This window comes from Erythrolamprus reginae, chromosome 3, assembly GCF_031021105.1.
Source record: "Erythrolamprus reginae isolate rEryReg1 chromosome 3, rEryReg1.hap1, whole genome shotgun sequence".
NCBI classification, from domain to species: Eukaryota; Metazoa; Chordata; class Lepidosauria; order Squamata; family Dipsadidae; genus Erythrolamprus; species Erythrolamprus reginae.
The window spans coordinates 31,368,754-31,440,842 of NC_091952.1; the positions used below are offsets into that span (position 1 = coordinate 31,368,754).

The 72,089-nt window shown below is 39.3% G+C and overlaps 1 protein-coding gene across 1 annotated transcript; it reads left to right on the forward strand.

The window, feature by feature from the left end:
* Window positions 1–17,406: 17,406 nt before the first annotated feature.
* RBPJL (recombination signal binding protein for immunoglobulin kappa J region like) lies at window positions 17,407–59,413 on the forward strand. The gene is made up of 12 exons (XM_070748504.1): window positions 17,407–17,421; window positions 17,716–17,999; window positions 27,695–27,817; window positions 33,707–33,777; window positions 39,478–39,593; window positions 44,041–44,215; window positions 45,322–45,459; window positions 48,828–48,940; window positions 51,362–51,502; window positions 52,231–52,386; window positions 53,210–53,313; window positions 58,645–59,413. The coding sequence occupies exons 1-12, from the start codon at window positions 17,407–17,409 to the stop codon at window positions 58,916–58,918; spliced, it is 1,710 nt and encodes a 569-aa protein (XP_070604605.1). The 3' UTR covers window positions 58,919–59,413.
* The last annotated feature ends 12,676 nt before the right edge of the window (window positions 59,414–72,089 follow it).

Genomic DNA, 72,089 nt, shown 5'->3' on the forward strand with positions numbered 1-72,089 from the left:
TAAAGTTGCCTAGTTTGAAGACCTCTGCTCTAGGAGATCTCTGGTTGAAGGAGCCTTAAACTTAGGTCTCTTTTGTCCAAGCCCAACACTTTAGGTATCACAGTATATTATATTTCACTACAATTCTACTTTGAGACTGATAGATTCACATTATTTTTTATTTTAGAAACATATAATGGCGACAGTCTTAAATAAAGCTTCTGAAATGAAGAAGTTTACCATGTATCAGTTATAAATGAAAAGTGGCCCAGATTAAATGTTCAATGACATTAGTCAAAGTAGGAGCAATCCCCACAGAGCTCTGCATTAACAATAAGTGAAAAATTGTCAATATTAAAATTTCACTGACTTTCTGAAAGTAAGAATTAAATATGCTAAAAAATGGAATTGTTGGCTTTTGGTTCCTTTTCATATGATGGGAGAAATTGACATGCCATAGGGTATATTAGTGCTACACTGGTCATACAAATGGCCAATCTAATGGTGTATGTATGTTTTTGTTGTTTACATTTTCTGCTATTATTTTTAAAGAAACAAAATGTTTTAAAAAGAATAATAAGCCAGGAGGGCTGTAGGCAGCTGTACAATTTACTTATCTTCTCTACCAGTTTGGGAGCATGCACCACCATTGTGTGCGCTTTTTCACCTTCTGCGCATGTGCAGAGAGTTAAAAACAAGAAAATGGTGATGTCCAGACAGGTGGGTGGAGCCTAACACTGCTGCCGCTACCAGTTTTCTCAACCACCAGAGGTCGCTGCTACTCAAACCCTGTTGAGCCAGTAGCATTTTACCCCTGGCTGTAGGTCACTGTAGGTCACCGGAGAAAGGATTATTTAATGGAAGAACAGGAGAATGGCATGTGGCCCACTTTGTTTAGATCAGATTTCAAAGAGACTGCCTGGAAATATTTGGAACAGTTTTGAGCACATCAGACATGTCAAAAATTCCAGACTCCATTCACAGCAAAAATAGATACAATCAGGAGAAAAATCCCACTTAAAACTTTGGAGATTCTTCATCAGTCAAAGTCAACAGCACTTGAGCCATCTCAGACACACTAGATGAGAGGTCTTCAAACTTGGCAATTTTAAGACTTGTGGACTTCAACTCCAAGAATTCTCCATCCAGTATAGCATAGCTGGCTGGAGAATTCTGGGAGTTGAAGACCATAAGTCTTAACCATGCAAAATTTGGGGACCCCTCCTCTAGATATTGTTGAATTGTAAAATCTAGCAGATTTTGCTGGCATGGTTAACAGAAAAAGATCATGGAAGTTATATTTAAAGTTATGTTATATATGGAGTAGTATGGTTGCCAATCACTAAATTAAACTGACTCAAACTTTCTTTGATGCTAAGCATCCATATAATGCTCAACTAATGACACAATTTGAAGCAGAATTTCCATTGTTAAGCAAGGCAGCTGTTAAGTGAGTGTGCCCAATGTTATGACCAGTTAGGTAAATCACCGCAGTTGTTAAGAGAATCAGGCTGTCATTAAGCAAATCCAGCCTCCCCAATTGACTGTACTTGCTGAAAGCCAGCTGGAATGGTCACAAGTAGATCATGTGACCCCAACACACTGCAATTATCATAAATACTTGTCGGTTGTCAAACACCCACCATTTTGATTACGTGACCATGTGGAGATGCTGCAACGGTTGTAACTGCCTTTTTTCAGTGCCATTGTAAAATCAAATGGTCACTAAATGAAATTCCTTTTTGAGTTGAGGACTACCTATACCTAACATACCTCATTGCCAGTTCACTTTTTGCCATGCTGCGCCGGGTGGGCACGTGAATGCGCAGTGCAAAAAAAGCCAAAAGTAAGGTGGTGATGCATGCGCAGTGCTGGAAACTCAGTTTCTGTGCATGCCCAGAAGGAAAAAATAGAAAAAAGTTATGGGGAAAACATTCTGAAAAAAGTTAAAAATTGAAAAGATAGAGGCGCCTACAAACTAGCACCAACCAATCCAGTTCCATAACATCATTGTGACAACACCAATGGCTTGCTACCAGTTCAGGTGAACCGGTCCAAACCGAGAAGAACCCACCTCTGACCTGTACTATATTCAACACAAAAAGTCCTGATTTTTCCAGGACTGCAGAGCCCTCGGTGTGTGACACCATGTTGTCAAAGCAAGAAAATAACCAAGCAAATTCACACCTGTGGAGGTCTGGTAACTATTTTATCTCTTAACCTCTCTGTGTTATCATCCTGGGGAAAGAATGATTCTCAGAAATATGTCCTACTGAGCTGGTAATCGTTTTTCCATTAGACTTTGATCATGTCCCCATTACCCGCCAACAAACCAATCCAGAATAATTGAAACATGAATCTGTCTCTGTCCTTAACACAGTAATAAATAGTTTCCCACATGGAACCCCTGGTTCAATTCCTGACCCAGCTTCTTACAGCCATAGCTTGTGATGAGAGAGAGAGAGCGCACACTGAACAAAAAGCTCTTTATAAAGCAGAGAGATCATTTTACCTTTTATGTATTAGAGACCAAGAGCGGATGTCTCCAGATTTTGAACCAGTCTGTCTAAAGTAGCTCCAAATCTATTCCCAATGGGGAAAGATTAAAAACAGTGTACTATACCACTAAGATGTTTAAACTAAAACTATGCTAAAATGAATTCAAATTATTTAAATGCAAAGAAGTATTTCAGAAAAGTTTGAATATTCTCTCAAAGATTCCAATGTTTGTTTTTAGTCCAGTTCTCTGTTATTCTACTGCAATTGTGAGGTTTTAAATTCCAAAAATCTTATGTATCTGAACAATCCTAAGTATATCAGTCAAGTGCCTATCTCTCCTAGCTGCCGAAATGTGTTATAATATGTTGATTTACAAGACAATCTCTACATTAGAGATCCTAATTTACTCAGAATAGAGTGAGGATGCTTGAAATAAAAGTGGGCTGTAATTTTACTGATGGTAGAATGGCCAGAATATGTTAGAATTTATCAGGATTGTCCTTAACTACTAGCAAAGAACAGTTTATGTACCATGAGTATGACTAAGGCTTGTAATCTAGTGTACTGTATACAGTAGTACCTCTACCTACAAACACCTCTACTTATGAACTTTTCTAGATAAGAACTGGGTGTTCAAGATATTTTTGGCTCTTCTCAAGAGCCATTTCCCACTTACTTACCGAACATCCAAAACTGTAACTGGAAAAGGCGGGGAGAAGCTTCCATGGGGCTTCTCTAGGAATCTCCTAGGAGGAAACAGGGCCGGAAAAGGAAGGGAGAAGCCTCCATGGGCCTCTCTAGGAATCTCCTGGGAGGAAACAGGGCCTCCACCCTCCCCTTAGTTTCCCAGTCGCGCGCATTGCTTGCTTTTACATAGATTCCTATGGGAAAAATTGCTTTTTCTTACAAACTTTTCTACTTAAAAACCTGATCATGGAATGAATTAAGTTAGTAAATAGAGGTACCACTGTTTTAGGTTGCAGAAAACTCAGAGAGCAGCTGGTCATGTTCATAGCATATAGAAGATTGAGACTTGGAATCTAAGAGAAATAAATGGTGAAGAGCAGAACAAAAATTAAAGATTGAAAAATAGAAATAGTGTGAGTCTATAAAATTTAGACTAACAGATTATTATAAATGCGAACTAATCCTATGAAGTGGAACTGTGTTAAGTGTTTGTGTGTATAAAAATGTAGTTTTAATTATGAACAAAAGTTCAAAACCACGGGTGTCAAACTCTCGGCCCACAGGCAGTATGTGTCATGTGCTGACCACACCCACCTCCAATTTAGCAAAGGGAAACAAAGTCAAGATATATCATGTGACGACAATGCGGCACTGTGAGTTTGACACCCCTGGTCTAAACTGTATTTTGATTGATTGATTGATTGATTGATTGATTGATTGATTGATTGATTGATTGATTGATTGATTGATTGATTGATTGATTGATTGATTGATTGATTGATTGATTGATTGATTGATTGATTGATTGATTGATTGATTGATTGATTTATTTATTTATTTATTTATTTATTTATTTATTTATTTATTTATTTATTTATTTATTTATTTATTTATTTATTTATTTATTTATTTATTTATTTGTATGCCACCCCTCTCCATCATATCACAAATCTAATATTGTATCACAAATCTAATATTAAAAAGTCTCTAAAAACCCCTTATTTAAAAAGCCAGACATACACACAAACATACCATGCATAAATTATATAGGCCAGGGGGAGATGTCTCAATTCCCCCATGCCTGACGGCAGAGGTGGGTCTTCAGAAGCTTTCGAAAGGCAAGGAGGTTATGCCTGGAGGTATGAATTGGTGCCATCCAGGTGCATATAAAAGTATACGATGACAAATTGATAACAGTTGTCATATCATACTCTAATGAATGGTGATCATGAAAAACAAACGGGGTTACATGGCATTCTGATCAAAGGGAAAACATGATTTTGCTGAGTGACATGAATGGATGGCTGGGTGGAATCAAGGTGAAAGAATAAAGAAAAAATGATTCATCCATTCTGAGACCCTAGAATGAATTAGAATGGAAATCTTAGAAAATAGTCTATTTATTATAAATTCATAGTTTAACCATAAATCCATTGATATGCATACATGTCCAAAGAATTAATATAAAACTGAAAGCATGATTGAACTGATGGAAGGACCAGTGAAGTATTTTTGGTCCTGAATTTGAGACAGAGCATAGGTATGCCCATGTCACACCAACATTCCGCAGTCTGCATTGGTTGCCGATCAATTTCCGGTCACCAAAGTGTTGGTTATGACCTATAAAGCCCTTCATGGCATCAGACCAGAATATCTCCGGGACCGCCTTCTGCTGCACGAATCCCAGCGACTGATTAGGTCCCACAGAGTTGGCCTTCTCCGGGTCCCGTCGACTAAACAATGTTGTTTGGCGGGTCCCAGGGGAAGAGCCTTCTCTGTGGCAGCCCTGACTCTCTGAAACCAGCTCCCCCCGGAGATTAGAAATGCCCCCACCCTCCTTGCCTTCCGTAAACTCCTTAATACCCACCTTTGCCGCCAGGCATGGGGGAATTGAGATATCTCCCCTGGGCCTATACAATTTATGTATGGTATGTTTGTATGTATGTTTGATTAATAAAGGGGTTTTTTAAATGTTTTTCAAATTATTAGATTTGTTATGAATTGTTCTATTGTTGTTGTGAGCCGCCCCGAGTCTACGGAGAGGGGCGGCATACAAATCTAATAAATAAATAAATAAATATATGAGGTTAAGAATCCACCTTAGAGAGGGAAAATCCTAAGTATAGACTTATAGATATAGAAGAAAAGGAATAAATAGAAATAAATGAGAATGAAAATAAAATCAATCTCACGAAGAGAAAGTCCTAATTGGAAAGGAATTAGAGAAGTGATTAATCTTCCAGATGAATCAAAACCCAAATACAAATGGTGTCAGTTTATTGGAAAATGGACAGGCAGCAGACACATTTTTTTCCTCCTCAGATACCTTTACGCAATCTAATTTGATGGCCTGAAAGGAGGAAAAATACTTAAATCTTACACAATCAAAACCTAATAAGATTTCAGCAATACTTCAGCAAATCAAATTTTATTTTTGTTTTCACCTCCCTTATTTTTATTTATTTTGCTTTTTATTCAATTGTTTTATGCCGCCCTTCTCCTTAGACTCAGGGCGGCTTACAACATGTTAGCAATAGCACTTTTTTAACAGAGCCAGCATATTGCCCCCACAATCCAGGTCCTCATTTTACCCACCTCGGAAGGATGGAAGGCTGAGTCAACCTTGAGCCGGTGATGAGATTTGAATCGGTGACCTTCAGATCTATAGTCAGCTTTAGTGGCCTGCAGTACTGCACTCTACCAGCAGTTTGTTTTGTTTGTTTTGTTTGTTTTGTTTGTTTTGTTTTGTTTTGTTTGTTTTGTTTTGTTTGTTTTGTTTGTTTGTTTTGTTTGTTTTGTTTGTTTTGTTTGTTTTGTTCGTTTTGTTCGTTTTGTTCGGTTTGTTCGGTTTGTTCGGTTTGTTCGGTTTGTTCGGTTTGTTCGGTTTGTTCGGTTTGTTCGGTTTGTTCGGTTTGTTCGGTTTGTTCGGTTTGTTCGGTTTGTTCGGTTTGTTCGGTTTGTTCGGTTTGTTCGATTTATTTATTTATTTATTTATTTATTTATTTATTTATTTATTTATTTATTTATTGATTGATTGATTGATTGATTGATTGATTGATTGATTGATTGATTGATTGATTGATTGATTGATTGATTGATTGATTGATTGATTGATTGATTGATTGATTGATTGATTTATTTATTTATTTATTTATTTATTTATTTATTTATTTATTTATTTATTTATTTATTCTAGAGCACATGGAAACTACACTAAAGATCCCTATAGGCTTTCCTTTGCAGATTTCAGAAAAGACCATTGGTTCGCCCAGAATGTGTGTATATGGGGGAGAGAGAAACTAGTTTCCTTTCAACTTTTATTATTTTAGTCAATAATTGTACATAATGGTTTGAGAAGGTTTCCAAAAGGTTGTTAATATCTGTGCTGTCTGCTTTCTATGATACACCACAAGGAATTTCTGGCCGAATCTCTGTTTTGCCTATATTTACAAATCTAATAGCATTACAACCACAGCTATGCAATATCTATTTACACAGTCAACTATGTTCTAAACTGACCATCAACCTAAAATAAATCTCATTAGGCGTTTGAAGAAGTATCTTTCTTCAAGAAGCTGTAGGGGCATTTAGCAAGAGACGACAATTTTAAAGAGAGCACTATTCAGTTAATATAACTTCTCATAATAAGGTCTACTTATCCCTGCTGCTATTATATACTGATATAATGCCATTGCATTATTTGACTATTATTTTTTAACTGTTGGAATCGGGGGGGGGGGGGGCTGTATAACATTACATATGATGTCATAAAATATTTTTATTTAATTTTATTTATTTATTTATTATTTATTTATTTATTTATTTATTGGATTTGTATGCCGCCCCTCTCCGAAGACTTGGGGCCAATGCTCCCTCTAATTTTTTTGGGGGGTGGGCGGAAAAGTATAGTGTCTGAGCGGCAGTCCCTTCGGGACTGGGCGGCAGAGAAAAATAAATAAATAAGTAAGTAAGTAAGTAAGTAAGTAAGTAAGTAAGTAAGTAAGTAAGTAAGTAAGTAAGTAAGTAAACAAACAAACAAACAAACAAACAAACAAATAAAAAACCCACCCTGTTTTGCCTCAGAGAATTTCAAAATAAAATACTGTACTGTGTGTCTAAAACAATGAGCTCATAATAGGGCAACTCTATCAATATCAAAATGCCACTTATATAGTTGAGCTAGTTTCAAACTAGATTTTGATTTTCTTTCTCTCTTCCTTACTCCCATTCTTTTTCTTTCTCTTTTCCTTCCTCTCTTTTTTCTATCTGTTTCTCTCTCTTCCTCTCTTCCTCTCTCTCTCCTTCCCTCTCATTCTTTCCCTCTCGGCTTCTGGGCAGGTTTGGAAAACTCTGAGTTGATGATGATTTTTAAGTGAGTGATTGCTCACTTAGGGAACTATGCTCGGGGCGGCTAATTTTAGATGTTAGCAGGTAGTGGTACAATCACAAACATGGTGTGGGATAGTGCAAGTTGCAGTATGATAAACCAGAAGTTTGTCTGCATTTAACCATTTTAATTAAAGGATGTATTTAAGGACTTTGCTAAACTTTCACAAAGTGGAAAAATGGAATGACTTAGAGTCGGACTGGATACACATTGTGACACAAGTGTGCATTTTGCCCCCATCACATTGCACAAATGACCCTCTGCACATTGCCAGAAGCCAGCCACTGCTGCCAGGTTGGCGAGCGGGTGGAAATTTTCACCACCAGTATGTGTGCATTGGTCCAAACCAACATCAACCCATCACTGCTTAGAGTGCAATCTTATCTATAGCTACCTAACCAAGTCATAGAGACCCGATTCACACACTAAGTCATCATGTTTTAGTCTAGCATGCAATGTTGGCAGGCGAGATATACACTGCTCAAAAAAATAAAGGGAACATTCAAATGACACATCCTAGATCTGAATGAATGAAATATTCTCATTGAATATTTCATTTGCACAACTATTCCATTTGCACAACAGCATGTGAAATTGATTGTCAATCAGTGTTGCTTCCTAAGTGGACAATTTGATTTCACAGAAGTTTGATTTACTTAGAGTTATCTTCTGTTGCTTAAGTGTTCCCTTTATTATTATTTTTTAGCAGTGTATTGTATTTAGTAAACCATAGTGGGATAATGTATGAATCATATCATCAGTTCAGTGAAAATCAAAAGTTAGTTTGGATCAAGAATCTATGGTTATAAACGAGACTGCTTATTATCCTTCTTCTGAAAGCCATATGAAATGTGAGAGGTCCCTGAATGAAGTTCTATTCCCTATATGTGGATGCATATACATTGTCTTGGAACAATAGAAAAGTGATTAGCCATGCCTGCCATGTTCTTTTGTTGTTGTTTTTAATTTCCCAACCTAGCTGGTATTAACTGGTACTACCCATTCAGTTAAGCATCTAAGACAGTATTTTGCAACCTTTGGCAACTTGAAGACACGTGGACTTCAACTTCCAGAATTCCTCAGCCAGCCTTCAAATTGCCAAGGATAAGAAGCCCTGATCTAGAGCAAAACAAGGTCAGCCAACTATTGTCACTGCTGAGACTGAATGCTACAGTACATTCAGCATGCTAGGAAGGTGTTATCTCTTCACTGTCATGCTCAGAATATTTATTGTTTACTTGAATCCCCTTTTTGCACATAGCCATATATTTTGTACTAGTTTTATTATTTATTATTATTATTTATTATTATTTATTAGATTTGTATGCTGCCCCTCTCCGTAGACTCGGGGCAGCTCACAACAGTGATAAAAAACAATACATGGTAACAAATCTAATATTTAAAATCTAAAAATAACAATTTTACATTAAAAAGTCTTTAAAAAAAAACCCAATATATAAAAACATACACACAATCATATCATACGCAAAAACTACATGGGTAAGGGGGAGATGTCTCAGTTCCCCCATGCCTGAAGGCAGAGGTGGGTTTTAAAGAGTTTATGAAGGGCAAGGAGGGTGGGGGCAATCCTAATCTCAGGGGGGAGCTGGTTCCAGAGGGTCGGAGCCACCACAGAGAAGGCTCTTCCCCTGGGTCCCGCCAGCCGACATTGTTTAGTCGATGGGACCCAGAGAAGGCCAACTATGTGGGACCTAACCGGCCGCTGGGATTCATGCGGCAGAAGGCGGTCTCACAGATATCCTGGTCCGGTGCCATGAAGGGCTTTATAGGTCATAACCAACACTTCGAATTGTGACCGGAAACTGATTGGCAACCAATGCAGACTGCGGAGTGTTGGAGTAACATGGGCATACTTAGGGAAGTTCCATGAATGGGCATGTTTTAGAGGAAACTTCTGAAAATCAATGGGATATAATTAACACTGTCAAATACCGTGAATATTAATATCATGTTTAGAACAGACTTAACCTAAAATCATGCCATTAATATCCCAGTGGCTAAAAAACTCTGTTTTTTGTTATTATTAAAAATTAATGTAAAACTGAATTTCCAAATATCTTTTTTCAAGAGACAACTGGACTTTTTGCATTTTCTTTAAAGACATTTCTCATCCAAGAAGCCTCTTCAGCTCTGACAGGATAATGGGGAAAGGAGGGATATTTATTCCTTGCAGACTACAGAAACCAAGAACACTGCTCAATTGACCTTGAGGACACAGATAAACTTCTAAGTTCTTCAATGACCCTCTAAAAAGGATGCAAATGACCAGATGTCTGTAAGGAATAAAAAATCCTTCCTTTCCCCACTATCCTGCCAGAGCTGAAGAAGTTTCTTAGATGAGAAGCGAAAAGTCTTCAGAAGGAAAAAAAAACAAGAAAGTTCATTTGCTTCTTGAAAAAGCACCTTTGGGACAACCATGGCCTAGATTATTTATTTATTTATTTATTTATTTATTTATTTATTTATTTATTTGTTTGTTTGTTTGTTTGTTTATTTATTTATTTACTTACTTACTTACTTACTTACTTACTTACTTACTTACTTACTTACTTACTTATTTATTACTTACTTACTTACTTACTTACTTACTTACTTACTTACTTACTTACTTACTTAACTTATTTATTTGTCAAACAAGTATAGTATTATAGTACATATCAATATATCATAACATAACATACGCAGAACGTAGTAATAGATAGGATAAAATACATTAGGACAGGAACGGTAGGCTCAAAGGTGCACTTATGCACGCCCCTTACAGACCTCTTAGAAAAGGGGAGAGGTCAATTGTAGATAATGTAAGGTTGAAGATTTTGGGGCTGGGGGAAGCAACAACAGAGTCAGGTAATGAGTTCCAGGCAGTGACCACTCTATTGATGAAATCGTATTTTCTGCAGTCAAGTTTGGAGCGATTTACATTCAGTTTATATCTGTTACATGCTCTTGTGTTGTTGTTGTTAAAGGTGAAGTAGTCACTGACAGAGAGTACATTATGATATATGATTTTATGAACAACTGTTAAAGCAGTTCGGAGACGACATAGTTGCAAATTTTCTAGATTTAGTATTTGAAGTCTGAAGGAGTAGGGTAATTTGTTACATGAGGAGGAGTGAAGGACTCTTCTTGTGAAGTATTTCTGGACTCTTTCAATTGTATTAATATCTGATATGCAGTATGGATTCCACACAGATGAGCTATATTCTAGAATAGGTCTTACAAATGTTTTGTATGCTCTGTTTAATAAATCAGTGTTTCTAGAGAAGAAGCTACGTAAGATTAGGTTTACAATTCTTAATGCTTTTTTGGCAATGATGTTACAGTGGGCTCTATCACTTAGGTCATTGGAAATGAGTACTCCAAGGTTTTTGACTGAGTGAGGGTCCTCATGACTGCGGATCTCCATAGATATAAAACTGAAGAATTCTGCACATTGAGGAATACTCTTATGCTATGAAGAAAGTGCTAGTGCTATGCTGAGTTGTTGCAACCATTAACATTTGGGCCTTATGCAGCTTCACTTCATGCACATTTACTTAGAAGTGCATCCCAATGTCTGTATTCTTGTGATATGATTCAATAGGTAAATTAAAGACCTAAAGGTTGCATCATGCAATACGTTAAGCTTGGTAACCTGAATTTTCTGGACCCAAGCATTGTGTTCATTGGAATGTTATCCACCAGTTACTCCAGGAGGAAAAAATAATATAAAAATAATATAATAAAAAAATACATCTTATTGACATTTAAGCAGAGCTTTACCAAATAATGGAGTCTATATCCAAGAGAAATTTGCATAAGATTGCATTATGCCTTCCTACATTGGAGCACTCCAGTTTGCAAATTGAACACTTTTACAGAAATGTCAGATTTAATTTAAATGTATCTGCTAACTTTTCACTTCTGTTTTTGCTTCACATTTTAAGGCTGAACAGATTTTCCCCTTTCCTTTAAAAAAACAAACAAACCAGATTATATGTACTGCTAGGCTATTTAACACAGAGAGACATATTGTGTTTTGACCAAGCAAGGATTAATTTATATGGAATTCTCTCTTTTAAAAATAAGCCACTAAAAATCAAATTAAAAAAGATCTAACCGCTCTCCTAATGAACAACATCTGATGAAATGCTTTGAAAAAGAGAGAAAAACATCTTTTAGAAACAGAGAACATTTACAAGCACAGTCTTTTCAGAAGGCTGAAGGAAAAGCTTACTAGTTTCGGGAGATAATATCATTTCACTAGGTAAATAAATAAGACATACCAAATTCTGCTACCACATACCAGACAGGAATTCATATTTGAAATGGGGCCAATTTCATCTTTGAAGTAAATCCCATTGACTATATTGGGTTACTCTCTTAAGGACAAATGCCAAAGCAAATTTCTGCAGTTTTGCTCCAAAAAATTTACTTCTGGGTCCTCACAGGTTTTAGCTACTGCAGCTTCTACAAAACTATATACAGAGCTGGCGATTCCTACAGGGGATGCAGACCTAAATTTAAAAGATAAATTGTTTTGCTAGCTTTAAGCATTCAGTTCCAGGGGAAAAGTCACAATAACTCAAAGGGTTTAGAGCCAGGCTCCAAATGGCTTCTTGGAAAAATGGAACATTCGACAAAATATTTTTCTCTCCACTGCCATTTTCTGCTATACATGATTCTCTTCTAATAAGAATTTCACTCAATCACATAAAATTATGCTGCTTTCTTCTCCCCATTTCATTCAAGGCTGCCTGTAAAGTCCCTGCAATTTTTCTAGCAAGATTTTTTAGAAAAGAGAGGAAGTGACTGGCTCAAAGTCACAAACCTTGGGGGCAGGCAGAAGGGGGACTACAACTCACAGTATCCCAAATTTTAGCCTGCTGCCTTACACTTGATTTATTTATTTATTTTATTTATTCATTTGTCCAATACACAAATACATAGGAAGAAAATAGACATGTGGTAATATATATAAGGGTAAAAGTGAACTTAGAGGAGAGGATATATGAAAGGAAGAGAATATATATGATAGGTGAAAGTGAGGAAAGACAATTGGACAGGGGACGAAAGGCACACCAGTGCACTTACGTACGCCCCTTACTGGCCTCTTGGAGAGGTCAATCATGGAGAGTCTAAGGGAGAAGTGTTGGGGGTTAGGGGTTGACACAATTGAGTCCGGTAATGAGTTCCACGCTTCAATAACTCGATTGTTGAAATCATATTTTTTACAGTCAAGTTTGGAGCGGTTCGTATTAAGTTTGAATCTGTTGCGTGCTCTTGTGTTATTGCGGTTGAAGCTGAAGTAGTCATTGACCGGTAGGACATTGCAGCATATGATCTTGTGGGCAATATTCAAATTGTGTTTTAGGCGCCATAGTTCTAGGCTTTCTAGGCCCAGGATTGTTAGTCTATTTCTCTGCAACTTAGCCCCAGCTTTGCGCTTTTTAAACTAACTTATTGAAGCTGCCGGAAACTTGGTTTCTGCACATGCACAGAAGAAAAAAACCCAGGAAAAACTTTTAAAAATTTAAAATATGACGGCACCCATAGACTGGCACCAATTAAACTGGTTCCTTCACATCATTGTGACCTCATCAGCGGTTTGTTACCAGTTCAGGCGAAACCCCCTCTGGACTTAGCCCAGTATTTCTCAATTATTTTTTTGTTATACCTCCCCCCGCCAGAAAGAAGTAGACATTTCACAACAACAACACCGCCAAATCTCTGCCCGCATGATTGTTTGCAATATTCAGCAATTTTCACTGAAAAAATTCAAGTGGCTTATCAGCATGATTGGGGTGTAATTTGTTTAAGCGACGCCTTAATTTATTTGGCTTCATGCTGTCCACTGCCAACATTTCTAGACACAGTAAACTTATTGGTCTTTCCTTGTCTCCCACTGTAGTCACATACACTTTGTCATATTTCCTCATCTTAGCTTTTGGGAGACTTACGTTTGTCTCATTATCTCCATCTCTCTCCTCATTTCTTTTCATCCCTGTTAAATATTTATCCATGGTGTCTTTTAAGGGTTTGTTATATGCACTTCATATCTCCTGCTCTGTGCTGTGTGCTATTGTTCAGTGCAAAAAACCCCTACTGCCTGCGGCAAAAAAAGCATGTTCCCTGGGGTCACATGCCCCCCCTGACATCGCTCTGCACCCACCCCCCGGCAAGGGGCACCCCACTATTTGAGAAGCACTGATTTCAGCCCAACTTAGGTGTGGGGTTCTCACCTAAAACACACATATTTTCTTCCTTTGAAGATATGCCATTTTGCATGGGGCGAAACTGTGTATTCTTCCCAACCTTGTTAAAATGTTTCACTTTTGGTACAATTTTAAACAGATTTTTTTAATATGACCTAATGCATAAAGCACTGAAATTAAGGATCGTCTCAAATGGTCATGATTTATAGCTTGACATGCCATTACCTGTTGCAAGTTTATGACTACTGTGTAAATATAAACTATGCATGTTTACATGAAATTGGGGTGATATTTTAAGTCTTAGGTGTAAGCAACAGAACACTTCAATGGAAATTCAACCATTAATCAATGGTTAGCATTCTCTGGAGATGGCTTCCATAATAAATTGATGTATTATAATTATTAGAATTAGCCAAATCTTTTTTTTTAAAAAAAAACTACATATAAACAAATGTCTTTTCAGAGTTTGCTCAGTTCCTTTGCCATTTCTTGCAAAAAGGATAAAGACATTATGTAGGAAGTACAATATGTTGATTACTTTTGCTTATCTCCCAGGGCTACGTATGTGAAAGAACAAAGAACTGATTTGATTTAGTTTGATTCAATTACAGAACTATAACTATAACAAACTCTGACCTGATACTTATAATTCCTTAATTGATTCTGCATGCCTAAAAACATAGAGGACATGCTGAAAGGTTATTTATGCAAACATTACTGCATGCACCCACAATTATGGTATGTATTTTGAATGTATACATTCAATAAAGGTAAAGAATAAACTTTAATACACCTGTTTAGACCTTGTCATGCTTAAGAGTACTGCAGTGAGGCATCTTAATTGAAGTAAAAGAAAAAAGCACTGTCACAAAAAGGCAGCTGTTAAAAGCATTTCACATTCCAGAGCAAATCCAAAGTCTTCAATATTAAAAACAGCAGAAAATGTACCATCTTTATAAACTCAAGTTTATTACAACTGTAATAAGAAATGTTCTAAGTTCTTATTATATAGCAATAAGTAGTTCTTTCCATATTCCCATTATTCTATGTTTCTGCCACAAATGGATTTAGGATGTCAAGAAAAATGTAGAGATTATTTTTTTAAGTTCCCATGGAATTCTATATCAGTAATACCGTGCTTCCTCAAAAATAAGACACTGTCTTATATTTTTTGAACTCTGAAATAAGTGCTTGGCCTTACTGCCATGCACTCGAAAACCTGAATGGGCTTATAGAATAGAATAGAATAGAATTTTTATTGGCCAAGTGTGATTGGACACACAAGTAATTTGTCTTGGTGCATATGCTCTCAGCGTACATAAAATAAAAGATACATTTGTCAAGAATCATGTGGTACAACACTTAATGATTGTCATAGGGGTCAAATAAGCAATGAAGAAGCAATATTAATAAAAATCTTAGGATATACGCAACAAGTTACAGTCGTACAGTCAACATGGGAGGAAATGGGTGATAGGAATGATGAGAAAAACTAGTAGAATAGAAGTGCAGATTTAGTAGAAAGTCTGACAGTTTTGAGGGAATTATTTGTTTAGTAGAGTGATGGCGTTTGGGGAAAAACTGTTCTTGTGTCTAGTTGTCTTGGTGTGCAGTACTCTGTAGCGACGTTTTGAGGGTAGGAGTTGAAACAATTTGTGTCCAGGATGCGAGGGGTCAGTAAATATTTTACCCGCCCTCGTGCAGTATATAGGTCCTCAATGGAAGGCAGATTGGCAGCAATTGTTTTTTCTGCAATTCTGATTATCCTCTGAAGTCTGTGTCGGTCCTGTTGGGTTGCAGCACCAAACCAGACAGTTATAGAGGTGCAGATGACAGACAGACAGACAGGGGATGTCTTATTTATTTATTTATTTTTTGGGGGGAAAGGGTATATGGGTGGCAGGAACTCAAAAATTGCAAAAGGTGAGAGGAGGGGGGGAAATCTCTATATAGAAAAATCCAAATCATTAAATCATTGGTGTTGTTCTGAGCTAATGATTAAGAAAGGAAGTAAACACAATCAATTGATTACGTCTTAAATTCACACAACTGCTTTTTTTCTTCTCTAGCAGCAACTCATCTTTACAACTCTTAAGATTGTTTGATGAGTAGCAACTGAGTGGTGGAAGAAGACTGATTAAATCCAGATTCCAATTCGTACTAAGCCACAAAACTCACAATATGGCCAATCACCACCTCTTAAGATTAATCATAGCTGGAAATCATAGATCGTCAGTAGCATGGATCATAGGCTATGAAAGAGATACTTAATAAATGGGTATATCTGCACTAAACAATGAGAAAAAGCAGAATTCTGTTTTGCAAAGTCTATGAGGGCCAAATATTCAGTATATTTATTTATTTTCCATCCTTCCATTTTTATGCCACCCTCGGAAGGATGGAAGGATGAGTTAGCATTGAGTCAGTGACGAGATTTGAACCGCTGACCTACAGATCTACAGATCTACATACAGATCTACAGTCTGTTTCATTGGCCTGCAGTACAGCACTCTGCCTGCTGCGCCACCCCGGCTCTGTACAATATGATGACTTTTTAGGATAAAGTTTATACCAGTCTTTCCCAGTGTATTACCTACAAGTGGAATTGTCCATTATATCCAATATCCCTAATCAGCAAGATAAGCAGGAATAAAGGACAGAATAGTCCAATACATCTAAAATACCATATTGGGAAAGATATGATTCTATAATGTGTACGTGGGGGGGCTTGTTTATATCCATTTTACTTAGGTCATTTGTCAATAATATATTTGATTTATTTGATTTGATTTGATTTTGATCCTCCATACTAACCTACCCAGGCTTCATGCTCTGGGGAATCCAGAGCATGATACCATGGTCTTTTGAGACTGGAAGGATCCCAATGCATTTGATTGAGTGTTGCCCTGGCATACTGTGAAAGCAGTAAATATAAAATAATCATTGTATGTGATGAATCTGAACCAAGCATCTGCCTTTTAAAATTCATTAATATCTCAGGGCATGTACTGTATGTTGCCTTCTTGCTACCTCTGGCTAATGAAATCTGCAACAAGTTCTCTGCAATTCTAACTGAATCTCCCATGATGTCCTTGGAGGTTGTTCTTGCCTTGATTACACGGCTTCATACTTTCCAGGTTCAACCCCCATCATTATCACACAGGGCTGGGAAAGCCTCCTATCTAAAACTTTGAAGAATCAGCACCTAGCCAGGCATGGGATGGAGCAATAATCTGGTTTAAAATAAAACACTATCTCTCCTCTTCAGAAATGAGCTGCTTAATTTGTCTCCCTAGGCTGACAAACTTCAGCCAGCAGGCTGGTGGGAAAAAATACTGTTTTCTATGGTTCCTCATTATCTCCCTCCACTTTCTGCCAAGAGAAATACTGATGTCATAAGGATATACTTTTATTATTTGTACCTGGACTATTATTAAGTGTTGTACCTTGTGATTCTTGATGAACATATCTATTCTTTTATGTACACTGAAAGCATATACACCAAGACAAATTCCTTGTGTGTCCGATCATATTTTGCCAATAAAATTCTATTCTATTCTATTCCATTCTATTCTATTCTGTACACATCTAGTTAGAATCAAGCCGAGAGTCCAATGGAGATTCTCAGTCATCCAGGTCATGGTTGTCCCAAAGGTAGGTAGGTAGGTAGGTAGGTAGGTAAGTAAGTAAGTAAGTAAGTAAGTAAGTAAGTAAGTAAGTAAGTAAGTAAGTAAGTAAGTAAGTAAAGAAGTACAGAAGTACAGAAGTACAGAAGTACAGAAGTAAAGAAGTAAAGAAGTAAAGAAGTAAAGAAGTAAAGAAGTAAAGATGTAAAGAAGTAAATAAATAATTTTGGGGATGGGGGTTGTGTGTGAGTGGGGGAAGCTCCATTCTCACTCAAGTGTGGAGAGATCTTTGCAGCCCTACGCCACTTGTGCCCCTTCTTAGCTTTCCAGGCTTTCTCAAAACCGAGGCCAAGAGAATTTGCACTTTGCACATGGCCAGGCGGTTCCTCCGGAACTCACCTTCGGAGATGGAGAGAGCTCAATCGCGAGCCTTGCCGGCGCAAACTTGCCCCGGGGCCGAGCTCAACGTCCTGCTTTCCGTTTTGCAGGTGCCCGGCTGTCCCCGGAGCCCCTCACTCACCTGGGCCGGCAGGAAGACGCGGCGGGAGAATCTGCAAGAAGAGCGGCGGTTGGCGGGAGGACGACTTCTCCGCGGTCTTGGTCCAGGTAAAAAAAAAAGAGAGAGCGAGGCGGTCGGTGGGGAGGCAGCTCCGCTCCAGCACTTCGCGCTGTACAAGCTCGGACTGAAAGGAGCCAGAAAGGAGAACGCTGCCTTTAACCGAGATGCTGGAAAGGAGAGGCGCGCGGGAGGCGGTGGGAGGAAGGCTGACCCCTTCCTCTGTGGGGCTAAAGAGCAGGGCTGTCTCTGCGGGGAGCGGGGCTGCCTTGCTTCAGCCCCACCCACCTCCAAGGGCAGGATGGATGTATCCCACTCCCCCCACCTCTCGCTGCCAGGCACCAACGCCCTCTGCCACGAAGGTCTCCTTGGACCCCGTCTCCGGAGGGATGATAGTGATGGGCTTAGCTGGGCGAATTTGAGACAAGGTCAAAGGCAAGAAATCCTAAGAGTAGTATCTCTTGCAATGTCTGTTCGTTCCTGCCCGACCGCAAATATCTGGAAGACAAGCCGAGTCCAACTTTGGGGCACATGAAAATCCGATACATCGTCTCCTGAAATGGATGCTTCTTCTGCACACGAGAGCAAGCCAAACAGGAATGCTATAGGAATGCAACCCCAAAGTAATGCTTTTTTCATAAGGCAATTGGACTTTGTTTTTTTTTCCTTGGAGACATTTGGCTTCTCATCCCAGAAGCTTCTTCAGAAGAAAAAAGTCTTGAAGGAAAAATAAAGTCCAGTTGCCTTCTGAAAAAGCACATTTGGGGACAACCAGGAACTGGATGAATGAAAATCTTCATGGGCATATAGGAATAGAATGGAATGGAATGGAATTTATGTATTTATTTATTTGTTTATTTATTTATTTATTTATTTATTTATTTATTCATTCATTCATTCATTCATTCATTCATTCATTCATTCATTCAAGTATGTATTGGTGGCATACAAAGATATACAGTAATAATATTTATATACGTGATACTAGTAAAAGAGAAACTTGAGGACGGGGACAGAAGGCACACTGGTGCACATGCACACCCCTTACTGAACTTAGGGTGAGGTCAACGGTGGATAGTCTTAGGGTAAAGGTTTTGGGGTACTACAGAGTCTGGTAATGAGTGCCATGCATCAACTACTCAGTTACTAAAGTCATATTTCCTGCAGTTGAGTTTAGAGTTAGAGTTTAGAATGGAATGGAATGGAATGGAATGGAATGGAATGGAATGGAATAGAATAGAATTCTTTATTGGCCAGGTACAATTGGACACACAAGGAATTTGTCTTTGGTGCATCTCTACGGCAGGGGTCCCCAACCACCGGGCCGCAGACCAGTACCGGGCCGTGGGGCATGTTGCACCGGTCCGTGGAGTCAGCAGCTGCCGGCCCTCATGCCGCCACCCCCTCCCTCCAGCACTTCGCCTCCCGCCGGGCAAGAGGCCTCGGGAGGCAGGTTCTGCCGGCCACAGAACGATGGATGGGACAGAGGGGTGGGAAGGACCGAGAGGCTCAAGCCTCTTTTGGCTTCTGCCACGGGGCGCTTTTGCGTTTTTGGCTGGGGGGAGGCAGGAGGGCCAGCCTGACCCCCTCTCTCCAGCGCTTAGCTCCCACTGGGCAAGAGGGCTTGGGAGGCAGGTTCTGCCGGCCACAGGACAATGGCGGGAAAGAGGGGTGGGGAGGACCAGCACCCCCATGCTTAATCCCGCCCCCAACCACGCCCCTTTCCACCCCCACTGGGCCATAGAAAAATTGTCTTGCTGAAACTGGTCCCTGGTGGAAAAAACGTTGGGGACCACTGCTCTACGGGATTGGTGCATCCCTACGGGATTGGGCAGCATAGAATTAAATTAAATTAAACTGCCACTTGACTGGTGTGCTATAGGGTTCCTGCTTGGGCAGGGGGTTGAACTCGATGGCCTTCATGGTCCCTTTCAACTCTAACAATAAATAAATAAATAAATAAATAAATGAATGAATGAATGAATGAATGAATGAATAATAAATAAATAATAAATAAATAATAAATAAATAATAAATAAATAATAAATAAATAAATAAATAATAAATAAATAAATAAATAAATAATAAATACATAAATAAATAAAATAAAATAAAATAAAATAAAATAAAATAAAATAAAATAAAATAAAATAAATAAAATAAAATAAAATAAAATAAAATAAAATAAAATAAAATAAAATAAAATAAAATAAAATAAAATAAAATAAAATAAAATAAAATAAAATAAAATAAAATAAAATAAAATAAAATAAAATAAAATAAAATAAAATAAAATAAAATAAAATAAAATAAAATTTTAAATTAAATTAAATTTGCTCTCAGTGTACATAAAAGAAAAGATACATTTGCCCAGAATCCTGAGGTGCAGCATTTAATGTAGTGCAGCCATTCAGAGATTTCCCTTAGAGACAGTTCTAAAGAAAAACTTTGCACCAGCATATTTTTATTTTAAAGTGAAAATGCAATACATGTATTAAAATGTGGATAATATGATTTACTTGGTATTGTGGGTCATACAATGAGATAACTGGAGGCATTTTAAATCCATGTTTTCTAAGCCTTCTGTGATTGGGCTAATTGTGAATATCACACCATAGTCTGATTAAAAGGCAATCAGAGATCAGTAATCTCTATCAAAAATGGGAAATCATGCAGTATGATATTCATGTCATGCTGATTTTAGCATCCTGTTGTCACAGTAAAAATGTTTAAAACAGGGGTCTTCAAACTTGGCAGCCAGCTATGCTGGCTGAAGAATTCTGGAAGTTGAAGTCCACAAGTCTTAAAGTTTCCAAGTTTGAAGACCTGTGTTTTAAAAGAATATTAATGCAAAATCTAGATCCCCAGTAGCATCATTGCTAGAGAAGTTAGATCTCTGACCCTCATATTTCCATTGCTGCTGGGGAGATGTTTTTGTCCATCTGGCACAAGGAAAAAAATCACGAACTCTTAGTGCTTGCAAATCATATCCTTTCCATAATTCATCATTCATAAGTTTAGCATTTCTGTTTGAAATGTGAAGATGGAACCTTAAGTCCTATATACCTCCATGGTCCTGATGGAGACATTAGTCATTTTCCTGTATATAGAAGGAAGCCACAAAGAAGAAGGTTGAGAATAAATTTGTCTGGCCACAGAAACTTGGACCAGAAAAAGTTCGTGCTACCTCAAATTTGTTTAAATCTAAGGAAAGCCTTTCTGACGTACGATGTGTACAACAATGGACCAGTCTACCTGTGAAGGTTCGGGGTCCATTCATACTGAAGTCCCAAAGGTGCTTTCTTCAAGACTTTCAACTGGACTTTCTGGTTTTTCTTTCAAGAAGTTTCACTTCTCATCCAAGAAGCATCTTCAGTCCTGGATCATTCTGAAGGACTTTAAGGAGAGGCTAGCTACTGCCTCTCATAGATTTATTTATTTATTCCATCCCAGATTCCATGACCTTCTTGGCTACGAGCAACATTGGCCAGAAATTCAGGTAGGCCATCTTCTCGCGAGCTTCGGGCTGAGAAGCTATATTAGCTAACCTGGTTAGGTATGGACAGTGGGCTCTCAGGAATTTGTAAAGCATCTCGAACCAATTCAGGGTCCTCATTGGCTGCAGGGCCTCCAATTCTTCTTGGGTGATGGCCAGGTAGCTCACGCAATTTCGACCGTCCCAGTCTCCTTCCACCTGCTGTGGGAAAATTTGGAAATTCCAGAAGCTGTGGGAGACCTTCCACAGAGCCATCTGGACCAGGATCCTCAAAGAAGGAACCAGGGCCTTTAAAACGCCTCCTTCCGAGCACTGCTTCCTCCACTCTTCCAGCATGCGGAGGCTGACCCCTTCCAGGCCCCCAAAAGCGTGCAGAATTGACCGTGGAGAAAATAGAAGCCAGTGTCTTCTAAGATCTCCAGCATGGTGGAGACACTGTCCAGCATGCCGGCGGAGAAGGAGTGGTCCCATCTCTGCGTGTTGTTCGCGGCCAAGGACACGCCGAGGATTTGGGTGGAAAGGGCGGCTTCATCCTAGGCCCCCAGCATCGGGGGTCAAGCTGTCTAAATAATCCTGCTGCCACATGGTCTTCTTGAGCTGGTGCACGGTTAGGAAATTCTCAGAAGCTTCTTCCTGCTCCGAAGCCCCCAACAAACTCCAAGGCAAATGATGATTTAATTGGTTTCTTACCACATTGTAGAAGGGACCAGATCATTCCTGTGATCTCTTCCAACTCCACAATTCTGTGATTCATTCAAGTGATTACTTTCAAGTGACCTTTAATATTTTCAGGAAGATGGGTAATAGAATGTTTATGCCATCCTTCTCCATAGACTCAGGGTGGCTCGCAATAAAGAAAAATACTGTACAAAACATATTTAAAAATCTGATATTAAAACTATGCTCTAAAACCCTAGTGCTTAAAACCAATGATCCATATTTCATCATACATTATGCATTCAATTATCAGCAGGAGCTGGATGTTGAAAATTCAATGGTAGGGGCAGTATGAATCTCTGGAGGGAGTTGATTCCAGAGGGCCAGGGCCACCACAGATGAGGCTATTCCCGTAGGCCCCACCAGATAAGATTGCTTGGCTGACGAGGCCTGGTGAAGGCCAACTCTGTGGGACCTGATCAGCCAGTGGGATACGTGAGGCAGAAGATGATCCTATAAGTTGTCTGGTCTGATGCCAGGTAGGGCTTTGTATGTCCATCACATGGTCCAGTCATGTCCTTGTCCCCACTGGACTTGTTTCCAGGTTGTTTCCAGGTGCAGGCTGAATGTCTCTCACTCCAAGGGAAAAGAATGTTGTTATGGCTAGACAATTCACCTGGTCTCTATCCAACCACCACCACCCTCAAGTTTCCCACATAATGTCCATCCAGCCCTGAAGATCCAAAGTAAAAGATGGCCTCCAGGGCTGACACTTTTTATTGTGCTAGTTCTAAGTGGGTCTGCATACTTGGACTTTCAAGACTTCCTTACAATGGTGGGTTGCTCCCGGGTTTGTCCTGGTTCTGCGAAGCAGTAGTGGTGGCAACAGGCTCCACCCACCAGCCCAGGATGCTTCTGTGCATGTGCAGAAGCATCTTGTGCAAGCCAAGCTCAACCCCAAACCGGTAGCAACAAGTTTTAGAACGCACCACTGCTCCCTCTATCTAGTAACAATAGAAAGCTAATTTGGTCTGGTTTTCCCTGGACTAGAAGCAGGGAAAAATGAGTTGTAGGTTTTGCTTGTGGCATGGAAGCCTGCTGGAGGACTATTTTATTTTATTTATTTATTTATTTATTTATTTATTTATTTACTTGAATTTCTAGGCCACGCTAGATAAGACGGAGTGGCTGTGGGTTTTGCCTCCCAAGGACAATCCCATCTGTCCGTCTATTACCCTGGGGGGGGGGGAATCACTAACCCCCTCAGAGAGGGTCTGCAACTTGGGCGTCCTCCTCGATCCACAGCTCACATTAGAGAAACATCTTTCAGCTGTGGCAAGGGGGGCGTTTGCCCAGGTTCGACTGGTGCATCAGTTGTGGCCCTATTTGTACCGGGAGTCCCTGCTCACAGTCACTCATGCCCTCATCACCTCGAGGCTCGACTACTGTAATGCTCTCTACATGGGGCTACCTTTGAATATGCCCATGCTACACCAACACTCTGCAGTCTGCATTGGTTGCTGATTAGTTTCCGGTCACAATTCAAAGTGTTGGTTATGACCTATAAAGCCCTTCATGGCATTGGACCAGAATATCTCCGGGACCGCCTTCTGCCGCACGAATCCCAGCGACCAGTTAGGTCTCACGGAGTTGGCCTTCTCCAGGTCCCGTCGACTAAACAATGTCATTTGGCGGGACCCAGGGGAAGAGCCTTTTCTGTGGCGGCCCCGACCCTTTGGAACCAACTCCCCCAGATATCAGAGTTGCCCCCACCCTCCTTGCCTTTCATAAGCTTCTTAAAACCCACCTCTGTCATCAGGCATGGGGGAATTGAGATTTTCCCTTCCCCCTAGGCTTAAAAAATTTATGCATGGTATGTCTGTATGTATGATTGGTTTCTTAATTTAGGGTTTTAAAATTAATTTAAATATTAGATTTGTTTATATTGTCTTATTATTGTTGTTAGCCACCCCGAGTCTACGGAGAGGGGCGGCATACAAATCTGATAAATAAATACATACATACATACATACATACATACATACATACATACATACATACATACAGTCTACGGAGAGGGGCGGCATACAAATCTAATAATAATAAATAATAATACCCTTCTCCAGGGGACTCAGGGAGACTTACATAATAAAATCAATACAAAATACAGAGTTTTTTAAAAGCCCAAGTATAAACATAAGATTAAAACCCAAACAATTTAAAACCATTCAACCTGATTCATTCCAAACACAATCATACTATCAGCCAGAGCAGAGTATCAACACTCAACGGCTCAATGATCGACGACTATGGTCCAGTAGTCTCTAGGAAGAAAGGCAGATCTAGCCATGATTGTAAAAATATAATGATTGAAACTGATTAGGTGTTGAAGACCATGTCTCTGGAAGGCAGGAGGGCTAAAATAAACAAACATAGGGAAACTAGCACGTAAGCTACAGATTGAATTGTAAGCTGTCCAGAGTCATTGACTAAAATAGCCAGCTATAAAGTTTAATAAATTGTACAAAATACATTAATCATAGTGACAATCCTAATTGTTTTCAGGATGCTGAAATGAATAAAAGTGGTCAAACCACATTCTGAAAACAAGGCTGCAGCTGGAAGTTACAGTTCTGGACATTATTTCATAATTGCACAATTATGCCCCATTTTCTTATACTAAAATCATGGTGATGGTGCCATCATGCCTTCTTTCCCAAAATAAATTGTGCAGCTCTGCTCACCTCTGCAGTTCCTGGTTGGAAACCTGGAGAGAAATTGATATCAACAATAGAGACCAGAAAAATAAAAGGCATGAAAGAACTCAGGAAACATCACATAGGTGGAGATGGCAAATGGCGGTAAAACAAGATTACCTTCTCCTACCATAGTTACATAATTCAGCTCTCCATTATAAAGAGCTTTTACAATGATCATTGTTAAGGTTCGGTTGTACTGTCTTTAAATTTCCTAGCAACCCAGTTTCGTAGGTGTAATACTTTTGGTTGTCCTTGATTTTCAATTATTGAACTAACAATAAACAGGGAAAACCATGCATAGAAACATGAAGAAGCTTAGACTCAAATTTGCAAAATATGCATGATTCCAAAAAATATAAACAAGCATCTTGGAACACATTATTGTTGTACCTCATCTTGAAGGCACTTGAGTTGTCTGTGCAACAACTCTAATCGCATTCCATTGCTTCCTGTCCTGATATGTTTAATTGCATAAAATGTTCTTGGCGCACAAGAATTGTTCACCCTTTAATTTGCCTTGCTTTTCTGTGTTCATGCTTGTGCAGAAGCAAGTGGTATTGAAGGCTGGTCAACTGGAAATATCAATGATAAAACATGTTCATCAAATTTTGAGTTGGTATAATTGAAAACAATTATTTACATCTTCCTAGATTTTTGTGCACACTAAGTCTGGAGAGAAATTGTTTTTCTCCTTTATTATTACAAACATTAATAGTGATAGTACAGATTAAAGAGAGGAGAAAAATTAGAGGGTTTATTCAAATGTATTAGAAGCACAAACAATAAGGCTATTATTTGCTTGCCAACAGATGTTAGATAGTTGAAGTTCTCAATTACTATTTTGTGCCTGTCTGAAAGATGTGCAATTTGATCTTGGAAAGTATACTGCACCATTTTTCTTGGTTGATCAGGTGATAAGAGATACTAATAATGAAATTACTTTTATTGTTCATCTATTTACATTATTGATTTATTGATTTATTATTGATTGATTTATTAATTGGATTTGTATGCCACCCCTCTCCATGGACTCGGGGCGGCTCACAACATGTCAACAATAATACAGTGTACAAAATACAATTGGATCCAATTAATATAAATAGTTAGTTTAAAACATTATAAAATCTAAATATCAAAAGTCATTCATTCAATACAAACCAAGCATACTAGGCATTCAGTGTCCAGAGGCTGGGATCTAATGACCTCAAGCCTGGTGGCATAAATAAATTTTCAAGCTCTTACAAAAGGCAAGGAGGGTTGGGGCAGTATGAATCTCCGGGAGAGCTGATTCCAGATTAATGCAGATGCTTTCTGCTTTATCCCCATATTGATTCACTTGGGTTTCTGTGCATACAATAGTACCTCTACCTAAGAATGCCTCTACTTAAGAACTTTTCTAGATAAGAACCGAGTGTTCAAGATTTGTTTGCCTCTTCTTAAGAACCATTTTCTACTTAAGAACCCGAGCCTGGAAAAGTTTCCCAGGAAATTTGAGAGTGGCACGAAGGCCCGGCAAGTTTCCTGTCATTCCCCCTTTAATCCCGGCCATCTTGGGCTTTTCTGGGCTGCCAGAGGAGCCTTTTTGTGGTGCTTAAGGAGGCTTTGGCAGTCCAGAGCAAATGAAGCATTTTCTTTTCTCTGCGCGCTTGGAGAGGGAATAAAACTCTGCCAGTACCCAGAGAAAAGAAATGCTCCCTTTGCTCTGGGCAGCAACTGTCCTCCTCCTCTTCTTCCTCCTCCTCCTCCCACACAAATTCCGAGGTTTTTTTTTCCTAACAGGTTTGCATGCTTTATTTGCTTTTACATTGATTCCTATGGGAAAAATTACTTCTACTTACAAATCTTTCTACTTAAGAACCTGATTAGGGAACGAATTAAGTTCTTAAATAGAGGTACCACTGTACTTTTAAGTATGGCATATAAAACTTCTTCCCTATTGACTCCAGAAAAATTGTCTAGAATTTATAAAGGTACCCTACTTCAAATTTATGTTGCAAATATGGACAACATAAGGGGACATTTTATCATGTCTGATAAAAGTCAGTCATTTTAGGGGTCAAATACACATAATGATATAAAGAAGTTTAAAGATTAACATTCAACTGAAACCAGAACTTTTCCTAGCTGGGATTAATGGACAGCCAATTGAAAAAAAAACCCATGAAAAAATATGTTTAGATGTTATTAATGCTGCAAGATTTCAAGTAGTCCTCGACTTATAACCACAACTGGAACTAGAATTTCCATTGCTCAATGAATGGTTGTAAGTTGGGACTCCCTTCCAATTTTAGTCCACTAGTTGTTGCCAGCTATTGGGGTGGGTGGGTTTGCTCAACTTTGTTTCAAGGCCATTGAGCCAGCATTATCTGAAGACATTTCCATGATCATGTGGCCAGCATCCCAGCATGGAGCTCTGTTACCTTCACACCAAAGTCGTGCCTATTTATCTACTTACATTCACATGCTTTCAAACTGTTAGACTGGCAGGAGTTGGGGTAAGCTCACATGGCATTCAGGTCTGGAACCTGGGCTGCTGTCTTTCCAGCCAACAAGCCCTTCAACCTAACTACTGAGCCAGGGCACTGCCTCTTAGTCTAAGTTGAGGACTACCTATATTACATTATATGGCCCAAGATGGAAAGACTCTGAAATACCCACATCAGCGGATTACTGTACTTTGTAAAGATAATACAACTAACAGAGATGGCAATGTGTTTGATTAGAGAAAGATTATTACTACATTTACTTTTGTCTATTTATTTTTCACTTTCTTACTATTTTGCTTTATTTTTCCTAAATAAGAAATATGTACTGTTGACTATCTTCCATAAAGGGCCAATCCAGAACAAATTGATCCTCTCCAAAATGTGCATAGATATCTTCAGCTTCCTTCTGATCAGACAGTGCTGATACTACATGCAAAAGTTGCTCAGAAATCATATGGGAATGAAAAAAGGTAGGAAACTATTTGAATTTCCTGTTTAAGGCAGATTTCATTGGTGATTTCTGCAATAGTTTAGATACCATAAGTCTACTTCTTTGCACCTGAGTGAATACTATGTGAAATACACCGTGGATCTCTTGATAGACCATTGATTTCAATAAATGTCCGGTTTACCCAGATAGAGGTCTCCTGGAAGGCATTATAATTCAATTTCCAAAAGCTTCACTGTTGTGGTTAGCTCTGGCCCAGCTCTTGCCCCAAGGACTGTGGATGTGGGGGAGACATCCACCTGCTGCAGGCCTGTTTTGCCTCCCCCCCCCCCGGGTGGAATCTGCTGATGAAGGCTCCTCTGACCAAGAAGACATGAGTGACAAGGAGGAGGAGAGTGTGGCAGACAGCTCAGAAGGAGATCAATTATCTAGCTCCTCCTTGGATTCAGAACAAGAGTTAATGATACAGCCACGCATGCAGAGAGCGATGCATAGGCAACAACAACTGAGAGATTATTATCAAAGAAAATGAGGCCACCTGTGGTTGGGTGGGGCTGTGGTAATTAGTGAGGCTGCTATAAATAGCAGCCTGTGGGTTTGGCCATTGTGGAGGATTATCTGATTGTTGTGTTTCGTGACTGCTTTGCTGACTTTGACCTTTTGTGTGCTGATTTTTCCCCGCTTTGAAACTAAACCAGAGCAAAGTGTGTTTCACTTTGTGAAAGAAGGACTGTGAATTGCCTCACAGCTGCAAGCTAGGTATCACAGAACTGATAAGGGACTTGTACAAATTACCAGTTTGTTTGGAGACAGTGCTCTGCTATACCAAAAGAGGGCTTAGTTTAAGTGAATTTTCATTATAAAGAACATTGTTTTGAATTTTCAAACCTGTGTGTGTCTGAAATTTGTACCTGTGAATTTTTGGGAGGAGTCTACCAGACAGCCCGACAGAACATTCACAAATAATGATAGATGCTGGGAGTCATTGCTTTAAAATTTGGAATTGGGGACAATTCTAACCAGAACATTCCTGGAATATATCTTAGTACATAGATGTGTATCTCATTCATAATTTGGATTTTTCTATCTATATATAGTCAATATTTTAATAGAGGGCAGAGAAGAACAACAGAAATGATAACTGAAAGTTAAAACATATAAGGAATGATTGTTGGAACTGGGTATGTTTAGTTTAATGAAAAGAAGGACCAGGGGAGACATGATAACAGTGTTCTAATATCTCAGGGGTTGTCACAAAGAAGAGAAGTCAAGCTATTCTCCAAAGCACCTGAAGGCAGGACAAGGAGCAATGGGTAGAAACTAGGGTTTTCATCCTTTCTTTCCTCTCTCTATTCATTTGTGTTATTTATTCAGACTGTGACTGTGTGAGACAGGGAGCTATTCTCCAAAGCACCTGAGGATAGGACAAGAAGCAATGGGTGGAAACTAATGCAGGAGAGAAGCAAAGCAACCTAGAACTAAGGAGAATTTTCTTGATGGATAGAACAATTAATCAGTGGAACAACTTGCCTCCAGAAGTTGTAAATGCTTCAACATGAAAGTTTTTAAGAGATTGGATAACCATTTTTCTGAAATGATATGTGATTTCCTGCCTAAGCAGGGGATTGGACTAGAAGATCTCCAAGGTCTCTTCCAACATTGTTATTTTATTCTATTATCATAAGATATTTCAATTAGAATAGATTCTCAACATTGATCCAGTTTAACTTATCATTTCAGTCATATTTTTACTGTACTGTGTTGACAGCATAGTTCTCTCTAAACTGAGCAGTGAGCAATCGCTCACTTAAAAATCATCATCAACTCAGAGTTTTCCAAACCTGCCCAGAAGCCGAGAGGGAAAGAGTGAGAGGGAAGGAGAGAGAGAGGAAGAGAGAGAAACAGATAGAAAAAAGAGAGGAAGGAAAAGAGAAAGAAAAAGAATGGGAGTAAGGAAAAGAGAAAGAAAATCAAAATCTAGTTTGAAACTAGCTCAACTATTTAAGTGGCATTTTGATATTGATAGAGTTGCCCTATTATGAGCTCACTGTTATAGACACACAGTACAGTATTTTATTTTGAAATTCTCTGAGGCAAAACAGGGTGGGTTTTTTGTTTGTTTGTTTGTTTGTTTGTTTGTTTGTTTGTTTGTTTGTTCGTTCGTTCGTTCGTTCGTTCGTTCGTTCATTCATTCATTCATTCATTCATTCATTCATTTATTTATTTATTTATTTATTTATTTATTATTTCTGTGCCGCCCAGTCCCAAAGGGACTGCCACTCAGACACTATACTTTTCTGCCCCCCCAAAAAAAAAAATTAGAGGGAACACTGGTTGACAGATGTCCATAATATGCACTCTCAGTTTAAAGCTTAATAGCAATGCTTAATTTTTTAAAGTACATGTTCTATAATTCATAAACAATTAATGATATATCAGAAATCTATAATTTCCATGACAATTTAGACCTCCTTTTTTAATTATTTGTATTTTACTCTTTTTTCTTCTCTCTCTCTCTCTCTGTTTAGATTTGTTTTCCAAAACATTTAATAAAAACAGTGCCTATTCTGATTTATAGTTTAGTATGCCCTTTCTCATTCACCAATTAATTTCCTGTTGACTCTCCTATATAGGAAACCTATAAGGGAACAAAGGGAAAAGTATTCCACCACTAGCTGAGATGCAATAACAGTAATATTGTATTTTCCCATTTGACATTTACTGGTTATATAATGCTGATCCAATCCAGAATTTCTCATACTTTCGTCCTGAAGAGAAAAAATATTTTAAAATCTCATTGACAGTTATCACTGTTTAATCCACAGTAATTGTGGATTAAACATTCCTGAGATAAACATATATCCATCCTAAGTTAAAATACAGGAAATAATATAAGGGCAGACTAGATGGACCATGAGGTCTTTTTCTGCCTTCAGTCTTCTATGTTTCTATATTTATGTTCTTGTAGGAGAATTTGGCACTTCCTTTTTTAAAGTGATACTTTCTGATCTTTCTAAAAGCAACAGCAAGGGAGCTAAGTTTCCCATTGAACCGAGCAAAGGAAAAGGCTTCCAGACAGAGGCAATTGTGCCATGGCAAGACAGGGGTGGTTTTTATTTCCAATCTGTGCATTGGCAACCAGATGGAAAGCGGTATCTCAGCTTGAAGTTGTACACTCGCATGCATGTTCTCCTCATCCAGTCAGCAGATGTCCCATCACTAGAAAATGAAAATCTTTCTCAAGGGTTTTCTGTGTTATCATAAATCCTTTTGGATTGCTTCCTAATTTCCTAATGGAAAGAAAACTTTTTGCAACTGATGCCTAAATAATTCATTACGGAGCTGCTGATACCTGGTCCGAACCTGGCCAGATGCCTGTTCCCACTCTTGCAAATATTTCTTTCATGATGTGAATGAATTATCCAGAGGCTCTGGATCACTTTAATTTCCTAGTGGGAGGTTTGTAGATATAGATAATTGAATCAACATCTACAAACTGTGATTTCTCTTGTTGGGGACAGTTTGGATCAGATATGACCATGCCTGAATACATTGACAGTGCCTTTTTTCCTCACCCACTTTAAGAAGTTTATTGTTATTGATCTGGTCCAGTTGTCCTGTTTTCTGGGTCATCATGTGTGAAGGGAAACATGGAAGAGGATAGCTTCCATGTCAGAGATAGAGTGACATTCAACTTCTTTTAAACATGCATATTGAACTAGCCAGCTACATATCAACCTGGTGTTTTGAGTATATCGAACTCTATTTTTAGTTTTTAGTTTTTTATTTATTTGTTTTGTCCAATACACAATAATACACAATGAAGGTTATAGAGGATATAGTAGAGAAGAAATACAAGATATAGGAGAGACTATAGGAGAGGGGACGGAAGGCACTCTAGTGTGCTTATGTACGCCCCTTACTGACCTCTTAGGAATCTGGAGAGGTCAACCGTGGATAGTCTAAGGGTAAAATGTTGGGGGTTAGGGGATGATACTACGGAGTCCAGTAATGAGTTCCACGCTTCAACAACCCGATTATTAAAGTCATATTTTTTACAGTCAAGTTTGGAGCAGTTAATGTTAAACTTGAATCTGTTGTGTGCTCTTATGTTGTTGCGGTTGAAGCTGAAGTAGTCTTTAACAGGCAGGACATTGCAACATATGATCTTGTGGGCAATACTTAGATCATGTTTAAGGCGTCGTAGTTCTAAGCTTTCAAGACCCAGGAATGTAAGTCTAGTTTCGTATGGTATTCTGTTTCAAATGGAGGAATGAAGGGCTCTTCTTGTGAAGTATCTTTGAACATTTTCAAGTTCACTACTTTCTATGTTGTACAAATCCCCAAAATTAGTTTGAGTAAAACATGTTACTGCTAAACATAGGTACCTATGTCATAGACACAGTCGTACAGCTACAATAGTTTATTCTTTGAAAAATAAACTATATGAGGTAGTCACAAAAGTTAAGAATACAAAAATAAGCATAATCCATATGAATCCATTCTCAAGGATATATAATTATGTTACATAAATAATGAATAGAATAGAATAGAATAGAATAGAATAGAATAGACAGAGTTGGAAGGAACCTTGGAAGTCTTCTAGTCCAACCCCCTCTTAGGCAGGAAACGCTACACCACTTCAGACAAATGGTCATTCAACATCTTCTTAAAAACTTCCAGTGTTGATGCATTCACAACTTCTGGAGGCACGTTGTTCCACTGATTAATTGTTCTGTCAGGAAATTTCTCCTTAGTTCTAAGTCAGGTGATTTGGAGAGTCCTTCTTTTTGGCAGACCCTGAGATATTGGAACATTTATGTCATGTCCCCCCTAGTCCTTCTTTTCATTAAGCTAGACATACCCAGTTCCTGCAACAGTTCTTCACATGTTTTCACCTCTAGTCCCCTAATCATCTTCATTGCGCTTCTGTGCACTCTTTCTAGAATCTCCACATCTTTTTTTATATATCATGGCAACCAAAACTGAATTCTGTATTCCAAGGGTGGCCTTACCAAGGCAGAGATCCTTTATCTGTTTTAATCGATAAGGTGAAAAACACTAATAGTATGAGGAAATCTGTTTTCCAAAACAATTAAAAACATCAGTTGAAGCTTAATAAGGTGACTTCTTTCAACATATTGAACTTTCCCATTCTTACTAAATAATTTTTCAGGCTCAGAGGATATTTTAGTGAAATCAAAAGGCACTTTTAGAGCCTGTTAGTACTCTGTACAAAACAGTTGAGTTTGCAATATATAAACAAGCTAACAATGAATGTTTGTTTGTATTGAAGTACTATAGTTTTAAGAAGTAGTGTTGCAAATTGTCATAAGAGGGCGCCAGAAACCATGATTCTTTCTCTGCTCTCTGTTCTTTCTGCTGATTCACTGTGACTGATGTAGTAGGCTCTGTGTATTCTATGTTAGTTAATGTATTTGTAAGCTGTAATGTATGCCTGATGTGTAAGAAAAAGACAGGCTTGTAATATTATTATTGTATGGAGAGATATTGACTGATTTGAATGCGTATGACTGCCTATTGACTCTGCTATTTCTAAAGTAAACACCAATTGAACTTTAATGTATCTGTTTTGTATGACTGAATAATTATTCATATCTCCTGGATATCTGCTGGAATCCCACGTTTCCTCTATGCATGTTCTTGATAACTCAAGGGTCATTCTGCACACTCCATGTAAAATTATCAGGAAGACTTTCTTTCTTTGCTGCATCATAACTTTGAATGTATACATCATGCCAAAGTATGGTATGATTTTGTGCACTTCCCTCTGCAAACCTTCTTCATGTCATTTATAAAATAAATATTTTGAAATCTATTTCTCCAGAAGAATAAAAATGTAAAGAAACTTTCCTAGTTTAACTGTTTACTACACTTTTTTTCTTATCAGGTTCTTCTGCCCACCCCCATGTGTGTATCTCAGTGGACCAGGCTGGAAGCAAAGGAAGGAAGAAATTAAAGGTATAATCCATTTTAGTTCACTCTTCATTTTCCAAGAATTAGAATTATAGAAGTTTGGAAACTGTGGAAACTTTTTATATTAGGATAAAAAAAATTATTTGGCCTGCTATAACTGGACTGCAAAATCCAGGTTCCAACCATAAAAATTACTGGGTTCACCTAGATGAGACTGATATTCCTGAATGCCAAGTCTATCTATAATATCCTAATAGTATATTACTGATCCAATAGAAGAATATATATATATTGTAGACTTCTGCCTATCTAAGGCTAGCAGCGTACATCCATGAGCATCAACTAGCAAGAAGACACAATGATAACTCATAACGTGTACAAACTCTGCCATTGTTTCAACTAGGAAACTGTATCTTTTTTTTCTTCCATTCAATCATGTTTGATTCTTGGCATTCAGACAAATTAGCCATTAATGAGCACATAGAGATAAACCATATTTACATACCATTCAAAAGAGATAACAAAAAGTAAAAAGGAAGTAAGATCACAGATTAATACTTAAGAGCCTCTGTGGCGCAGTGGTTGAAGTGCAGTACTGCAAACTACTTCTGCTGATCTCCAGCTGCCAGCAGTTTGGCAGATCGAATCTCAGTAGGCTCAAGGTTGACTCAGCCTTCCATCCTGCCAAGATCAGTAAAATGAGGACCCAAGATTGTTGGGGGCAATATGCTGACTCTATGTAAACTGCTTAGAAAGGGCTGTAAAACATTGTGAAGAGGTATATAAATCTAAATGCTATTGCTAAATCTAAATGCTATATTTAAGGGGCTTCGCCCCTGAGTTATATTTTCATACATGATGCTTTTATTTCTTGTTTTTATAACAAGAGGATAGATAGGAATTGAATGTTGCAAAATGGGGCAGTAGTAGATCTCCCACCTTCAGCAGCCAGCTGATGCTCACTTCCCATTGGTCATCACCACAAAAGACTGAGCATGCACCTACTACTTGATTTGATGTATCTCTGTCTTCAAATACAGCTCTTACCAGCTGGATAAAAAACTCATTACAAAATAGCAAACAATGCAAAAATGGAAAAGTTCTTAGAGCTCAGGTAGGTCACCGATTTGAAGTATAGTGCTACCTCTACTTATGAACTTAATTTGTTCCGTGACCAGGTTCTTAAGTAGAAAAGTTTGTAAGTAGAAGCAATTTTTCCCATAGGAATCAATGTAAAAGCAAATAATTGGGGAAACCACAGGGAGGGTGGAGGCCCTGTTTCTTCCCAGGAGATTCCTAGAAAGGCCCCACAGAGGCATCTCCCCACCTTTTCTGGTTACAGTTTCAGAGGCACAGATTTGTAAGTAGAAAATTGTTCTTGAGAAGAGGCAAAAAAATCTTGAACACCCGGTTCTTATCTAGAAAAGTCCATAAGTAGAGTCGTTTGTAGGTAGAGGTACCACTGTATTTAACATTTATCATCATCATTGTTCCTGGCACTGGATTCCCAGTTCACTTATCACTATACTCTTGCACCATGCAACTTTCTTTTTCATGTACAACCAAGAAGTCACAGCCTCTCTTTTGCTTAATTTAAGGCTCTTCCACATTCTCTGAACAACCTTAGCCAAAGAGCTCCAAGGGAAAACAAGAGGAGAGGTGTTTTTCATTAGGAAAAAGGCTACTTTGTGTTCTGTCGAGCTCTCTGGTAGAATCCTCCCAAAAATGCACAGATACAATTTCAGACATACACACGTTTGAAAATTCAAAACAATGTTCTTTATACCGAAAATGCAAATAAACGAAGCACTCTTTTTTGTATAGCAAAGAGCACTTGTCTCCAAACAAACTGGTAATTTGTACAAGTCCCTTATCAGTTCTGTGATACTTAGCTTGCAGCTATGAGGCAATTCACAGTCCTTCTTTCACAAAGTGAAACACACTGGTTTAGTTTCAAAGTGGGGGGAAATCAGCACACAAAGGTCAAAGTCAGTAAAGCAGTCACGAAACACAACGATCAGATAATCCTCCACAATGGCCAAACCCACAGGCTGCTATTTATAGCAGCCTCACTAATTACCACAGCCCCACCCAACCACAGGCGGCCTCATTTTCTTTGATAATAATCTCTCAGTTGTTGTTGCCTATGCATCGCTCTTCGCATGCGTGGCTGTATCATTAACTCTTGTTCTGAATCCAAGGAGGAGTTAGATAATTGATCTCCTTCTGAGCTGTCTGCCCCACTCTCCTCCTCCCCTTCACTCATGTCTTCTTGGTCAGCGGAGCCTTCATCAGCAGACTCTACTGGGGGCAAAACAGGCTTGCAGCATGTGGATGTCTTCCCCACATCCACAGTCCTTGGGGCAGGAGCTGGGCCAGAGCCAACCACAACACTTCGGCTTCAGTTTCCTCATTCACTTGTGATCTCTTAGTTGCACTGGGTATGACTATGAAGCATTCCTTTTCCAGCTTAACTGGTAGCTTGAAAGAAAGAAAAAAGTGCCACAAAGCTTACAGCAATTGGGTTATAGCTTGGCCTGCCATTACAGGAATTGTATCCAGACCACAGAGAATTTAGACTCAGGATCTGCTGGCACAACAAGAGGGCAGAAGAAGGTTATTTTCCAGGCCAAACTCAGCTTTAGGAAACAGATCTGATTGCATTGCCAGGCTACGCTGAGGAATAGGAGAGTCCACACTCTCATTTGAATTGGGCAGAGGTGATGTAATAGCTTAAGTAGAAAAACAAATAAATAACTTTTAGAATTTCCTGAGCATATCAACAAGTATGTGGAAGGGAGGGAGTGAATAAGAACTACATGCTCATATACAGAATGTCCCATTCAAAGCCAGTTTGCTAGGGAATGGGGTTTTAATGCCCTGTTGGTAGACATCCAGTTGTTCCTTTGAGTTTAGCTCATGTGGAAAATAGGAGAATTGTACTAGGTGGAGAATTTCAAAAACTTTACCAGCCATGCTATTTCTTGTCTTCTTTCATCAACAGAAATTAATAGCAGCTCAAGGAAAAACACGCATGACACTCTCACTTTGCATTTAATTCATTTATAAGGCAAAGGATATTGCAAATCTACTTGATGGGGCAAACATAAACATGCAAAGCTCATGCTGTTAACATGCATGATTAATTCCCAGGGATGGGCTAAAGTTCCATGATAAACAGCTAGAGATGGAATAGTACTTCTTTTGATTCACACTTAAATAGAAACTGACTTAATATGAAGTTTCAAAATGTATTCACAGGATACAATTTTCCATAGCATTTTGAATTCTGTAACACAATTCTCTAATAAAACAAAAACAAGAAGTAAAAATATAATGAATAAAATACAAAATAGAGATTTTGTCTAGCTTTTATTTCTAGGTGAAACCGTTTCTTGATATTTTTTTCTAGAAAGCAAGATAAACATTATATTAATTTTGGGATTTGATAATTAGAATTGTTTTTCATTATTGATTGCTGTAGAATATTAAATTTTATATCAAAAGGTTAACATATTTTATATTTGTTTCAAAGAAAGTTCAAAGAAATGAAGTATATGTTGTGTGTGTGTGTGTGTGTTAAAAATACAGAAAAAAACCCCTTGATATATTATAGATAGTTGCATACATAATAGATATTTTGCCAAAAAAAATGTGTAAAGGTATATCAAAATATTACACCACTTTAATACATTTTTAAAAGAAAATATCTTTTAAAGTCTGATTTAGAAATCAGATAAAAATGTATTTGAAAGAAATTGTGCATACAGTTGTATTGTGCATTTTATATCGTAAGCTCTCTTGGAAATCTACATACAGTATGCAACTAAGATACATGATGAATAAAATTAAGAAACAGATATGTGGCAAATCAAATACAGAAGCATCCTATTACACTCCATGTTTTGGACAGAGAGGACCATTGGTTTGAAAGCAGGGTAAAAGAATCCACCCATGTTAGAATTGTACACCTCTCCATCAACAGAGGGGGAGGAATAAGACACCACCTATCTCCAGTTTACAACACCATCCTTGCAGTGGTTCCAAGAAGATGCCACAGCCAATTGTACCCTGATTCAGGTAACCTGAGGGCAAAGATAAACCCCAAGAGCTCTCAGGTAGAGTGCTAACAACCAGATTTATTTATTTATTTATTTATTTATTTATTTATTTATTTATTTATTTATTTATTTATTTATTTATTTATTTATTTATTTGTTTGTTTGTTTGTTTGTTTGTTTGTTTGTTTGTTTGTTTGTTTGTTTGTTTGTTTGTTTGTTTGTTTGTTTGTTTGTTTGTTTGTTTGTTTGTTTGTTTGTTTGTTTGTTTATTTATTTATTTATTTATTTATTTATTTATTTATTTATTTATTTATTTATTTATTTATTTATTTATTTATTTATTTATTTATTTATTTATTTATTTATTTATTTATTTATTTATTTATTTATTTATTTATTTATTTATTTATTTATTTATTGGATTTGTATGCCGCCCCTCTCCGGAGACTTGGGGCGGCTAACAGAAATAATAAGACAGCGGATAACAATAATCCAATACTAAAAACAATTAAAAAACCATTACAGTGTTCCCTCGATTTCCGCAGGGGATGCATTCCGAGACCGCCTGCAAAAGTTGAATTTCCGCGAAGTACAGATGCGGAAGTAAATACACTATTTTTGGCTATGAACAGTATCACAAGCCTTCCCTTAACACTTTTAAACCCCTAAATTACAATTTCCCATTCCCATAGCAACCATTTAGATTATTACTCACCATGTTTATTTATTAAAGTTTATTAAAAAAATATTTATTAAAGGCGGATGAAAGTTTGGCGATGACATATGACGTCATCGGGTGGGAAAAACCATGGTATAGGGGGAAAAACCATGAAGTATTTTTTAATTAATATTTTTGAAAAACCGTGGTATAGATTTTTCGTGAAGTTTGAACCTGCGAAAATCGAGGGAACACTGTATAATAAAAAAAACCACCAAACAAACATACAGACATACCATGCATAAAATTGTAAAGGCCTAGGGGGAAAGGGTATCTCAATTCTCCCATGCCTGGCGGCATAGGTGGGTTTTAAGTAGCTTACGAAAGGCAAGGAGGGTGGGGGCAATTCTAATCTCCGGGGGGAGTTGATTCCAGAGGGCTGGGGCCGCCACAGAGAAGGCTCTTCCCCTGGGTCCCGCCAAGCGGCATTGTTTAGTTGACGGGACCCGGAGAAGACCCACTCTGTGGGAACTAACTGGTCGCTGACTGCAGATGACTGCAAAGCAATACAATCCTTCCATTCCCCACCCACCATTCTGTCAGAACCTACTTTTCCATCTCCCTACCATAGGTACTCAACTCTCAGTACCTATCCTTCCATCTCCCACCCATCAGAACTTATAAAACCTCTTGGATAAGAAGTGAAATGTTTTCTTCTTCCTTAGGGAAAAAAAATCCAGTTGATTTTTGAAGGGGGAAAAAGCACCTTTGAGCTAACTATGACCCAGATGCCTGAGAATTTCCACAGACATTCAACCTACTAAGATGAGATAGGGCTGTTTTGTATTTGGTGCAGGGTTTGTTAGAAGAAAGATGGAGTAGAAATGCAACACTGTAACATAAATAACTAGCAGATATTATTGCACGTATAGGAAAAATTGCAGAGTTGTTTCAGTTTTCATCCCTCTTTTTTCTAGACACACAGAATGGTGACGTGACATTTCTGACTTTCTCTTTTTTGTATAGGTAAAGATGTTACAGGATCCAGTTCCCAGATATGTGGTTATATAGGACTTGATAGCATGGGCAGTAGCCATGTAGAAATGCAGAAGTTAAACTTTGAAGAACAATTGGATTCCAAGGTAAGCTGGCTCAAATATATATAGAAATAGCAGCAATGATTAAACTGCAGGTAAATGGGGGAGAGACATTTTACATGCCAACCTAGCAGTTAGAAGCAGCTGCCAAAATCCTCTGAAGATCAGATGTGATTTAATGCCTCTCAGAATGTAATACACACTTTTTAAAAGAAACGCTGCCTTTGGGAAAGCTGATTATTTTTGGCGTTTCAGCAAGTGCAGAATGGGAGCTAACCTTTCCCTTCTTATTATGGTTCTGATGAAAATTCTTATGGGTTGTGGAAAAAAAATTCTCCCTTTAAGGGCCAATAATAAATATTTTTGTTAATACAAAGAGCAGTTGAGGACAAGGATTTTGTTCAGTACAGAAAGACAGGAGGCAAATAAAATTGTCCTTTTCCATGCTTGCTTCAAAAGATTTTATTAATGAATGCAATAAATGCAAGACATATTTATCATCATGCCTAGTTTGGACTTGTCTTAAACGTAAGTTTAAGAAAAAGTGTAAGTTTAAGACAAGTCAAAACGAGGCATGATGATAAATATGTCTTGCATTTATTGCATTCATTAATAAAATCATTAATAAAATCTAAAAATTATATTTCTGTATACAATAAAGACTGTTTAAATAAAAGAAACCCAAGAATTTTAAGTTTAAGAAAAAGTTTAAAATTCTTGGGTTTCTGTTATTTAAACAGTCTTTATTGTATACAGAAATATAATTTTTAAAATCCTAACGTATTATAAAAATTAATATGATTAAAAAAAAACACTAGAGTGCCCCCCAAGATCAAGAGTGAGAGTGATCTCTTGGCATCTTTTTAATAGAACAAAAATGTCTGCAGCATTATGGTAGCCCTGGAAGAATGCAGAGGCCAGAAGAGGGCCAGCACAGCTACAGTAGCAACCTTTGTGCTTGCAATGTTTAACTCATTGTAAAAGCAAAGCCTATCAGAACAAGAGAGAGCACCAAGATGACTGGGAGCAGTAAACCTAGGAGGCTCTTTGCAGTCAGAAAAGCAAATATATATGAATGTGCCTTTCCATTTGGGTGTCCCTAACTGCTATGTCAATAAAACATCCACCAGACCCACATTTTGCATTTCACCTGTAATAACATCCCTAACCACCTCTCCCTTTATATTAACCACAAAGGCTTTGAATAGAGACTATTATAAACTTTAGTGGGAGCTACTTGATCCCACATTTCATTATTGCAGATTACAAGCTGAGCTGAGTTGCTTGTGTTGATAAGAGACCCTCTAAAAGCTGGATGATATCAGAGTGAAGTCTTTCAAACTTTTTCCTTTGTATTTCTTGATTGTACACTTGTTCACAATATTTGGCAAGGAGGTTGCGTAATTGGGACTTCAATTACTGTTCATTTTTTAAATCTGATAGATTCTTGCTCAAGTCTTACTCTGCTTCTTATTCTTATTGACAATATTTATTTATTTATTCATTCATTCATTCATTTATTCATTTGTCCAATACATAAATACATAGGAAGAAAATAGACATGTGATAATATAAAAAAGGGTGAAGGTGAACTCAGTGGAGAGGATATATGAAAGGAGGAGAATATATAAGATAGGTGAAAGAAAGGAAAGACAATTGGACAGGGGATGAAAGGCACACCAGTGCACTTATGTACGCCCCTTACTGGCCTCTTAGGAACCTGGAGAGGTCAATCGTGGAGAGTCTAAGGGAGAAGTGTTGGGGGTTAGGGGTTGACACAATTGAGTCCGGTAGTGAGTTCCAAGCTTCGATAACTCTATTGTTGAAATCATATTTTTTACTGTCAAGTTTGGCGCGGTTCGTATTAAGTTGGAATCTGTTGCGTGCTCTTGTGTTATTGCAGTTGAAGCTGAAGTAGTCATTGACTGGTAAGACATTGCAGCATATGATATTGTGGCCATGATTACATTAACTATTTAAATACACCACTTTATTCTTTACTAATGATTTAGTAATGCTTTACTAATGCCCCTTTTGTGCTTCAAAGCTCCCATGTCAATCTTTTGAGTTAAATGTTTGCTTACTCTGGACATTGGCTGCAGGAGTTAGAAGGGCTAAAGTGCTGCTGGATTAGAAAATGGGAGACCAGAGGTTATTGTCCTCACTTAGGCTTGACAGTTGACTTGATAACAGGGATCAATCACTTTCTTAAAACCCAACTGACTTACATGTTGTTGTTGGATGGAAAGGAGGTGGGAACATTATGTACAATATCTTAAGTAGCACAAAATAAAGCCAGACTACTACCATGTTTCCCCAAAATAAGACCCTGTCTTATATATATTTTTGGTTCCCAGAAATAAGTGCTTGGTCTTATTGCCATGCACTCAAAAGCCTGATTGGGCTTATTATCAGGGGATGTTTTATTTTGGGCAAAACAGGGTAGTAGTAAGTCATTGTGATTAGTTGATTGTTGTGATGATAGGTTATTTGAAGAATCCCTGGTTGGTCTTCCTGGAATAAAAATTATTATTTAAAAGATTAATGATAGCATAACTTAAATTTCTCCAATCTGGACACATGCAAGATGTATAGAGTTCTACAGTGAGCATGGCCATTGATAAGAATTCTGGGACTTGAATTCACACTTCTAGAGAGTGCAAAGTTTTGGTATAATTTAAGGGTCATTCTGATCATTTTAAAGTTTCCATTTTTTTTTACCTCCATTCAACTAATTTTTTGGAAACATTACAGAATGCTGTAAAACCTTTCTAACAGCAGTGTAAATGGAAAGAGTGTAAAAATCAAAGGCAACACTTTTGTGTATGTCATCTTTCTTCTGTTGAGAGGAATCTTTGTAGAAGAAGGAAGCTAAAATACTCTATATTTAGTCAAAGTCTGTATGAAATAAAATATTAATAGCTCTGCCACTTGAACAGCTATTGTTCAATAAATGCTCACATATGAAGAGAACTTCCAAGTGTTATTTACTCCAATGCCTCCAGTTATTTGTCTTCCCTCAGTAAATTGGTGCTATTGTCAGCCATTCAAAATAGACTAGACCAGAAAACTAGAGCCAAGTAGGCCAATACAGTTTTAATATAGCAATGGGAATAGTAGTTAGATTTATACACCACTTCATTGTGCCTTACAACCCTCTCTAAGTGGTTTATAGAGTTAACATATTGCCCCCAACAATCTGGGTCCCCATTTTACCAATCTCGGAAGGATAAAAGGTTGAATCAATCTTGAGCAGATCAGGATCGGACTCCTAACAGTGGGCAGAGCTAGCTTTCAGTACTGCATTTTAACTACTGTGTGTTGTGAGTGAGCCTAGATCAACTTTGATAATGTAGGATAATGAGAACGAGGAAGAACCAGGGCGGTATGGATGCACTGGCCCCATGGCAGAAAGCGAAGGGGAGGTAGTCAAAAGTGAAGAGATGTTAATGTAGACTATTTCTGATTTGGAGGAGGAAGAGGGAGATATTATGGAAAATGAACCTCTGTTAGATCCTACATTTAGAAGATTCTATAGCAGGCAGCAGAGATTGTATGGGGAAAGGAAATGATTCTATACTATGTGTAGTTTAGAGGGCTGTTTTGTCACTAGAGCTATACAAGAATGGGAGTCTGGGTAAATTCTCATAGAAGCAGTTTCTTCCAGGGTGCTCTGATGACATTTCTCAGAAAGCACAGTTTTTAGCTATTCAGAACTGTAAACCAAGAAGATGTAAGGTATCTGAATGTTTGGGGGAGGTGTCAGAGTTCGTGATGTATTAGGAATTTTATCTAGCTGGGACAGTAATGATTTAGCCTTTGGCATGGCTCCCAGAGCCATTAAAGTAGAAGTGAGATTGGAATGCAGAGTTGCTGAGAACAAGTGAACTTAGCTGGAAATGAGGTGGTTGTTTGATAATTTGGATAAAAAAGTGTTATGAATGAAAGTTGTTAAAGAAGACCTTGGCGAGCATTTGCAATCTGTGTAATTAAGGGACAGGACACTATGGCTCAAATAATAATAATAATAATAATAATAATAATAATAATAATAATAATTACAATAATAATAAATTAATAAATAATAATAATAAATTAATAATAATAATAAATTAATAAATAATAATAATAAATTAATAATAATAATAAATTAATAATAATAATAAATTATTAATAATAATAATTTATTAGATTTGTATGCTGCCCCTCTCCAAGGACTCGGAGCAGCTCACAACAGAATATATTCTTGAAAGTCTGAATGTCCTCTCTCCCTCTCTTTATCTTCATGAGAACTAGAGATAGACTTGTCTGAGACATTTTCTCAGGTTACAGTTTTTCCTTGGACTGATCTTTAATCTGATGACTAGCAGCATTTCCTCCTGTTCCTCAAGCCCATTACACTAATGTATCTCAGGTTATTATGACTAAACTTCAGATCTCAAGTTCTCCTTCCACTTCATGCCAATGAATATCCCCTCCTCCTTTAATGCAGAAATTCAGCTGTGCCAAAGCACTCTACATCTCAGACTCTGACAAAAGGAAACACTTTCAGCTAGCCTTGAAACTGTTCTTCAGCAATGGGCAGGAGATTGGCACATTCCACAGCAAGCTGATTAAAGTGATCTCCAAGCCCTCACAGAAAAAGCAGTCCCTGAAGAACACAGACCGTAAGTCTTTCCATGAAGAGAAGTTGGTGTAAATCCTTTGGGAGGGCTTTGTTGCTAGGAGAGGTGGTAGATTGGAATACATTAAAGAAGGTACTAGTATATTAAGATAGGCTAGTTCATAGGACATGGTTACTTTGCTTTAACATTTTAGAGAATAAAATTCAGGTATCTGGAGATGGAAAAGTTCTCTTTCTGAGCTTTCGATAGCTGCTTCAAAGTCCGCAAGGAATTGGGGGATTAGAAATTTAAATAATAAATAAACAAATGCTGTCACTAGAACAATGATGGGGTGGTAGATGTTGCTTAGGTAGCTTCTTATGTTAAAGCAGATAACCCAGAGCAGAAGAGCTGCAGGCCAAGGGAAGGTATGATCAGCTAGAGTTGTAAAACTGGGGTCACAATCACAACACCTTTATCAATTCACAACAGTGTAGAACAGTTCTACCTGGGTTGTTCAGTTTAAGCCCATCTGTATCTACGTGCCTAGGGCTACAACATCAAGATAACTGCCGTAATTTTCCCCGTGTATAAGACTCCCTCATGTATAAGACATCCCCATGTTTCATGTAGCTTCTTGTAGTAAGGACACTAACAGCCATCATGTGGAAGCTATCTTGTCAGAGTGAGTAATACAACAAGAACAGGAAATCCAGCCATGAGAGATATGTATGGTTTTGTTATGGGTTTTTTAAATTATCTTTTTAAATTGTTCCTTGTAAATATTGTTCTCTTTGTTGTAAGCTGCCCAGAGTCCTAAGGGAGTTGGGCGGCATATAAATTAAATTAATAAATAATAAATAAATAAATGCATCCCAGGAACAATAGAGATGAAACCTAGAGTGGCAATGGGATACAGGAAGCAACTACAATAGAGAGGAATGATAGAGCTGCATATAAGATAGAGGCTCATCCTGCATGTACGGTCTTCTTCTCCTGTGTCCTCCTGCATATAAGACGCCCCTTCATTTTGAAGTAAATATATATATTTAAAAAGTAATGTCTTATACATGGAAAAATACGGCAATAAAATATAAATATACATATAAAACCTCCAAAATTGTCTCTCTCTGTGTGTGTGTCTCTCTCTCCCACTTGCAATTTCCTAGTGTGCATTTTATCTGGGTCGAAGGTCTCGCTCTTCAATCGCCTGCGCTCCCAAACTGTCAGCACTCGTTACCTTTTTGTCGAGGATGATGCCTTCACCGCAAGTGCCCGGCAGTGGGCGGCATTCACACTTCATTTAGGTAAGACTGGTTTAGGGCAAACAAGAGGTTTAACTGCAAATCTGTTTACCCAATGGCTTAGTGGCGTTTTGACCTTGAATGGCTACAGACTATCCAAATGGAGAAGGTCTAAATAAACTTTGATACTGAAGTGAAAGTACACATGGTTACGATTCTATGAGATTAGACTTAAACAGAGGTGGGATTCATAGAAACATAGAAGTCTGACGGCAGAAAAATACCTCATGGTCCATCTAGTCTGCCCTTATACTATTTTCTGTATTTTATCTTAGGATGGATATATGTTTATCCCAGGCATGTTTAAATTCAGTTACTGTGGATTTATCTACCACGTCTGCTGGAAGTTTGTTCCAAGGATCTACTACTCTTTCAGTAAAATAATATTTTCTCATGTTGCTTTTGATCTTTCCCCCAACTAACTTCAGATTGTGTCCCCTTGTTCTTGTGTTCACTTTCCTATTAAAAACACTTCCCTCCTGAACCTTATTTAACCCTTTAATATATTTAAATGTTTCGATCATGTCCCCCCTTTTCCTTCTGTCCTCCAGACTATACAGATTGAGTTCATTAAGTCTTTCCTGATACGTTTTATGCTTAAGACCTTCCACCATTCTTGTAGCCCCTCTTTGGACCCGTTCAATTTTGTCAATATCTTTTTGTAGGTGAGGTCTCCAGAACTGAACACAGTATTCCAAATGTGGTCTCACCAGCATTCTATATAGCGGGATCATAATCTCCCTCTTCCTGCTTGCTATGCAGCCAAGCATCCTACTTGCTTTCCCTACCGCCTGACTGCACTGTTCACCCATTTTGAGACTGTCAGAAATCATTACCCCTAAATCCTTTTCTTTTGAAGTATTTGCTAACACAGAACTGCCAATACAATACTCAGACTGAGGATTCCTTTTCCCCAAGTGCATTATTTTACATTTGGAAACATTAAACTGCAGTTTCCATTGCTTTGACCATTTATCTAGTAAAGCTAAATCATTTACCATATTACAGACCCTTCCAGGAATATCAACCCTATTGCACACTTTAGAGTCATCGGCAAATAGGCAAACTTTCCCTACCAAACCTTCCCCTATTTCACTCACAAACATATTAAAAAGAATAGGACCCAGAACAGACCCTTGTGGCACACCGCTTGTAACCTGACTCTGCTCAGAATACTCGCCATTAACAATAACTCTCTGATGTCTATGCTTCAGCCAGCTGCAAATCCATTGAACTATCCAGGGATTAAGTCCAATCTTCACTAATTTATCTATCAGCTCTTTATGTGGAACCATATCAAAGGCTTTGCTGAAGTCCAGGTAGGCAATATCCACGGCACCACCTTCATCCAACACCTTTGTGACATAGTCAAAGAGATCAATGAGATTAGTCTGACATGATTTGCCTTCAGTAAAGCCATGCTGATTTGGGTCCAATAAGTTATTGTTTTTTAGGTGCTGATTTATCCTCTTTTTGAGTAGAGTCTCCATCATTTTAACTACAACTGATGTCAAGCTAACTGGCCTGTAGTTACCAGCTTCTTCTCTACTGCCCTTCTTGTGAATAGGCACAACACTGGCCATTCTCCAATCCTCAGGAACTTCTCCTGTTAACAAGGATTGGTTAAACAAATCAGTCAGGGGGGTAGTAATGACAGATCTGAGTTCTTTAAGAACTCTGGGGTGGATGCCATCTGGACCCATTGCCTTATTTATCTTTAATCATTCAAGTTCTTCTAAGACATCGGCTTCTAAGATCACTGGAGCTGAATCCGTACAGCTGGAAGCAATGCTATATCCCTCTATAGTATTATTTTGTACGGTGTCTTTTGAGAAAACTGAACAGAAGTAGCTATTGAAATGGTCAGCGATCTCCTTATTCATATAATTCTCCTACCAGTTCACCCAGCACCTACCAGTTCACTGAGCTTTGGGTGCACATGTGCCTTCCGTGCATACATGTGGTCTTCAATGCATGCACTTTGCTCACGTGCACAGCTTGCACACATGCACACGGCTTGAAAACATGACTAAATAGGATGGCATAGCGCCAGGGTGGGTAGGACCACCCACCCATAGGACGCTACTACCGATATGCCTGAACCCAGCTGAATACAACCTCTGGGCTTAAACCTCCAATAAGCTTTGGAGACAGATTTAAGATTTAATTGGATTTGTATGCCGCCCCTCTCCGAAGACTCAGGGCAGCTCACAGCATGTACAGAAAAACAGGAAACAGTAATAACTATCCAATTAATAATACATTAAAAACAATCCTTAAAATTCTAATTAAAAAACTATCAATACCATTCATTCAGCAATCAAACTAAAACATTCATTGGTCAATGGGGAAGATCTAAGGAACCCCAAGCCTGGCGACAAAGATGAGTTTTTAAACTCTTTTGGAAGGCGAGGAGGGTGAGGGTAGTACAAATCTCTGGGGGGAGCTGATTCCAGACGGCCGGGGCCCCCACAGAGAAGGCTCTTCCCCTGGGTCCTGCCAGCCGACATTGGTCGACGGGACCCTAAGGAGACCAAATCTGTGGGACCTCACCAGTCACTGGGATTCATGCGGCAGAAGGTGGTCTCGGAGATAATCTGGTCCAATGCCATGTAGGGCTTTATAGGTCATAACCAACACTTTGAATTGTGTCCGGAAACAGATTGGTAGCCAATGCAGTCCACAGAGATGATTTAGAACAGGGGCAGGCAACTTCTGGACTTCAAATCCCAGAATTCCTGCTAGCTCAGGAATTCTGGGAATTGAAGTCCACATATCATAGAAGAGCCAACTTTGCCTACCCCTGATTTAGGGTATCACATTAACCACTAAATGTCAGTTTTCTAAAAAAGGAATGTATGTATCGTCATTACCAATACTAGGAACAGGGAAATATATTAAGGAAGTCAGGAAAGTCAAGAGATGTCACCACATAGTCGTAGAAGCCATCTTGCCTTTTTTTAATCTCTCTTGAAGATGTCCTTGATTGTGAAGTTGCCAATGGAGCACAAGCTGGGGCCTCCTGCAAGGCAGATGATTTATGACTTCACATCAGATAATGGGAGAGGGATGCTCTGTGGCTCAAGATGCTTTCATCCATTCCTTTGCAACTTGTTCTCATCTTCCTTCTTAGCTTCTCCTCTTATTCCCAACTGCCTCTCATTGAACGCTTGCTGCCATTTAACAATCAGGGGCACAGCTAGAGAAATAGATTATGGGACCAAAATCACATTGTATTTTAAGTGCCATTTTTAAAACCAAGCTTGTCATTCAATGCAGCACTATGGTTAAATCCAGTATCTGCTCCTTGTTATCATCTTTTAGTCTTTCTCTCCCTTCTTGTTTTTCTCTCCTTTTCTTTTGTTATGCAGATGAGTTCCATTCTCAATCCCAGGGTGAGTTTCCACTGCGGGAAGTCTACATTCGGTATGGTTCCAGAGTTCGGCTTACCTGTACAACTACTGGGCTCGCACTGCCTCCTCTGGTAAGGTTTGAATAACAACTTGGAAGAAATATCACTGCGGAAGTAACATTTTGGAATTGTTTGTTTGTTTGTTTTGTCAAGTATCTATTGGTAGTATACAAAGATATAACAATGTTTATATACATGATACTAGTAAGAGAGAAACAAAAGGACAGGGGACAGTAGGCATGCTGGTGCACTTATGCACACCCCTTACTGACCTCTTAGGAATCAGGTGAGGTCAACAGTGGATAGTCTAAGGGTAAAGATTTGGAGTCTGGTAATGAGTTCCATGCATCAACCACCATATTTTCTGCAGTCGAGTTTAAAACTTTCAATAGTATTTTGGTTTTTGCACTGATCATCTTCTCTCTTTATCCTTCATCCTCTCTTCATAGGCCTCTATGTTGATTGAGGCAGGCAGGATTCCCTTGAGTACCATTTGTTGGGGGTCAGGGGAAAGGGAGGGTCTTGCCTTCTCTTTCTGCTCAAGATCCTCATGGACAATTGGTGGGCCACTGTGTGACACAGAATGCTGGACTCGATGGGCTTTGGCCTGATTCAGCATGGCTCTTCTTATGTTCTTACGTTCTTCATTCTCTATATCCAATCCTATACCATTACAAAAGTTATATAGTCACTACATAAAACAGAGATGTTCACCCATCATAATATCAGAGATTGCTGCAGACTAATAGAGAAACAGAAGTATCCACAACAACTGTAAAAAGTTGTGGTTGTGCAATTATAGCCCCTTTTGTATGGTCAACATCCCTGTGATACACATAAAAATGAATGAACTTCAAGCACATGGTGGTGATCACCTTCTTGACATTTGGGGATCTTCTTCACAGACACTGAAGACACAGACAAAGAGAAGAGACTATATAAGTGACATTTATCTCTCCAGTCAACACATTTCTGATAACACATTTATTATATTCTTGACACGCATTCCATTTCTTCTCACACATGCTGTACTTCCATCATATACTGTTATCACATTCAAGCATTTGCCTTCAACTCCATATTCATTCAGCATTCCATAATGTTTAATATTTGCTAACAATAATTATTTTAGAGGCTTATTCTTTTAGTTTTGTTGTACAGAGTCATTCGCTCATGAGATGAGCAGCTCTATAAATTAAATAAATAAATAAAAACCCCAGGTTGTTTGCTTGTCATATGCTTTTTTAATGAATACATACTGCTCTCTTGACCTGCTGAAAAGCAAAAATCTGTTCCACAAACATTTTGTCTAGTGTAAAATTGCACTATATTTTTCCAAATTTTATTTTTTATATATATCTGGACTTCTTTCAGTCAAAGATGAGAAGATCTCTGGAGGAACTAGATTAGTCTGTATCCATTCTAGACCACCTTGATCCCTAAGTTGCTTTTAAATACTATTGATCATAATCTCCTTCTGAACTGTTGGAGTCTCATAATATTATAGTGATTCTTCTTCCTCTGGATTCAGTTCCAAAGATGTTATGCAGAAGGAGCCAACCTCTAAGTTCCTAAAGAGTGAGGTGTCAGCCTGCAAAGTATCTTCAGCCGAAGCCATTTTTTCTCATGCTTGCTTCTTTTTCATTTCTTGGTTACCATTTGTGGAGGAAGGGATGGGGAAACCCAGGAATGTGGTGCCACAGCTGTTAGTCAAAACATCTAACAGCTGGTGTGTGAACCAACACCATGTCAACAGACATGTAGCTGAGCAGGAACCTGTGGTTCATTCAATCGACCCATGTGACCTAAAGGCCACAGGGAAAGGGATAATCCTATTCTTTCAAGTATCCCTAAACACAGAAATTATTTAGAGCTAGCTTCATTTTTCTAACTGCCAACATGATTTACTCAATAAAGAACTTTCTGAACCTAACCCAAATGTCAGAGTCCTGACTTCCCTGAGTTCATTGATTGGAAGGATGACATGTGTTCCTGCTCTTGTTTAACATCTACATAAGGTGGTTGGGTGAAGTCGTCCAATGGCACATAGGTAGGTATCATCAATATATTGTTATACATGTTCAAATATAATTGGTTGATGAGTGATATCACCAAGGTGCTTTCTCAGCATCTCATGGAAAGGACAGGCTCGGGCTCAATTTGACAAGACTGAGTGACTATCGGTTTGGGAAACTTCAACAGCTGGTGCACAATATTTTGGGGGGAGAATTCTCAGAACCAAGAATTGTCTCCCCCAAAGGGAGGAGTACCATTCAAAGAGTAGATAGTAGTTGTGGTTGGAAGGCTTTGCATCAGTCCTGAGTATGATCCTTGGACAACCCTACTTTGCATAGCTTGCCATTTTTGTTCCTATTCTGTCCTCTGAAGCACAGTTTTAAAAGTCTGAACTCAACTGCAAAGGTCAATTGTTTGTGTGTGTGTGTGTGTGTGTTGTTATCTTTTGAGCTTTTGTTATGTCTATTTATTCTTAAGATCATTCGCAAAGTTGCTAAGCAGTCGGTAATGTTAGATGTGGATGAACCAGTTTCCCAGTTGCATAAATGTGCATTCCAGTTTCATGGGAGTGATAGGATGTACCTCTGCCTCTCAACCGAGAAAGTAATCCAGTACCAGGTAAGACAGGCTGGCTCATTTCTATTGCATTTTTATCAAGACTTTGATGGCTTTCAAATAGTTTTAAGACCACTTTGTATTGTTTTAAATAAATCTATTTTATCTATCATCTCCCCTGCTCTATCTATCTATCTATCTATCTATCTATCTATCTATCTTTCTTTCTTTCTATCTATCTTTCTATCTTTCTTTCTATCTATCTATCTATCTATCTCTATCTATCTATCTATCTATCTATCTATCTCTATCTATCTATCTAGCTATCTAGCTAGATAGCTAGCTATCTCTAGCTAGATAGCTAGATAGATAGCTAGATAGATAGATAGCTAGATAGATAGATAGATAGATAGATAGCTATCTCTATCTATCTATCTATCTATCTATCTATCTAGATAGATAGATAGATAGATAGATAGATAGATAGATAGATAGATATCTCTATCTATCTATCTATCTATCTATCTATCTATCTATCTATCTATATCTAGCTATCTAGCTATCTATCTATCTATCTAGCTATCTAGCTATCTAGCTATCTAGCTATCTAGCTATCTAGCTATCTAGCTATCTAGCTATCTAGCTATCTATCTAGCTAGCTAGCTATCTAGCTATCTCTATCTCTTTGTTTTGTATTTGTGGTATTTTTGTAGAATAATTTCAGTGACCAGAAAAGTGATTTATAATTATGTTGATGAATATATTCAAAGCTGATATTGATTGCTATGCAGGCATGTCCCTGTCCCACAGAAACAAACAGAGAATTGCTAAATGACAGTTCCTGTTGGACCATCATTGGGACAGAGGCTGTGGAATACTCATTCAGCCTCAACCCAACCAGCATCCAGAATCCAGTGGGCCCTGTTCCTCTTATAACAACCTTGGAGGTACATAGAAGTGGTGGTTTTTTTCATGCTCTTTTGCCTTGCTCCTTTGTGCAAAAAATCAGGGGACAAAACATTGGCGATTTAATCTTAATAATTGTATTCCCAGCCCTAACATCAAAAACTGAAGATTCCTTTCCTTGAAATGGCTATAAAAGATTGTGCGGAGTATATTAAATTATTCTTTAATTCTATAATCAACTCTACAAACAGCTTAGATAGAAGATTTCATTTTCACAGAATCAGAAACTGGCAATTTATATGAATTGGCGTAATTAATATAGAATGCACAAGACTAATATGCAGCTCCTTAGGGAACAGAAAGCAGTGGCCGCAAAAAGATGCGTTTAGTGAACCTGAGGTGTTTTTTTTCTGTTCTCTTAATGCAGTTTGGAAACTACATTATATGAACCATATCAAAGTCTTTTGTTTTTCCATTATTTATTTACTACTGTGATTTCTATAAACATTTTACCCCTCCAAGCATAGCTTAGATATATCAGGAAATTGGGAAACCAGTGTTCTCCAGGTATTCTCCAGGTATTCAACCCCCAACCCTAGATTTAATGTATAGTGTTTATGACAACAGATGTTAGAGTTCCATAATCTCTGGAGAGCTTTAGTTTTCCACCCATTGGCATTACAGAAGTTATTTCATGCAAATCCAAAAAGCCTTCCAGGTCAAAATATGAATATCTTTGCTTTAAAAGATATGAATATCTTTTGCACAGAGGTTCAAAATTAGGCACAAAGTGCTGGGAGGAAAGGCTTTATTGGACCATTATGATAACATGGGTGATCCTGTGCTTGGGTTTGTTTTTCACAGCTGACAGGTGGAGGGGATGTGGCAATGCTGGAAGTCCAAGGCAACTATTTCAATGTAAACATGAAAATTTGGTTTGGAGATGTGGAAGCTGAGACTATGTACAGGTAAAGCAGACACAGACTGTCCTGAAGCCACCGCATGATCACTTGGGCAAGTGTCACAGCCACTATACTTTGCACAACTTCCAAAAGCATTTCTTTTCCAGGGAAATCAGGAGCAAATTGAAATGGGTCAGTGCAATATTGGTTGTTGTGTTTAGTAATTCTTTTTTTTTAACTTATACCAGTCGTAGAAGGCAGAATCTTCTAAAATGTTGAATTCCCTGTGCCTGACAAAGAAAAGAGAGATCACTATATCACACAGAGGCAGCAATGTAATTGTATGGATTTTGTGAAATGAAGACAAACACTCACTTTCTGATAAGTATGGAAACAGGGTCCCAAAATGTCCAATTTTTATTTCATGTACATAATGTCAGGTATCTTGTGGCTGATACCAGATTTATCACATGGGTAGGGATTTAAGTACATTTCTTGCAAAAACTATAAAAGCTACAGAGAAAAACATCCATTAGAAAACCCAAGACTTATTGCTAGTAAAATCAAAGTTTAAACAATATGCCTCTTTCTCTTGGATGTACAATACAACCAGCTCAATGTCTCTTACTTCTGATGAAAGAAAGGTTAATGGAAAGCTAATATAATGAATATGTTTGGTGACTGTAGTTCAACTGTTCAAATCTCACCACCAGCTCAAGGTTGACTCAGCCTTCCATCTTTCTGAGGTGGGTAAAATGAAGACCCAGATTGTTGGGGGCAATATACTGATTCTGTAAACTGCTTAGAGAGGTCTGTAAAAGCACTATGAAGTGATATACAAGTATAAATGCTATTGCTAAATGCTATTTGCCCAATTTTAATTTTGTATTCCACATCCTCTGTGACGAATGTTAAGAAAAAACTAGCAAACACAGAATGCCATCAGATTTCAATATACTTTAGTTGCTTCTATAGCTCTTTCTAGTCTATTTCCCGTTGGCTATCTTGTAACTAATATAAATTATAAAATGTTGGGTCTCATTCATAAGAATTTCATTATTTGGGGGGGGGGGTGTATCATTAGATTTTGAGTTTGAGTTAGCATCAATCATTGTTCTTATATTCAAACCCACCTTTGTCGTCAGGCATGGGGGAACTGAAACATCTCCCCCGGGCCTATACAGTTATGTATGGTATGCTTGTATGTATGTTTGCTTTTAATAATGGGGTTTTTAGTAGTTTTTTTTTAAAAAATATTAGATATGTTATATATTGTTTATTATTGCTGTGAGCCACCCTGAGTCTACAGAGAGGGGTGGCATACAAATCTAATAAATAAATAAATAAATAAATAAATAAATGAATAAATGAATGAATGAATGAATGAATGAATGAATGAACGAACGAACGAACGAACGAACGAACGAACAAACAAACAAACAAACAAACAAACAAACAAACAAACAAACAAATATATCTATTGTATAGGTGTAGCACACTGTACAAAGTCATGAACATAATGCAGAAAAGATACTGTTCAAAATCAGGCAATGAAATCCTGCATCCCATGCTATCCAAACCAAACCAAACGCTGACATAATACAACATCCTTCTTTTCACATTGCTCAACCAGATACCAAATGGAAACCCATTTCTGGAGAAATAAGTAGAAGAATTTCTCTTTTTTTCCCATATGAGGTATATATGAAACCATGGTTTGTTAAAATGTTCTAACGCTAAGCAAATAGATGTCCCAGTCTGGTGCTGCGTTTGGATGTCCTGTTTACAAAATAGTCCTGGAAAGTTGGCCTGTAGGGAGTTGCAAAGATGGAGAATAGATGCCATTCCACTTTGCCTGTGCAGGTTCCACAGATAAAAAGGAAGTACATTTTGAAAGAGCACTGAAACCGCATTTTCCATTTTTTAATTTTATTGATTATAACCACTATTCCAATGTAACTGCTTGAAAAATCTAGGTTGGGGAGGCGAGAGGAGAAATGGCACATGTTATGGATATGTAGATAAATATGTGGATATACGGTTAGGTTTAGGTTAGGTTTATTGGATTTATATGCCGCCCCTCTCCGCAAACTCGGGGCGGCTCACAACAATAATAAAAAACAGTACAGTACACAATACCAAATCCAATGCCCACCCATCCAGTTTCAATTTAAATTAATAATCTCATAAAAAACAGTATATATAAAAAACAGGCACACAGTCAATCAATCAACAAAACAACATGGGCAAGGGGGAGGTGTTTTAGTTCCCCCATGCCTGATGGCAAAGGTGGGTCTTAAGGAGTTTACGAAAGGCAGGGAGGGTGGGGGCAATCCTAATCTCAGGGGGGAGCTGGTTCCAGAGGGTCGGGCCCCCCACAGAGAAGGCTCTTCCCCTGGGTCCCGCCAGACGACATTGTTTAGTCGACGGGACCCGGAGAAGGCCAACTCTGTGGGACCTAACCAGTCGCTGGGATTCGTGCGGCAGGAGGCGGTCCCGAAGATATTCTGGTCCGGTGCCATGAAGGGCTTTATAGGTCATAACCAACACTTTGAATTGTGACCGGAAACTGATCGGCAGCCAATGCAGACTGCGGAGTGTTGGAGTGATATGGGCATACTTGGAGAAGCCCATAATTGCTCTCGCAGCTGCATTCTGCACGATCTGAAGTTTCCGAACACTTTTCAAAGGTAGCCCCATGTAGAGAGCGTTACAGTAGTCGAGCCTCGAGGTGATGAGGGCATGAGTGACTTTTGAGCAATGACTCCCGGTCCAAATAGGGCCGCAACTGGCGCACCAGGCGAACCTGGGCAAACGTCCCCCTCGCCACAGCTGAAAGGTGTTTTTCTAATGTGAGCTGTGGATCGAGGAGGACGCCCAAGTTGTGGACCCTCTCTGAGGGGGTCAATAATTCCCCCCCCCAGGGTAATGGACGGACAGATAGAATTGTCCTTGGGAGGCAAAACCCACAGCCACTCCGTCTTGTCTGGGTTGAGTTTGAGTTTGTTGACACCCATCCAGGCCCCAACAGCCTCCAGGCACCGGCACATCACTTCCACTGCTTCGTTGACTGGACATGGGGTGGAGATGTACAACTGGGTATCATCGGCATATTGATGATACCTCACCCCATGCCCTTGGATGATCTCACCCAGCGGTTTCATGTAGATATTAAATAGCAGGGGGGAGAGGACCGACCCCTGAGGCACTCCACAAGGGAGAAACCTCGGGGTCGACCTCTGACCCCCCACTAACACCGACTGCGACCGACCGGAGAGGTAGGAGGAGAACCACTGAAGAACAGTGCCTCCCACTCCCAACCCCTCCAGCCGGTGCAGAAGGATACCATGGTCGATGGTATCGAAAGCCGCTGAGAGGTCAAGGAGCACCAGGACAGAGGACAAGCCCCTGTCCCGGGCCCGCCAGAGATCATCCATCAACGCGACCAAAGCAGTTTCCGTGCTGTAGCCGGGCCTGAATCCAGACTGCTGAGGACCTAGATAATCAGCTTCATCCAAGGACCGCTGGAGTTGAAGTGCCACCACCTTCTCGACAACCTTCCCCATGAAGGGAAGGTTGGAGACTGGACGGTAGTTATTAAGCACGGCTGGGTCCAGGGAAGGCTTTTTGAGGAGGGGGCGCACAACCGCCTCCTTATAAAGTGGCGGAAAGGACCCCCTCCCTAAGGAGGCGTTGACAATCTCCTGGACCCAGCTCCGTGTCACCCCTCGACTGGCCGAAACCAGCCAAGAGGGACACGGATCCAGTAAACAGGTGGCGGAACTCACAGCTCCAATGGCCTTGTCCACTTCATCAGGTGTCACCAAGTCAAACTCCTCCCAGACAGATGGACAAAGATGTTTAGCCCAAGTCACCTCGACTGACTCATTGTCAGTCGACTCTGTTTCACAATTGGAGTCGAGGTCCGCTCGGATCCGGGCGATTTTATCAGCGAAAAACGTGTTAAAATCCTCGGCACTACTCTGCAAGGGCTCCCCAACTCCCCTCTGATTAAGAAGGGAGCGGGTTACCCTAAACAAAGCGGCCGGGCGGGATTCCGCTGATGCAATCAAGGCGCCATGATACGCGCATCTTGCCGCCTTGAGCGCCACTTTGTAAGTCTTAATATGAGCTCTTACAAGTGTTCGATCGGATTTGGACTTACTCTTCCTCCATCGCTTCTCCAGACGTCTCTTCTGGTGCTTCAACACCCGGAGCTCCTCGTTGAACCATGGAGCTCTACGGGGTCTAGTGCCACGGAGAGGTCGCAACGGCGCAATCCGGTCAAGAGCCTCCCCTGCAGCCTTGTTCCAGGCCTCAGCAAGAGACTCTGCTGAACTGTGGACAAGTGTATCTGGAATAACCCCAAGCGCCATCTGGAAGCCTTCTGGATCCATCAGGCGTCTGGGGCGGAACCTCCTAATTGGTTCCGCCTCCCTGCGGGGAATGATTGGAGCCAGGAAGTTAAGCCGCAGTAGGAAATGATCTGATCACGACAAAGGCAGCACTTCTAAGCCCCTTAATCTCAGATCATTACTCAGTTGCTCAGAGAGTAATATCATATCGGGTGCGTGCCTACCCTCGTGAGTCGGACCCTGAACTACTTGAGTCAGGTCCATGGCTGTCATGGTGGCCATGAACTCCTGTGCCAGTCCAGAGGAACTGCCGAGCGACGGCAGATTGAAGTCCCCCAGGACGATAAGTCCGGGGAACTCCACCGCCAGCCCTGCCACCTCCTCGAGCAGCACAGGCAGGGCTGTTGACACGCAGCTGGGAGGCAGGTACGTGAGTAACAAGCCCACCTGAACCTCTAAGTCCAACTTCACCAGGAGGGACTCGCAATCCGCAACCTCTGGAGCAATGAGCCTACGCAGGCCAAGACTCTCCCTGGCTATAATAGCCACTCCTCCCCCCCTTCCCTGGGGTCGAGGTTGGTGCCATACCCGAAACCCAGCTGGGCAAATTTCAGAGAGAGGAACTTCTCCCTCTGGGCCCAGCCAGGTTTCGGTCACACAAGCCAGGTCGGCCTCCTCATCCAGGATCAGATCCCGGATGAGGAGAGCTTTATTTACCACTGACCTGGCATTGAGTAGCAACAAGTTGAGCCCAGGGCCAGAATTACACTCATCACCAGTGCTTTGAGTTAAGCTCATGGAGCCTGAAGAAGGGATCGCTACTAAGCAGCGATTCCTCCTTCCCCTGGAACGGCTAGCTCCATGGCTTCCGCCATACCTGCCTCTCCCCAGCAAGACCGGGATATTTTGACCCTCTGCCACCCCAGAGATAAATGTCCCCTCCCCTCCTGCCCCTCCAGCGTCAGGTGTGCCAAAAATTCCATTCATGTCATATTCATACACACACTCAAACCATAAATAAATTTGTTTTTGTTTTGTTTAGGAATTCCAAGTCATTGGTGTGTGTTGTTCCTGATATCTCTGCATTCAGCCCTGATTGGAGATGGTTGCGATACCCAATCACTGTCCCCCTTCTGCTACTAAGGAACGATGGTCTGATTTACTCCAGTATATTCAGCTTCACATATACACCAGAACAGAGTTTTCTGTGTGGCCAACCCTTCCTGCCAGAGATGGTGCAGGATTCTGACACTTTGCTCAATACCATCCATCAAGAATTCACTAAGACAAATTATCACCTTTTCATGCAAAGTTAGAACTAGAACTGTATGGTCAGCATTGTTTGGCTAGAGCAGAAATTGTGACATGTTTTTTATAAAATTATGGAATGTGGTTTTTCTAAAATAGGATCATATGAACATTTTATTTTTAAATCGTGCTCTGTACACATATTAACACAAGAAGGCAGAGAATTACTTAATAGCAATGCGCTGCTTTAGTAGGGAACAAGATTGCTGTTTGTTTAGCATGTATTCCCTATTTGGCATCTTAAAGAGTACGATTCTCAGTAGAATATACTATTTATATGTTATACAATTCTGTGTATGTGTAATATAATTGCAACTACATCAGCATAAGCAGAGAAATTCATGTTGCATATTTATCAAGTATCTGCTAAAACACAGCAACAGCAAGCAATTCTTGTGCTCATGTTATAGCAATAATTTTAATGTAAATGTGAGAATATGTAAACGGGTGTATTCAGGCATTTGCAAGGCTGGAGATTAAAATATCAGAATTACTGTCAACAATTCCTTTTTTTAAATTTCTTTATTTTATTTGCTTGTGTGATTTTATTTTTGGAGATTTAAAAGTTTGTGTTTTTTTTGGGGGGGGGGTTGTATTAGAAGATCTCCAAAGTCTCTTCCACCTCTTATTCCAACATGGTGGTGCAGTGGTTTGAATGCAGTATTGCAGGCTAATTCTGCCAACTGTCCACAGTTAGATTCTGACTCACTCAAGCTTTCCATCCTCCCCAGGTCAGTAAAATAAGGAGCCAGATTGTTGGGGGCAATATGCTGACTCTGTGAACTGCTTAGAGAATGCTGTGATCCGTTTAGAGAATGCTGTAAAACACTATGAATTGGTATATAAGTCCAAGTGCTATTGCTATTATGTTAGTCTGTTGGGCAGTCGAAGGGAATTATAATTAGACCAATTTCTGCTGTAGAAACATGTATTCCTGTTCACTTCTCTGTGGTTTTCAGAGCATTCCTAAACCAACGAAGGGCAAATGGATACATGAAGTAGTTACATGGCTACATAAATAAGATGAAACAAGTCACATCAAAGAAATCTCATTTAAAACAGAGGGGATTTCTCCATTTATGTACTTTCAAGCAGATACACAATTGTTAGTGGGAGGAATATCTTTACATACTTTTTGCTTCAAACAAAAGCATCCCTCACTCCAACCATGCAGTTGATATTTTAAGAGTCACTGAGACACCACCTCCTCACTTTAATGGCAAAGAATGAAGATCCAGAAAACTCTACTATAGAACCACTTTCCCATAGTCGTCAAATATCTGAAACCCACCATTTTATATAAGGTGGCCTTTTCCCAGAGAAATAGATGGATTGCTCATTGGGGTTGTTGCTTCAAAGAGCTGCCCTCACACACTTAAGTTGCCAGCTTCAGTTGTCAAAAGGGGTAAACTGTCTCCAGTTCAGTTCTTAACCAACTTCAATTTTTAGCTATCCTAGCTTTAAAAGAAGTAATAATGTCTGAAAGTGGAGGAAAACAGAATCCTAGTGAGCCTTTTTCAAGTATTCAGGATTTTTTTAAAAAAAGATTTATACCCCCTTTTAAATAGAACTGTGGGTCCAGTTGCCAATTAATTTTAAGCATGTAATGCAATCCTGAAAGCTATCGGAAGAGAGAGAGAGAGAACGCAGTAAAGTTTGACATCTTTTTGCAAGAGGCAGTAGAAAAAGAGGAAGGCCGATTAAACAATATTCCATTCATTGGTCCACCTAAAGAAAGCCCTTCATTGAACCACTGCTATGTGGTCCCCTTCATATATAAATGTGTGCACAGATTTTTATTAACAGGTTTCTAGCAAGTTTCAAAGGATTTTGGGAAGCAAATGCAATGTCCCATGGCTTGAAGGTTTATTCTGAATGATCAGTACAGCCAGAACCAAAGGGGCAATCCAACGTTCTAAGAAATGTTGTTTTAGTATCCAGTGCCAACTCAGAAGAGAACCTGTTGCCAAAAGTGACTTTTCTAACTGTGATGAACTCTTGAAAGCTTATAAAAGAGATGGGTGGAACAGACCACAGGCTAGTGACAGAGCCAAGTGAGCCATGCCAACAAGAAGCCTATTTTATTTTTATGGCCATTTGAAATCCTGTGGTTGATGTGCTTCAGATTAGCACAGCAATCATTTAACGCCACTAGTTTCTAAGACTGGGATCTCATTCATATCATTTTATGTTAACTCAGGTACTTCTACAGTATACAACATTCAGTTCACTTATTCATTAAGAATATTAATCTCGTTAACAGGTGGCACACCTTTGATAAACCAAAGTACTTAGAGTCATTCACAGATAATCGTTGCAGCCCAAATTCAGCACTCAACTAATCCAAATTAGACCTTTACAAGTCAAGGTGTACAGTAGTACCTCTAGATACGAGCTGCTCCACATGCGAGTATTCCAAGTTACGAGCCACGATGGGAGCGAAATTTCTGTTCTACACCCGAGCTCAAATTTGGGATACGAGCCGAGCTTTCACTAGGTGGCGCAAGAATCCTTGCTTCTGGTTATCTCGGCGGGGGAAAACAAAGTCTAAAGCCATTTGTTCCAGATACGAGTTGATCGACATACGAGCTCCGTTCTGGAACGAATTAAACTCATATCTAGAGGTAATACTGTACTTTATTTTCATATACAGTACAATGGTACCTCTACTTAAAAACTTAATTTGTTCTGTGACCAGGTTCTTAAGTAGAAAAGTTTGTAAATAGAAGCAATTTTTCCCATAGAAATCAATGTATAAGTAAATAATGTGTGCAAACCCATTAGGAAAGAAATAAAAGCTTAGAATTTGGGTGGGAGGAGGAGGAAGAAGAAGAGGACGAGGACAGTCACTGCCGAAAGAAGAAGGTGAGGTGAGGGGAATAAAAAAATCCAAAACTTTAAGGCTTAAAAAAAAAGAGGGACTCTGATGAGGTGGGGAGGAGCATGCGCCTCCCATACACCCAGTGTAAGGCTGCCTCCCATACACTGCACCAGAGAAAGAAACCCAGGGGGAATGGCAGGAAACTGGCCAGGCCTTCGTGCCGCTCTCAAATTTCCTGGGAAATTTTTCCGGGCTCAGGTTCTTAAGTAGAAAATGGTTCTTAAGAAGAGGCAAAAAAAATCTTGAACACCCGGTTCTTATTTAGAAAAGTTCTTAAGTAGAGGCGTTCTTAAGTAGAGGTACCACTGTATTATATTATTATTCATTCACAAATCTAGAGCTGTAAACCTACATCTCCCTATGTTACCCTCACAACAATCTTATAGATACCAGTAAGAGTCAGGAGAGTGTCACACCACAATATTGCCATTTTAATATGCTAGGCCCATGATGGTGAAGCTATGGCACATGTGCCACACGTGGCAGGCAGAGCCATCTGTACAGGTATGACAGCCATTGCCCCAGTCCAGCCCCACTGCACATATATGAGTGCTTCCCTCTGGGAAGCTGGCCTTCGGGTCTCGGTTGTGCATGCATGGGGGTGGATCATTTCCATACATTGCACTGGGGAAAGAAATTCAGGAGATCAGAGAAGGCAGGGGAGGGAGGAATCCAGGAGGAAACTAGTGCACACTTGAGAAAGAAATTTGGGAGATGGAGGATCCCGGCCCCTGTTTTGGTGCTAGCAGGCTTTTTTGGGGGGTGGGGTGTTTTTGGTCCCAGAAGACTTCAGGGAGATCTGCTAACACCAAAATGGGCCACAGAGGGGTCGCCTATACATGCACAAAAAGCTGGGGAGCATGAGGATCAGGGTGGCGCAGCAGGTGGAGTGCTGTACTGCAGGCCACTGAAGCTGATCTGTAGGTCAGCAGTTCAGATCTCATCACCGGCTCAAGGTTGACTCAGCCTCCCATCCTTCCAAGGTACAAAATGAGGACCCGGATTGTGGGGGCAGTATGCTGGCTCTGTTAAAAAGTGCTATTGCTAACATGTTGTAAACCGCCCTGAGTCTAAGGAAAAGGGCAGCATAAAAATTGAATGAATGAATGAATGAATGAATGAATGAATGAATGAATGAATGAATAATCACCCACACAGGTGTGAGGGGCAGGACCTGCAGGGCAGCATTGTTTGGGGGGGGGGGGTGGCACGCAAGTACATGTTGTCGGGCGCATGCATGCTTTTTTGGCACCGGAGGAAAAACAGGTTAGCCCTCATTGTGCTAGGCTAATGTTATCCAAATAGCCCGTCTCCAACTATCTCGACTCTGCCCTGCTATTGGAATCTGAGAAGAGAGAATGAGGCTGACTCTCCTCACTTTAATCCAATTCATGCAAAAGTCTTGACATCCGCCCCAATTTAGATATCAAAGTCCTCTTTGAACACGATGGACAAACATGACCATCCAAATAGGATGAGACTGCTGCATCCAGAATTCCCATGTGTGAATAAATCCAGGGATTCTACCACATCTGGATGACACCAGGTTAGGAAAAAATATCTCTGAGCTGCAGTGCAAATATTTTGGTTTTTTACCATGTGGGTTTCTTTGACTATGTCTTTTAACTATTTGAAAGCAAAATGAATTTATTGTATACTCATTTACTTAAATAAGTGCTAAATGCAATTTCCACCATCACCAGAGCTGACGCAATGTCATGTCGATCACTGTCAGAAAGGAGAAAACCTGTGCCATGAATTGTCATTGTGTGGAGGGCATTAAATTGGATGAAGCTGACTTCAATTAAACTGCATTGTGGCTTACTGAACTATATGAATCAGCTATATAGTTATCATAATTTCCCTGACTTAGGTGTTTTCCTAGATGCAGTCCTTTAAAAAAGTAATGTACATTCAGAAAAGTATCTAGAATTTCTCTTGGACAAATGATATGTAATATAAAAGATAATATATTGGAAATGGATGTTTAGATGTATTATACAGAGAGCCCATTGGCTACCTTGAAACTGTTTCATTTTCTTTTAAATTGTTTTATTGACTCAAGCAGTTGATTGTTATTGAATAAATGTTGACTTGGTAAATCATGGCTCTATGTGATATGCAAACTAGACATTGATGGAGCTGTGTTGATCTTCAAAGTATGGTGTGTATCTCAGAATGCTTTCTTTTGAGTGTTAGAGACAATCTGGTTAGTGGTTAAGGCACCAGGCTAGAAAGCAGGAGAGTGTAAGTTCTAGTGCTAATGGGCTAATGACCTTGGGCTAATTACTCTCTTTCAGTCATTTTCTGTTTCAGGGTATTGTTGTTGTGAAAAAATAGGGGGTGGGGTGGATATATTTGCTACCTTGAGTTACATGTAACTAACTAACTAAGTAGATAGCTAGATAGCTAGACAGCTAGACAGCTAGACAGCTAGACAGCTAGACAGCTAGACAGCTAGACAGCTAGACAGACAGACAGACTGACTGACAGACTGACAGACAGACAGACAGACAGACAGACAGACAGACAGACAGACAGACAGACAGGTCTAAGTCCCTGAAGTCTCTTGAATAATTGCAAATCAATGGAAGTTAACCTGTAACCATAGTTTCTTCTAATCTTCTGCCCTTCAGAAATACTTGGGTATCATGTTGGCTATGGAAAATTGGACCTGTAGTTTCACAGATCTAGAGAGCATTAAACTAAGACACCCTAGGATTATTTAAGATTTAAACTAGTCTCCTTTCTTTCCCTCCTTCCTTCCCACCATTCCTTTCTGAATACTGTCATTGATTAGTGCTATAATCCAGCGTTTCCCAACCGGTGTGCCGCGAGACACGGCCAGGTGTGCCGCGACAGCTCCAGCTGGGCGGGGCGCTGCCGGTGCCTCCGACCTCCCGGCTCCTGCCCGATGCCGCGGTTTCTGGCGCTCTCCTGCTGCGCCCCAAAGAAGGAAGGCAGGAAGAAGGAGAGCTTCATTCTTCGCGCCTTTTCCCCACCTTCCCTGGCGTCGGCGTCAAGTGTCCTTTGGGGCCCTGCGGGAGGGCACTGGCAGCGGAAACAGGCTGCCGGCTGCAGTGGCCCCGGGCACCGTTCCCTGTAGGCTGCGCACGCCAACGCACCCCAAAATGCCCCCCGCGCACCCTTTTCCAGGGGCGCGCAGGGAGCTGCAGCCACCCGCCCGCCTGCCCAATTTCCCTCCGCGCAGCTAGGGACGCGGATCCACCGCCCTCGCCAGCCCGATCTCCCTCCACCCGGGTGGGGAGGTGGATTTGCCGCCCCCACCAGCCCGATTTCCCTCCAGTGGCTGATCTCCCTCAGTGTGTGTGGGGGGGGCGACGAACCGACGACCGGGGGCTGTCCGTCTGTGTTGGATGGTGCAGGGCAGGCACAGGCAGCCCCAGGGGAGAACAAGGGAGGGAGAGAAAGGAAAGAGAGAGAAAGGGAGGGAGAGAAAATTGAATGAAGGAGGAAGAGAAAGAAAGAGTAAGAAGTAGAAAGGATAGAGAAAAAGGAAGAGAAAGGGAGGGGGAGAAAGGAAAGAGGGAGGAAGGGGGGAGAGAAAGAAGATATGAAGGAGGGAGAAAAAGAAAGAGATAGAAAGGAAAGAGGGAGAGAAAGGAATGAGAGAGAAAGGGAGGGAGAGAAAGGGAATGAAAGAGGGAGAAGGGGTGAGAGATAGAAAGGATAGACAGAAAGGGAGAGAAAGGAAAGAGAGAGGGAGGGAGAGGAAGGAAAGAGAGATGAGAGAGGAAGGAGACAGAAAGAGAGGAAGGAAGGAAGGAAGAGAGAAAGAAAGAGGGATGGAGAGAGAAAGGAAGGAAGAGAGAGAAAGAGGGAGGGAGAGAGAAATAGAGCGAAAGGGAGGAAGAGATATTTTTTTTGTCCAAACTTTTTTTAGCGCCCCCCCCCCCAAATGTTCCCCAGGATTTTGAAAATATGAAAAATGTGCCGCGGCTCCAAAAAGGTTGGGAAACACTGCTATAATCCACCCACAATATTTAGAAAATGATGGATAAAATTCTAATAATCAGTCTAAGGAATCTTGACACAACAAACGCGATTCTTGAAGAAAAGCATCTTCCGCAATTTGGCAGGACATTTCCTGGAGACTTTTCTCTCTCCTACGTGATAAATTCCCTTTTTAGTAGAAGCAAACTGCAAACAAAAAGTCCATTCTGTTGCTTGGCTCTCCTCAATGCCCAAGTGATCTTCTGGTTTGTTCAGAGACACATACAGTACATTGCAGAGAAGAATACTCCAGAGGATGTTGGTGGCTGAAGAGCCCCTTGGGCATTGTCCATGGAGAGTGCAATATATAGATTTGGCCTGGTTTTTGGGACACAAGTAATTTATTGCCCTATTTTAAGGAAAAGAACGGAGATGGATGGAGTAGCAGGGCAATGGATAAATGGATTTAGATTAATTGAAATGTTTTTGAATATTAGTAGCTCGGGTTGGTAGTTATGTTGTTAGTTTGAGCTCTGAGCTTGGCAATTTGGTTGGAAACATTTCATCCCTATTGGAGGACACATCTTCAGTGCGCTTTGGAAGATGTCCCCTCGAATGGGGACAAAACAGATTTAGATCAAGCCTATTTCCACTTAGTGGTGAATATATTGGCAGAGACCTGCAGTATAGTTGGCTTTCTGTAGAAAAAAAATAGGTAGGCACATCATGCAACAAAATCCACAGGGTCTGTCATTTATCTTTCTGCAGTACAGTCTCTGAGGAACAGAAGTGAAATATCCCAGGATAAGATGACATATTGATCAGGAATATTGGCATTCCAGCCATTGGAATACAGATACGTGTGGCTTCCCATCAGATGCCCTTTCTTTGCTTATCTTGCTCTGCATTCCTACTATTCCTACTATTATTTGAGGTTTGACTCATGGGCAAAAGGTGTAGTGCTTTTACAAATTGGCACTGATTTTCCTGAATGCGCTTTCTAGAATAATTACATAGCACAAAGGGAACATTTACTTCTTTAAAGAGGCATTTAGAAAAGGTAACTGACATTGTTATTGTTGTATTTCTTTTTTTATTATCAACATTCCTGTACCCATGCAGGATTTTGATGCTATGTGTTCTGTCGGGCTCTCTGGTAGAATCCTCCCAAAAATTCACAGGTACAAATTTCAGACACACACACGTTTGAAAATTCAAAACAATGTTCTTTATATTGAAAATTCACTTAAACCAAGCCCTCTTTTGGTATAGCAAAGAGCACTCGTCTCCAAACAAACTGGCAATTTGTGCAAGTCCCTTATCAGTTCTGTGATACTTAGCTTGTAGCTGTGAGGCAATTCACAGTCCTTCTTCTTTCACAAAGTGAAACACACTTTGCTCTGGTTTAGTTTCAAAGCGGGGGGAAATCAGCACACAAAAGGTCAAAGTCAGTAATCATGAAACACAAGGATCAGATAATCCTCCACAATGGCCAAACCCACAGGCTGCTATTTATAGCAGCCTCACTAATTATCACAGCCCCACCCAACCACAGGTGGCCTCATTTTCTTTGATAATAATCTCTCAGTTGTTGCTGCCTATGCATCGCTCTCCGCATGCTTGGCTGTATCATTAACTCTTGTTCCGAATCCAAGGAGGAGCTAGATAATTGATCTCCTTCTGAGCTGTCTGCCACACTCTCCTCCTCCCTGTCACTCATGTCTTCTTGGTCAGAGGAGTCTTCATCAGCAGATTCCACTGGGGGCAAAAAAGAGGCCTGCAGCATGTGGATGTCTCCCCCACATCCACAGTCCTTGGGGCAGGAGCTAGGCCAGAGCTAACCACAACACTATGTATATAATTTTATGATCTTGAATTATGTCTTATGCACCTGTATTTATATTCCAAGATTGAGGAAAAGAAGCAAAAGTACCAAACATGAGATATTGATCATACATACCTATGCATGGCTACAGACTCATATTACTTTTTCAAAAAATAACAAATATTATTTTAACTTCATTTAAGGATTGCCTTGGGAAGGTGGTAGCACAGAAAGGATGGAGTTAGCCCTCTGAATGGATCTTTTCTTTAAAAAATGATAGGCAACTCTTCTGTGGCCAGCGTTATATACTTTTCAAAGTGTTTTGATGGATGTTTCAACATTCCCATATTATTTGCAGAAGCCATCAAATATTGGTATACTGTACTAGTATTTATAGTACAAAACTATAAACATTTCTTCAAGTAATTGACTTTAATGCTGTGGTCAGCTAAAACCAATATTTACTGATCGTGAACGTAGATGCTATGGGAAAATTAGGTTCAAAGAATGCTTCAGGACTAGGTCTTTGGGGAATAACTGGTTGAGATCAAAGTGATATGCAATAATAGCAAAATGTGATGAAATTTTTCTGAATCAGCTTTTGATAGAGAGCTTCATTGGCATACCGTGCTCCATAAAATAGATTAATTATAGCCTGCTTACCTGTGCTGTTTGCTGCCTGAAGCTCACCAACAGCCAGCGATGTTTATAAAATAATTAAATTCCCATTTATGGATCCAAATATATTAGAAATTCAAAATACTTCCCTATCCCACTCGTCAACTGAGGACAAGTTGTTTTACTTAATTCTGTTTTGTGCCTACATGTCCATGTTATCTATATATAATAACTTAACCCTAACTATGTTCAATCCAAAGTATTTTGAAGATAATAGATTCTTTTTTTACCTAGAGATTGTATCAGTTTGGATTCTGAAAAACTCTTTATTCTCCTTGGAAAGTGTTAAGCCAGTAAAATGTTTCAGAATATGCCTTTTCAGTTTTTATCAGTGAATTATCAGTGAGAATTCCCTTCTCCTTTTATAGGAATGTGCAGCCAAACCATGACCTGCTAATTTAATGGATGAAGGACACCTTCTACATTTAAGTACATTTTGTAGTTCGTGCAGAAGGAGGTGGCACTTTGCCCCACAATTTAAGGGACTGACATAACCAATATTTCTTCATTGATTTCAAAACTGTTGGAAAGGATGGTCAGGGAGGAAAATCTTAATGGATTAACCAAATGTGCTGCAATTTAAATCATATGCGAAAATGGGAAAATTGGCGTCTTCTTTTGGGTTTGAACTTGGAAAGTATCTCAAGTGAATCGCCCAATCCTACCTGTCTCATGGCAAAATGAATTTAATTCTTCTGTCAATTGGTCAGGAATGCCAGTAATCATTATAAGTCCTGATCTTTCATCTGATATTATTTTTCATCCACAAAAATGAATTGACTTTGTCCTTGTCTTGCCTTTCTCTAGTTTATGTATTTTGTTTCTCAAAAAAAGAAGATAAGCACTGCCAACAGAAAAATGTGAAGGTTTATTTGCAAAAATCAGTTTTTAGTACAGAGATTTATCATTTGATATCTTTGCTTAAATAAAAAAAAATCTTCATGGTCACAACCAATATACTGGATTAACAGATCTTAGTTTGGGCTTGAATGGAAAATAATAATAATTTTTAAAAAGATGCCAACAAAACAGAATCTCTCCCTCCAATTTGCTGTATGTATTTTATTTTGCTTTTAGTATTTGTTGGAGAGGAACAATAATATATTGCTCCGGCATATCATAATGAAATAAATGCTAAGGCTGTTTAATGCAAAGAAAACGTCGGAGTTTAACTAACAGTGGGTACAACCACTGACTAACCATGGATTTCTCAAGAAGCCAAGTTTTCATTTTGACATTATTTATTTAGATTAACATTCCACATCTTAATATAGAACAGATAGAATAGAATTCTTTATTGGCCAAGGAGAACAATATCTGTTTGTTTTGTCCTTAGCTGTTCTGGTTTTAAAATAGTGTTTTCCATCTTTGACCAAATTAACTTTGGCATATGAATTATCCACTAGTTCATTCAAATTCATACTGTCAAGGGCTGGCATCGGCCAAACTCTTATTAACTGACTAAGACTAAGGCTTGTTGACCCCTTCCTCGATTCACTAGGCACTACAAGTGGTCATTTGGACCTGGGTTGCCAGCAAAGCTATGGCTTAAAGAGAGACAACTGCCCATATAATACCTGACCCAAACTTTGCAAACTGCCATCAAAGCACTGTTTCAGTTCCTTTGATTCACAGCTTTACCAGTCTTCTAGAACAGTGTTTCCCAACCTTGGCAACTTGAAGATATTTGGACTTCAACTCACAGAATTCCCCAGCCAGCAAATGCTGGCTGGGGAATTCTGGGAGTTGAAGTCCAGATATCTTCAAGTTGCCAAGGTTGGGAAACACTGTTCTAGAAGACTGAGACCAGTGAAGGGCTGCAAAAAAATTTACTACCACATTGTGGGCATGTCTTATTGTGGCTTAGTGTGGCTTGATGGTCATGTGACTGAGTAGGAGTGGCTTGCCGGTCGGAGTGACTTGACAATCATGTGACTGGGGGTGGCTTAAAGGTCATATGACTGGGTGGGAGTGGCTTGCCAACCAAGATAAGTTTTTAAATAAGTGCTTGGACTCATTTTAAGTTGTAAGTCACATTATTTGAATAGCCACAAAAAGGACAAATGATAGACAGCATTATTTGTTGAGGAGCACAGTAACATTTTAAGATTTTGTACTGAATCCACAAGGTTCAGTATGATAACAGATTAGGCAAGTAACTCAGTTTTCTTTAATTGCTATAAAAGTTCAGTTCTAGATAATGATTAAAATGATTACAGTGTTTATGGATAAAAACCTACTATTTAATTATTTCCTATTTTAAAAATAATTAAGGATCATACTAAGGTAATAGAGAAGGAAGGACAATAAAAGTATTCAATAAATAGTGCATAAACATACTACCCACACTGAATCCCCTCCCCCTATGAGGGCAGCAGCCCATTACTGACTGTGACATTTATTATTAAACTTGGCGTCATAGACCTATACTGTCTGTCTTTGTTAGTTGTATATGGCTTGTTGTTATGCCATTTGTTAAAAGGGCATTATAAATAAACATTTATTATTATTATTATTATTATTATTATTATTATTATTGTTGTTGTTGTTGTGGTGGTGGTGGTGGTGGTGGTGGTGGTGGTGGTGGTGATGATAAAACTTATCAAGAAACACTTAATGAATTCATTTTGTATAGTCTGGAGCACAGAAGGAAAAGGGGGGACATTTAAATATGTTAAAGGGTTAAATAAAGTTCAGGAGGGGAGTGTTTTTAATAGGAAAGTGAACACAAGAATAAGGGGGCCCAATCTGAGGTTAGTTGGGGGAAAGATCAGAAGCAACATGAGAAAATATTATTTTACTGAAAGAGTAGGAGATGCTTGGAACAAACTTCCAGCAGACGTGGTTGGTGAATCAGCAGTCACCTAATTTAAACATGCCTGGAATAAACATATATCCATCCTAAGATAAAATACAGGAAATAGTATAAGGGCAGACTAGATGGACCATGAGGTCTTTTTCTGCCATCAATCTTCCATGTTTCTATTATTATTATTATTATTATTGTTGTTGTTGTTGTTGTTGTTGTTGTTGTTGTTGTTGTTGTTGTTGTTGTTGTGAGAGGTTATTGTCAAGTGATTTAAACCTCCATCCCAGATACTCCCTCATCCAAGCCCACCCTGTACCTGAAAGCAATCGGGCATGGCTTTTCCTGTGGATAAGAAGTGGACAACCTAATTAGGGAAGCTGATTTGAGTTTAACCATCAAGGCAGTGAACATGTTTTTTATGATAACTCAAAATTGGAGGGACTCACATTAATGCAGATGTAAGGGTATGTGGGAATGACATTGGGAGACAGAAAGAAGAGCGCAGATGGACAACCAGCATATAAAAAATATCTCAATCCACAGGAGGGGGCATTGGAAAGGTTTTGAAAATGACCCTCCCTAGTTTCCAGAAAGTGAAAGGAAAGGAAGGGAGAGATAGTTTCAGATACTTTCAGTCTTGCAAGATTCTGTTAAAGGAATCTTACAATGAAGAGAAAGTTAACACTCATGGATATACTTCTTGTCTGGTCTACCTTTTGTGGTTTACAGCAATCATAAAGTGTTTCCTCCAGTATCTCTTCTGTTCTTGGAAGCAAAGTTACAGTACCCGCGCTTTCCACTCTATTGTCCACCTGACTGAGTTTTATAAACTACTTATAACTATAGTGTACCAATAATGAACTGTTTTAAGAAATACGGGTTAAGGCAGGGCCAGATATCTTTTCGCTATTAGCATAACACTATCTTATCAGTATTAACTTATCAAATAAAACATTGTTCCCCTTCCATTCTTTTCCAACTGCCAGTCCAAAGTTTATTTGTTCTTTGTAAGTGTATTGATAAATGAAAATG

What these genes read in the sequence shown, in the direction of transcription:
- RBPJL (XM_070748504.1), top strand. An exon ending in GTCCCTGAAGAACACAGACC is followed by an intron (nt 44,216 to 45,321) that starts GTAAGTCTTTCC and finishes GCAATTTCCTAG; the next exon opens with TGTGCATTTTATCTGGGTCG. An exon ending in AGAAAGTAATCCAGTACCAG is followed by an intron (nt 51,503 to 52,230) that starts GTAAGACAGGCT and finishes ATTGCTATGCAG; the next exon opens with GCATGTCCCTGTCCCACAGA.